Source organism: Ranitomeya variabilis, chromosome 1 (genome assembly GCF_051348905.1).
Source record: "Ranitomeya variabilis isolate aRanVar5 chromosome 1, aRanVar5.hap1, whole genome shotgun sequence".
Lineage (NCBI taxonomy): Eukaryota > Metazoa > Chordata > Amphibia > Anura > Dendrobatidae > Ranitomeya > Ranitomeya variabilis.
This window is the reverse complement of record NC_135232.1, coordinates 561,237,173-561,309,261: the sequence shown is the minus strand read 5'-3', so window position 1 is coordinate 561,309,261 and position 72,089 is coordinate 561,237,173. Positions and strand designations below refer to the sequence as shown.

Below are 72,089 nucleotides of genomic sequence, written 5' to 3'. Positions count from 1 at the left end.
GCGGTGATTATTGATGGCAAACTCAGCCAAAGGAAGGAACGTAGACCACTCCTCCTGGTTATCAGAGACAAAGCAGCGTAAGTACTGTTCCAAATTTTGGTTCATACGCTCAGTCTGACCATTTGACTGAGGATGAAACGCCGAAGAATGAGACAACTTGATCCCCAGCCGTGAGCAAAATGCTTTCCAAAATTTTGCCACAAACTGAGTACCCCTATCAGACACGATGTCAGACGGAACCCCATGAAGTCTGACCACCTCCTGCACAAATACCTGAGCCAGAGTCTTAGCGTTAGTCAACGAAGGCAAAGACACAAAGTGCGACATTTTTGAAAACCGATCAACAATCACCAAGATGACCATGTTACCAGCTGAGGAGGGGAAATCAGTGATGAAATCCATGGATATTTCCGTCCATGGCTTACTAGGTACCTCAAGAGGAAGGAGTGTTCCAACAGGACGGGAGCGGGGCGTCTTAGCCCTAGCGCATGTGGTACAAGCTGACACGTATGAGACCACGTCCTGTCGGATCTTGGGCCACCAAAACCGACGTGACACCAACTCCAAGGTACCTCTAATCCCTGGGTGGCCAGCCAGGACAGCATCATGATGCTCCGCCAAAACCTTTAAGCGGAGATGAAGCGGTACAAAAGATTTGTTGATGGGAAGCTCAGATGGTACCTCCTCCTGAGCCTTGGCAATCTCAGCCTCAACTTCGGTAGTGAGAGCCGAAACCACAGCACCCTTTTGGAGGATGGGTACTGGATCCTCCCGAGGTTCTCCCCCCGGAAAACACCTGGACATAGCATCCGCCTTAGTGTTTTTAGACCCTGGTCTGTAAGTGACAACAAAATTGAACCGCGTGAAAAACAATGCCCAGCGAGCCTGCCTGGGGGACAGACGCTTGGCTGACTCCAAATACAGCAGATTCTTATGATCGGTAATAACAGTAACCTGATGAACCGACCCCTCCAAGAAGTGTCGCCATTCCTCAAAGGCCAACTTGATTGCCAACAACTCCCTGATGCCGATATCGTAGTTACGTTCGGCGGACGACAGTTTCTTGGAAAAATAGGCGCAAGGACGCAAATCACTCAAAGATGAGCCTTGTGATAGTACCGCCCCCACACCAACCTCAGATGCATCGACTTCCACAACAAAAGGTTTTGATACGTCTGGCTGCACAAGAATGGGGGCTGAAACAAAACTGTTCTTAGGAAATTCAAATGCGCGCACAGCAGCCTCAGGCCAAATGGAGAAATTGGTACCCTTTTTAGTCATGTCAGTTAGCGGTTTAGCAATGATGGAAAAATCCTTGATAAATTTCCTATAGTAGTTAGAAAACCCAAGGAACCGCTGAAGTGCTTTCAGGTTATCAGGACGTTCCCAATGCAGCACCGCTTGCACCTTAGTGGCGTCCATTTTAAAACCAGAAGCAGACACAATATAACCCAAGAAAGGCAACTCTTGAACAGAAAATACACATTTCTCAAGTTTAGCATACAGCTTATTCTCTCTGAGAAGCTGTAACACCTGCCTGACATGATCTAAATGAGTATCACGGTCGCAAGAATATATGAGAATGTCATCTAGGTACACGATAACGAATTTCCCCAAAACATGCGAAAACACATAATTAATGAAATGTTGGAATACTGCAGGTGCGTTAGTCAACCCAAATGGCATCACCAAATTTTCAAAATGACCCTCAGGGGTATTAAAAGCCGTCTTCCACTCATCACCTTGACGGACTCTTATGAGGTTGTACGCCCCCCTGAGGTCAAGCTTGGTAAACCAAGAAGAAGAACCCTGCTGCCACAGGCGAGGATGAAGGCCTGATGTGCCCTTTGCTCAAACTTTCAGCAATGTAATCCTTTAACGCTTGTCTCTCCGGACCGGAGATGTTAAACATCCTTGCTTTAGGCAATTTGGCCCCTGGTTTAAACCTGATAGTACAGTCATAGGGCCGATGTGGTGGCAACTCTGAACAACCCTTCTCAGAGAACACATCCACAAAATCCAGAAGTGACTCCGGAACGCTTGAAGTCACAGCAGACACACATGTGGCCAGGCAATTCTCCTGGCAGAACTTGCTCCACTGAATTATGTCCTGAGTTTTCCAGTCAATTACCGGGTTGTGCATAGACAACCATGGAAAACCCCAAACCACCTGAGCAGGAAGATTCCTGAGCACCTTATATGTAACCTGATCGGAATGTAGAACCCCAATGTGGAGTTTTACCTCAGCCACAAACTCAGTAATCTCCCCCTGTGAGAGAGGAGCAGCATTGATGGTGACCACGCGGATAGGACGAGGCAGTTTTTCAATCCTAAAACCTGCTGTGCGCGCAAACTCCTCATCAATGAGATTTGTGGCTGAACCACTATCCACAAAAACAGTAATTGGCAGCTCACTGCCAGCGATAATAACCTTAGCAGGGAGCATGCATTGAGAAACCACCATGGAGGATATACATAAACTCAGATTGGCCTCCTCCACACCCTCTGAGCTTAGAAGTTTTCCGCCGTTGCGTTTTTCTTAGACAGCAGAGGACAGATGTTAATAAAATGACCAGTTTTACCGCAGTAAAAACAGGCTCCCTGCTTCCTGAGCTCAGGGGCTCGACGCTTCACATGTGACACCCCTGCGATTTGCATAGGCTCCGTGGGCTCACCTGCCGCAACCTCACGTGAACCTAAAGCCTCTCCCATAGGCGGTGTTTCATGCTCCCCCTGACGCAAACGGCGATCAATGCGGACAACCAGACTCATAGCGGAATCTAGAGAAGCAGGAGTCTCGTACATCAGAAGGGCTTTTTTAACCCTTCCAGAAACCCCATGAATAAACTGACTCCGCAGCGGTGGATCATTCCAGTGTGTATCGATCGCCCAGCAACAAAATTCAGAACAGTAATCCTCTGCAACTCGCTCCCCCTGGCCAATAGTGCGTAACTTAGATTCTGCTAGAGCCATTCTGTCAGGCTCATCGTAAATCTTTCCAAGAAAGGAAAAAAAACTCTCCACAGAGTCAAATGCAGCAGAATCAGATGGCAAAGAAAACGCCTATGTTTGGGGATCCCCGCTTAACAATGACAACACCAGGCCCACACGCTGAGCCTCATTACCCGAGGAGATCGGGCGCATACGGAAATATAGTTTGCAAGCTTCACGAAAAGAAACAAATTTACTGCGTTCCCCAGCAAATTTTTCAGGCAAAGGAAACTTAGGCTCAGCAACTCTACCTGTCGCTCCAGCTTGCACATTAGATACTGCTAGTCCTTGTTGCTGCACTGCCCCCCTCAACTCAGTGACCTGTAGGGACAGCGCCTCCAACTGGCGGGTTATGGAAGTCATGGGATCCATGACAAAACAAAAAAAAAGGAAACCCACCCTTTTTTTTTTCTTTTGTTGTTTTTAAGGCCGATTATAATGTCACGGGAAGACTAGGTGGGCAAGAGCTAATAACCCGGGCCCCTGCAATTTCCTTCAGACTAGGGAAATCCTGACTGACCCTCTACCTAGAGTTTACACTGATGGTGTGCATGTCTAGGCCTCGACCCTCACCCTGTCTCCTGTTTCAACCATAGGCTGAAACTACCGCCCACCACCCAGTGAGAAGATAATACACCAATACCCACAGTTAGCACAGACAAGGATAACGGAAAATATACACCACACCGCAGTCACTCAGGAATACAGTATAAATGCGCAGGGCAAAATAAATACAGATATAGGAAGGAGTAAATAAGACAAAGGGAAATACACCACCAGATACGATACTCCAACTCCTAGCTCACCACTCCAGACCGAGATAACCAAGCACTAGACAGAAGCTATAATCGGCGACGCCCAATGTTCAGAAGAACTATTTAAAGGCAGTGGGCGTGGCCCATCTTCCAATCCGAGCACCAGCCAAATTAACCCCGGATCAGCTAGACAAAAACTAGCCGACGCCACTGAGCACATAGTGGACAAAAGCAGAATTACCACTGTCTGTCGAACGCCCTGGTATGAACAGCGTCCGACATGACACAGACTGCACCTTCACTACACCTTCATTACCATCCTGCACCTTCACTTACAGCCTGCATCTTCTCTACACCGTCACTACCAGCTTGCACCTTCACTACACCTTCTATACCAGCCTGCACCTTCACTACCAGCCTGCACCTTCTATACCAGCCTGCACCTTCACTACCACCCTTCAAAGTAGTGAATTGTAGTGAAATTGCAGACTGGTGTGGAATGGGGTTAGACTAGCAGTGAGTGGGTTTGTGCTGGCCGTGATTGGGGTTATGCTGGCAGTGAATGGGCTTCGGCTGGGCATGAATAGTGTTAGGCTGGCAGTGAATGGGGTTAGGCTAGCAGTGAACTGGGTGAGGCTGGCCGTGAATGGGGAAGGCATGGTTTCAGAGTCAACAGTTAAAATGAATGCTGAAGACAGAGAAGTATGTGCCATGGGACCTCTTAACACCAGCAGCTCCTGCTAGCATTGTCATAATCACGGTGATTCAGCATTTCCCTAATCCCTCTCTTCATGTTGCGGCATAGATTCTGTGATGTTGGGCCTGGTCAATCCCTACCTGATTCATATAGGATAATTAAGAAGCACTCAGTCAGGCAGCAGGACCATGTGTTATAGAGTAGATGGACAATGATGTCTGGTATCCTGCATGTGGATGATGGGGTCCAGGATACGGCAGGTGGATGATGGGATACACGATACTGCAGGTGGACGATGGGGCCCAGGATACAGTAGGTGGACGATGGGTCCTGGGAATACAGCAGGTGGATGATGGGACTTGGGATACAGCAGGTGGACGATGGGGTCTGAGATACTGCAGGTGGACAATCAGATCCAGGATACGGCAGGTGGACAGTGGGTCCTAGGATACTGCAGATGGATGATGGAGCCCGGGATACAGCAGGTGGATGATGTGGCTCTGGATACAGAAGGGCGGACTATGGGTCCAGGATACAGCAAGTAGATGATGGGATCCGGGATACAGCAAGTGGATGATGGGGCCCAGGATAAAGCAGATGGACGATGAGGCCCGGAATACTGCAGTTAGATGATGGGGCTTGGGATACTGCAGTGGACGATGGCATCAGGGATGTGGCAGGTGGACGGTGGGGCCCAGGATACTGCAGGTGAATTATGGAGCAGGTGGATGATGGGATCCGGGATACAGCAGGTGGACGGTGGGCCGCGGAATACAGCAGGTGGATGGACATTGTGATATGGGAGATTATGTGCTCGGGACTGTTCAGTGGTGACCACTAGAGTTGAGCGACTTTTACTTTTTTCGGATCGAGTCGGTTTTCGCGAAACCCGACTTTGTCAAAAGTCGGGTCGGGTGAAATCGGCCGATTATTGCGAAAAGTCGGGGGCCGACTGAAACACGAAACCCAATGCAAGTCAATGGCGAATCAAAGTCGGCAGTGAGTGGAGGACAGGAAAACACCTACAGTGCCCATTTTAATGCCAAAAACATCAATTCTTATTACTTCAGCTTGTCAATCTTAATTTACTTTATAATAATAGCTAGGCATTGAAACCTGGGGGTCATTTGTCTAAAGTTGTGGGGGGGTAGGGCTGGCTCAAGATTTTCGTGGGCCCAGGAAACGCGGAATACGTCACGGCGGTGGAGCAGGGAGAGGTAAGTATTTCAACTTTGCAAGTGCTGTGATCCTGAGCACGCAGGGGGGCCCACTCGTTGGCACTGGCACAGGGCCCCTCATAGTACGGCGGTGTGTTTGACGGCGGGTGGCGCCTCCCACTGGCAGAGACACTTTTGCGTACTATGAGGGGCCCTGTGCCAGTGACGTCGCCAATGAGTATTATGCCCCCCCACCTGATGAAGGAATCTGCACTTTCATCTGCACCTTCCTCTTTGTCCCGTGTAAGGTGGTATAGTATGCGGGAAGGGGAACCTGACTTTCAGCAGGGTCAGATTCTGGCTGTGTAGAGTGCAAGGGGAATGTAGTGGTCTGGGTCAATGTACCAGCAGACTCATCTAGCAGTGGCTGGGCAATGGGCAGGATGAGGAGGAAACACAGATATAGGCCCAAATAATAAAGTAGGCTAAATGCAGTTCAAATGTGGTAACAGGACTAAACTGGCGGCATTGCTTTGTTCAGTGGAGGAAAACTGTAATGAGTGGCAGACACAGTTAGTAGGCCCAAATAATAAAGTTGCCTAAATGCAGTTCAAATTTGGTAACAGGACTAAACAGGTGGCATTGCTTTGTTCAGTGGAGGAAAACTGTAATGAGTGGCAGACACAGTTAGTAGGCCCAAATAATAAAGTAGACTAAATGCAGTTCAAATGTGGTAACAGGACTAAACAGGCAGCATTGCTTTGTTCAGTGGAGGAAAACTGTAATGAGTGGCAGACACAGTTAGTAGGCCCAAATAATAAAGTGGGCTAAATGTCTGCCAAAAAATTGTTCATAAATAAACAGGTGGCATAGCTAGGTACAGGGGTGGGCTCCTCTGCTGAGTAGCAGACTGTGGTAGTAGGCGCAAAGTATTAACTGGTCTAAATGGAGGCCAGGGCCCCTGTATATTTTAACTATCATCTATCATTTCAACAAATTTGTATTGGCAGTGCCATTGAAGGATTTAACAGCACAGACTACACAGTGGTGGAGCAGGAGAGGTAAGTATTGCAAGTGGTAGAGCACTTTTCGAGCTGGGGGGAACACTTTCTCGTGGGCGGCGGTACTGGCACAGGGCCCCTTATATTACGACGGTGTGTCTGATGTTGGTTGTGCACCACCACCGTCAGAGACACTTCATTGTACTATGAGGGACCCTGGGCCAGTGCCGTCGCTCAAGAGTGGGCCCACCCACCTGTCCAGGCAAACGGCACTCACACGGGTGCTTGCGCCAGGTGGTGACCACGGCCCCGTTGGGGGGGTCAGCCCATTTAGGGAGGTATAAAAATGACCTATGGTGGACATTCAGCAGCTGCAAATGGATGAATTGGAGAAGTCAGTAAGAGGAGGCCAAAAGCAAGACATTTTTCAGGCAAGCTATGTGTCAGCAGGGGAAGGTATGGTATATGGTACTGTAAAACAAGGTAGAAGGTGTATATAAACTTGTGATATGAGAAAATACACCAGCGCTACCTGACTGAAATCACTGCGCTGCAGGAACCAAGACAGAAGGAGCTGGTACTGTCAAAAGGGAAATGCAAACAAATGAAAAGAAATGGATCCGCGCTGCAGTGATATAGAAATAACCAGGGATGTGAATGAGCGTATATAAATGCCTGAGAGATTTTACACTGTATGGATGCACAGTGTGTCAGCAGAAGGTCCCCCACCCTAGCCCATAAACTACTATGGGATAACCTCGATTGATATGAAAAATGGATCTGAAACAGAGTTGTGACTATGTCCAAAGAAATATGATGCGGACTCACCGTGATGTAGTGGGAACTCTGCGTGCAGTAGAGAGTGTGGTCCGGGTTGGGTGGCAGGATTCGTCCGGTGGGTGTGCAGGTAAGCAGGTGGGCGAGCAGGGAAAAGCAAACGCCGGGTGGCGTGTGTTGCGAGGGCTGCGTAGAGCCAGGGACGGCTCCGGCCGGTAGCGTCCCTGGATACGAGCGGGAGAGAACAGGGGGCGGAGCTCGCTGGCACAAGGCTCAGCGTGTGACGTCACTGAGCTAGAGAAAGGTACGGGGAAGCACTGGGACCAAAAAACCGACGCGTTTCGAAGGAGCAGCGTCCTTCTTCATCAGGGTTACCCGTCCCTTGTGATGCCCCGATATTAACACCCCCCAACCTGTCAATCACAATGCGCAACCCGCCCAAGTGGCCTGCTGCTGGAAAAGTGCTGTAGGAGGTGGACCGTCACATCAGCGTTGGGGGATATGGAAAAAAATGATAGATGTGGCCCAAAAGAAGCTATATATAAAAAAGGGGAATATATCTCATGGAGGTGCATGCATATTAGAAACTATATGGCAAGAAGCTGGCTGAGTGTGGTATACTGGTGCGATTACCGCAGAAGATCGGATTGCCATAATGAACTGACTGGGAAATCTAAAAATTAATCTTTAATACATAATTAGTTAAAATAGAAAAAATATGCGTATAACAGGAGGCAAACACCAATAAAAGGCAAACACCAATAAAAATAAACATAGATATTTAAATGGATAAAAGAAGAAGCAGGTTGGTGTTCCTGCCCTCCTGGGTAAAAATTGAATAAAACCAGTTGGAAACCCAAAGGAAAAACGAGGGTATTGTTGAACTATCCCATTGTGCCAAGAGGAATGGCTTAGGGGGGGAAAGGGGAAAGGGAAGGGGGAGATGAACTTGGAAAAAGGAAGATTAAAAGGCAAATATTTCTAGTCCATGATTAAGACCCTTAGGGGCCAGACTGTTCAGGGAGAAAATCCACTGGGATTCAGCTCTTGACATGGCTTTTATAAGGTTGCCCCCTCTTAAATTCGGTTTCACCTTTTGGATACCCCAAAATACAATGCCCTTGGTGGATTTGTCATGTTTTTCACAGAAGTGACGAGAGAGTGGGTGGTCCAGGAACCCCTTCCGAATATTCGTAAAGTGTTCTTTCACCCGGACCATCATAGGCCTCTTTGTGCGGCCAACATAAAGTTTTTTACATGGGCACTCAATGGCATATATGACTCTGGAGGTAGAGCACGTGATGCTATCCCTGATGGGATATTCGTTCTTACCATCCAGATCAAAAAAAGTGGAACGGCGTGTTTTTGAAAAGGATGTGTGCCGGCACCCATAGCAGAATCCGCAGGGAATAAAACCTATCTTACTGTTGGCAGTAGCCTCTGTTCCTGGTTTGTGTTTGAGTGCCGGTTTCATGGTGGGGGCTATCATGCTGCCCAAAGATTTTGCCTTTTTGAAGATGAATCTTGGTGCGGGTGGCAAAAATTCGCCTATGACTTTATCCCCTTGGAGTACAGACCAGTGTTTATGGATAATGGATCTGAATTTAGTATGCCCAGAATGGAATTGGGTGATAAATGGTAGTTGATGGATTTGGTCCTGGATGTTCGTTGGTTGGTTAGTGGCTTTCACTCTGTGTAATAGAGCGTCCCTGGGTGTCTCCCCCAACGCTGATGTGACGGTCCACCTCCTACAGCACTTTTCCAGCAGCAGGCCACTTGGGCGGGTTGCGCATTGTGATTGACAGGTTGGGGGGTGTTAATATCGGGGCATCACAAGGGACGGGTAACCCTGATGAAGAAGGACGCTGCTCCTTCGAAACGCGTCGGTTTTTTGGTCCCAGTGCTTCCCCGTACCTTTCTCTTGCTCAGTGACGTCACACGCTGAGCCTTGTGCCAGCGAGCTCCGCCCCCTGTTCTCTCCCGCTCGTATCCAGGGACGCTACCGGCCGGAGCCGTCCCTGGCTCTACGCAGCCCTCGCAACACACGCCACCCGGCGTTTGCTTTTCCCTGCTCGCCCACCTGCTTACCTGCACACCCACCGGACGAATCCTGCCACCCAACCCGGACCACACTCTCTACTGCACGCAGAGTTCCCACTACATCACGGTGAGTCCGCATCATATTTCTTTGGACATAGTCACAACTCTGTTTCAGATCCATTTTTCATATCAATCGAGGTTATCCCATAGTAGTTTATGGGCTAGGGTGGGGGACCTTCTGCTGACACACTGTGCATCCATACAGTGTAAAATCTCTCAGGCATTTATATACGCTCATTCACATCCCTGGTTATTTCTATATCACTGCAGCGCGGATCCATTTCTTTTCATTTGTTTGTATATAAACTTGTTGAGAATTTAAATCTCCCTTTTTTTTTTGGAGACTGAACCAAAACTCAGGCCCAGTGTATATAACAACGCAATCTAAGTGGCAGAAAGTGGCTGGCTGATATACGACAAACTAAGAGGACTGAGGTATATCCATTTTGTGAGAATTTAAATCTCACTTTTTTGGGGGGGAGACTGAACCAAAACTCAGGCCCAGTGTATAAAACAACACAATGTAAGTGGCTGGAAGATATATGAAAAAATACAAGGACTGTAGTACAATTTCAATCTCCCTACAATGATCTCAGGACAAGTATGGCAGCAATACAAAGGACTGCTGCACACAAAAGTGTGGGCAAATAAACAATAGAACTGTGCAGAAAGGAGCAACAGGATTTTTGCTTTTAAAGAAGCAGTTGGTTTGCACAGCAGCGTGCAAACAGCAATGCAGCTATCAGGGAGCCTTATAAGGCAGCCTAATAACCTACAGAGCTGATGCAAAAAATATAGCCTCCACTGTCCCTGCAAAAAAAGGTGGTGTTGGACAGTGGAAATCGGTACAGCACAAGCAGTTTGGGGGTTAATCTTCCCTCCCTAACAATATCCCTGCTTCTCATTAAGCTGCAGCAACCTCTCCCTATGCTAAGATCGGCAGAAGTAAGATGGCGGTCGGCGTGCATGCCCCTTTATACCCCCTGTGACGCCGCAGAAAGCAAGCCAATCACTGTAATGCCCTTCTCTAAGATGGTGGGGTCCGAGACCTATGTCATCACACTGCCCACACTCTGCGTCCTCCTTCATTGGCTGAGAAATGGCGCTGAAAGCGTCATATGAAACGCGACTTTAGCACGCAGATCGTCGACCTTATGTCCGATCCCACACTAGGATCGGGTCGGGTTTCACGAAACCCAACTTTGCCGAAAGTTGGCGATTTTTGAATTTGTCCGATCCGTTTTGCTCAACCCTAGTGACCACCCCTCCCATTGCTGGAAGGGTTAGGAGGTGGCTGACTGCAGGCTTTTTCTTTATCTTTAGGCTCAGATGGGCCCTCAGGGGAGAGGTGAATTCCCAGATGGGCCCTCCATCATCCTATATAAGCAGCTGCTGACACAATGCACTTGATTGATGTTCAGACACTGTACCTTCACTACCAGATTGAACCTTCATCATCAGCTTGCACCTTCACCATCACCCTGTACCTTCACCCTCAGCCTATAACTTCACTGCCATCCTGTAACTTCACCACCAGCCTGTACCTTCACCACCAGCCTGCACCTTCACTACCAGCTTCCTTCACCACCAGCCTGCACCTTCACTACCAGCTTCCTTCACCACCAGCCTGCACCTTCACTACCAGCTTGTACCTTCAAGGAAGTGATGGTACACACTGGTAGTCATGGTGCAGGCTGGTAGTGAAGGTACACGCCGGTAGTAAAGGTACATGCTGGTAGTGAAGGTACACGCTGGAAGTGATGGTACAGGCTGCTAGTCAAGGTACAGGCTGGTGGTAAAGGTGTCGGCTGGTAGTGAAATTGCAGACTGGTATGGAATGGGGTTATGATGGCAGTGAATGGGGTTAGGTTGGCCGTGAATAAAATTAAGTTGGCAGTGAATGGAGGTTAGGTTGGCAGTGAATGGAGTTAGGCTGGCAGTAAATGGGGTTATGCTGTTAGTGAATGGGGTGAGGCTGGCAGTGAATGGGGTTAGGCTGGCCGTGAATGGGGTTAGGCTAGCCATGAACAGGGTGAGACTGGCAGTGAATGGGGTAAATTTGCAGTGAATGGGGTTAGCCTGAATGGGGAAGTCATGGTTTCAGAGTCAACAGATAAATTGAAAGCTGTTACAGAGAAGAATGTGCTTGGGGACCTCTTAACACAAGCAGCTCCTGCTGAGCGTTGTCACAATCACTGTGATTCAGCATTTCTCTTATCCCTCTGCTCATGTTACGGCACAGATTCTGTGAGGTTGAGGCTGGTCCATCTCTGCCTGATTCATATAGGATAATTATGACGCACTCGGTCACGCAGGACCATGTGGTATAGTGAAGGTGGATGATGGGGTTCGGGATTCTGCAGGTGGATGATGGGGTTCGGGATTCTACATGTGGATGATGGGGTTCGGGATTCTACATGTGGATGATGGGGTCCGGGATTCTACATGTGGGTGATGGGGTCCAGGATACGGCAGATGGACGATGGGATACGGAATACGGCAAATGGAGGATGGGGCCTTGGATACTGCAGGTGGATGATGGGATCCGGGATTCGGCACTTGGACGATGGGGCCCGGGGTACTGCAGGTGGACGATAGGTCCTGGGATTCTGCAGGTGGACAGTGGGGCCCGGGATACAACATGTGGATGATGGGGCCCAGGATACTGCAGATGGACGATGGGGCCCAGGATACTGCAGGTGAACAATGGGGCCAGTGATACTACAGGTGTTCGATGGTGCTCGGGATACTGCAGGTGGACAATGGGACCTTGGATACAGCAAGTGGAAGATGGTATCCGGGAAACGGCAGGTGGATGGTGGGGCCCAGGATACTGTAGGTGGGCGATAGGGCCTGGGATTCTGCAGGTGAATGATGGTATCCGGGATACGGCAGGTGGATGATACGGACAGGGATTCTGCAGGTGGATGATGGGATCCTGGAAACGGCAGGTGGACGATAGGGTTTGGGATACTGCAGATGGACGATGGGATCTGGGATACAGCAGGTGGACTGTGGGGAATGGGATACAGCAGGTGGACAATGAGGCCCGGGATACTGCAGATGGACGATTGGGCCAGGGATACTGCAGGTGGACGATGGGACTCGGGATATTGTAGGTGGATGATGGAGCCAGGGATACTGCAGGTGGACAATGGGGCCCGGACACAGCAGGTGGATGGTGGGGCCAGGGATATTGCAGGTGGACGATGGGGTCCGGATACTACATTGGACAATGGGATCCGGGATACAGCAGGTGAACGATGAGACCGGGATACTGCAGTTAGGCCTCTTTCACACTTCAGTTGTTTGGCGTCAGTCACTTCCAACATAGTGACGGATCGACGGATCCGTCACAATTGTTGAGAAAACGGTTCCAACGGATCCGTTTTTTTGACGGATCCGTTACTTGGGGGTTGTCTGGGAAAAGTATCTACTTTTTGGAGCATGCACAATTGAAAAAACGGATTGGGGTGACGGATCCGCCAAAATGACGGTCGCGATGGATCCGTCGCCCATAGGCGGCCATTCTATGGAATGACGGACGCGGCGGATCCGCCGCGAACCGTCATTTCGGCGTTGACAAAAAACGTTTCAATGTCCGTCTATGTCTAGACAACGTCCGCCAAATTTCGACGGATCCGTCGCATGACGGATGGAACTGACGACCATCCGTCACAATCCGTCGCCAATGCAAGTCTATGGGAAAATAACGGATCCGCCAAAGAAAAATGACGGATCCGTTATTTGAGGAAACTGGCGGTTTTAGACGACGCCAAACAACTGAAGTGTGAAAGAGGCCTTAGATGATGGAATGCATACGACAGGTGGACAGTGGGGCCCGGGATGCAGCAGGTGGACGGTGGGGCCAAGGATACAGCAGGTGGAAGATGGTATCCGGGATACAGCAGGTGGCTGGGCATTGTGTTATGGGGGGAGGTGATGTGCTCGGGATTGTGCAGTGGTGATCACCTCTCCCATTGCGAGAAGGATTAGGAGGGCATTGACTGCAGGCTTCTTTACTTTTAAGCCCCCATCACACTAAGTCTACGTTCACATTTGCGGTCTGCGCCGCAGCGTCGGGTGCCGCAGCGTCGCCGCATGCGTCATGCGCCCCTATATTTAACATGGGGGCGCATGGACATGCGTCGCACTTGCGTTTTGCGCCGCATGCGTCACTGCGGCGCACGCGTCCGGGCGCAGAGGACGCAGCAAGTTGCATTTTTGCTGCGTCCAAAATCAATAAAAAAAAAGGACGCATGCGGCGCAAAACGCAGCGTTGTGCATGCGTTTTTGTTTGCGTTGTGCGTTGCGGCGCCGACGCTGCGGCGCACAACGCAAATGTGAACATAGCCTATGCGAGATCGCTAGCGAGATTGCTGCTGAGTCACAAGTTTTGTGACGCAACAGCGACCTCAGTAGCGATCTCGCTATGTTTGACACATTGCAGCGACCAGGCCCCTGCTGTGAGATCGCTGGTCGTGTCGGAATGGCCTGGACCTTTTTTTGATCGTTGAGGTCCCGCTGGGTGGCACACATCGCTGTGTTTGACACCTTACCAACGACCTCGTCACACAGGACGTCCCTCTGAATCGTCATAATAGCTGCCATGTGACATTGTTGTACAGGTCGCTACAGGCCGCCGCATCGCTGCTGCGTCGTTGGGAAGATCTCACTGTTTGACATCTCACCAGCGACCACATAGCGACACAGCAACGATCCCTGACAGGTCGTATCGTTGTCGGGATCGCTTTAGCGTCGCTAAGTGTGACGGGGCCTTTAGGCTCGGATTGGCCCTCGGGGCAGAGGTGAATCCCCAGATGGGCCCTCCATCCTCCTATATAAGCAGCTGACACAATACACTTGATTCACTATGTGCAGACACTTAGCACATGATCACTCGATTACCAGACTACGCAGTATATTATATATATCGTGGATTTGGGTAATGTAGGATTCGCCTGCAGCTCGAACAGTGGCCCCAGAGCGGATGTTACTGGTGGGAGGTATCACAATGGCAGGAGGGTAGCTGTGACTTCTGGTTACACAGCTAGGTCTTGGAGAGTTTGTGCATGGATTGAATGTGAGCTAGACGACACACCATATCACATGGCTCCTGGGAAGGAGGAGCTGAGATGGGGGCAGTTGTTGTCATAGAGGAAGAAGCCAACTCAGGAACAACGTGTTACTCAGGAACTTTCTACCTCAATTAAGGCTCGTCTCCAGGAACACGGGCAACACAATGAGCACAGGTGAGAGGTCAGGGTACAGCGGTAGGGGGCGGTAGCAGAGCACAACGTGGAGAGACCCCAGGATGACATGTGGGGAAACACCAGGACAGGGTGTCTGCCATCCGTTCTGCAGTACTCGGGGTGTCTGCAGTGGCTGTACCTCCCATGGTGATGTATGGGGAGTGAGTAGGAAGATATAGCTGTATACTACAAATCATCATCTATGGTATATTAGAGGTGGGGGATGGCTGTACCTCCCATGGTGATGTATGGGGAGTGAGTAAGAAGATATAGCTGTATACTGCCAATAGTCATCTATGGTATATTAGGGGTGGGGGATGGCTGTACCTCCCATGGTGATGTATGGGGAGTGAGTAGGAAGATATAGCTGTATACTGCCAATAGTCATCTATGGTATATTAGGGGTGGGGGATGGCTGTACCTCCCATGGTGATGTATGGGGAGTGAGTAGGAAGATATAGCTGTATACTGCCAATAGTCATCTATGGTATATTAGGGGTGGGGGATGGCTGTACCTCCCATGGTGATGTATGGGGAGTGAGTAAGAAGATATAGCTGTATACTACAAATCATCATCTATGGTATATTAGGGGTGGGGGATGGCTGTACCTCTGATGGCGATGTATGGGGAGTGAGTAAGAAGATATAGCTGTATACTGCCAATAGTCATCTATGGTATATTAGGGGTGGGGGATGGCTGTACCTCCCATGGTGATGTATGGGGAGTGAGTAGGAAGATATAGCTGTATACTGCCAATAGTCATCTATGGTATATTAGGGGTGGGGGATGGCTGTACCTCCCATGGTGATGTATGGGGAGTGAGTAAGAAGATATAGCTGTATACTGCCAATAGTCATCTATGGTATATTAGGGGTGGGGGATGGCTGTACCTCCCATGGTGATGTATGGGGAGTGAGTAAGAAGATATAGCTGTATACTGCCAATAGTCATCTATGGTATATTAGGGGTGGGGGATGGCTGTACCTCCCATGGTGATGTATGGGGAGTGAGTAAGAAGATATAGCTGTATACTGCCAATAGTCATCTATGGTATATTAGGGGTGGGGGATGGCTGTACCTCCCATGGTGATGTATGGGGAGTGAGTAAGAAGATATAGCTGTATACTGCCAATAGTCATCTATGGTATATTAGGGGTGGGGGATGGCTGTACCTCCCATGGTGATGTATGGGGAGTGAGTAAGAAGATATAGCTGTATACTGCCAATAGTCATCTATGGTATATTAGGGGTGGGGGATGGCTGTACCTCCCATGGTGATGTATGGGGAGTGAGTAGGAAGATATAGCTGTATACTGCCAATAGTCATCTATGGTATATTAGGGGTGGGAGATGGCTGTACCTCCCATGGTGATGTATGGGGAGTGAGTAGGGAGATATAGCTGTATACTACCAATAGTCATCTATGGTATATTAGGGGTGGGGGATGGCTGTACCTCCCATGGTGATGTATGGGGAGTGAGTAAGAAGATATAGCTGTATACTGCCAATAGTCATCTATGGTATATTAGGGGTGGGGGATGGCTGTACCTCCCATGGTGATGTATGGGGAGTGAGTAAGAAGATATAGCTGTATACTGCCAATAGTCATCTATGGTATATTAGGGGTGGGGGATGGCTGTACCTCCCATGGCGATGTATGGGGAGTGAGTAGGAAGATATAGCTGTATACTGCCAATAGTCATCTATGGTATATTAGGGGTGGGGGATGGCTGTACCTCCCATGGTGATGTATGGGGAGTGAGTAAGAAGATATAGCTGTATACTGCCAATAGTCATCTATGGTATATTAGGGGTGGGGGATGGCTGTACCTCCCATGGTGATGTATGGGGAGTGAGTAAGAAGATATAGCTGTATACTGCCAATAGTCATCTATGGTATATTAGGGGTGGGGGATGGCTGTACCTCCCATGGTGATGTATGGGGAGTGAGTAAGAAGATATAGCTGTATACTGCCAATAGTCATCTATGGTATATTAGGGGTGGGGGATGGCTGTACCTCCCATGGTGATGTATGGGGAGTGAGTAGGAAGATATAGCTGTATACTACAAATCATCATCTATGGTATATTAGGGGTGGGGGATGGCTGTACCTCCCATGGTGATGTATGGGGAGTGAGTAAGAAGATATAGCTGTATACTGCCAATAGTCATCTATGGTATATTAGGGGTGGGGGATGGCTGTACCTCCCATGGTGATGTATGGGGAGTGAGTAAGAAGATATAGCTGTATACTGCCAATAGTCATCTATGGTATATTAGGGGTGGGAGATGGCTGTACCTCCCATGGTGATGTATGGGGAGTGAGTAGGAAGATATAGCTGTATACTACAAATCATCATCTATGGTATATTAGGGGTGGGGGATGGCTGTACCTCTGATGGCGATGTATGGGGAGTGAGTAAGAAGATATAGCTGTATACTGCCAATAGTCATCTATGGTATATTAGGGGTGGGGGATGGCTGTACCTCCCATGGTGATGTATGGGGAGTGAGTAAGAAGATATAGCTGTATACTGCCAATAGTCATCTATGGTATATTAGGGGTGGGGGATGGCTGTACCTCCCATGGTGATGTATGGGGAGTGAGTAAGAAGATATAGCTGTATACTGCCAATAGTCATCTATGGTATATTAGGGGTGGGGGATGGCTGTACCTCCCATGGTGATGTATGGGGAGTGAGTAAGAAGATATAGCTGTATACTGCCAATAGTCATCTATGGTATATTAGGGGTGGGGGATGGCTGTACCTCCCATGGTGATGTATGGGGAGTGAGTAGGAAGATATAGCTGTATACTGCCAATAGTCATCTACGGTATATTAGGGGTGGGAGATGGCTGTACCTCCCATGGTGATGTATGGGGAGTGAGTAGGAAGATATAGCTGTATACTGCCAATAGTCATCTATGGTATATTAGGGGTGGGGGATGGCTGTACCTCCCATGGTGATGTATGGGGAGTGAGTAGGAAGATATAGCTGTATACTGCCAATAGTCATCTATGGTATATTAGGGGTGGGGGATGGCTGTACCTCCCATGGTGATGTATGGGGAGTGAGTAGGAAGATATAGCTGTATACTGCCAATAGTCATCTATGGTATATTAGGGGTGGGGGATGGCTGTACCTCCCATGGTGATGTATGGGGAGTGAGTAGGAAGATATAGCTGTATACTGCCAATAGTCATCTATGGTATATTAGGGGTGGGGGATGGCTGTACCTCCCATGGTGATGTATGGGGAGTGAGTAGGAAGATATAGCTGTATACTGCCAATAGTCATCTATGGTATATTAGGGGTGGGGGATGGCTGTACCTCCCATGGTGATGTATGGGGAGTGAGTAAGAAGATATAGCTGTATACTGCCAATAGTCATCTATGGTATATTAGGGGTGGGAGATGGCTGTACCTCCCATGGTGATGTATGGGGAGTGAGTAGGAAGATATAGCTGTATACTGCCAATAGTCATCTATGGTATATTAGGGGTGGGGGATGGCTGTACCTCCCATGGTGATGTATGGGGAGTGAGTAGGAAGATATAGCTGTATACTGCCAATAGTCATCTATGGTATATTAGGGGTGGGGGATGGCTGTACCTCCCATGGTGATGTATGGGGAGTGAGTAGGAAGATATAGCTGTATACTACAAATCATCATCTATGGTATATTAGAGGTGGGGGATGGCTGTACCTCCCATGGTGATGTATGGGGAGTGAGTAAGAAGATATAGCTGTATACTGCCAATAGTCATCTATGGTATATTAGGGGTGGGGGATGGCTGTACCTCCCATGGTGATGTATGGGGAGTGAGTAGGAAGATATAGCTGTATACTGCCAATAGTCATCTATGGTATATTAGGGGTGGGGGATGGCTGTACCTCCCATGGTGATGTATGGGGAGTGAGTAAGAAGATATAGCTGTATACTGCCAATAGTCATCTATGGTATATTAGGGGTGGGGGATGGCTGTTCCTCCCATGGTGATGTATGGGGAGTGAGTAAGAAGATATAGCTGTATACTGCCAATAGTTATCTATGGTATATTAGGGGTGGGGGATGGCTGTACCTCCCATGGTGATGTATGGGGAGTGAGTAGGAAGATATAGCTGTATACTGCCAATAGTCATCTATGGTATATTAGGGTTGGGAGATGGCTGTACCTCCCATGGTGATGTATGGGGAGTGAGTAGGAAGATATAGCTGTATACTGCCAATAGTCATCTATGGTATATTAGAGGTGGGGGATGGCTGTACCTCCCATGGTGATGTATGGGGAGTGAGTAAGAAGATATAGCTGTATACTGCCAATAGTCATCTATGGTATATTAGGGGTGGGGGATGGCTGTACCTCCCATGGTGATGTATGGGGAGTGAGTAAGAAGATATAGCTGTATACTGCCAATAGTCATCTATGGTATATTAGGGGTGGGGAATGGCTGTACCTCCCATGGTGATGTATGGGGAGTGAGTAAGAAGATATAGATGTATACTGCCAATAGTCATCTATGGTATATTAGGGGTGGGGGATGGCTGTACCTCCCATGGTGATGTATGGGGAGTGAGTAGGAAGATATAGCTGTATACTGCCAATAGTCATCTATGGTATATTAGGGGTGGGGGATGGCTGTACCTCCCATGGTGATGTATGGGGAGTGAGTAGGAAGATATAGCTGTATACTGCCAATAGTCATCTATGATATATTAGGGGTGGGGGATGGCTGTACCTCCCATGGTGATGTATGGGGAGTGAGTAAGAAGATATAGCTGTATACTGCCAATAGTCATCTATGGTATATTAGGGGTGGGGGATGGCTGTACCTCCCATGGTAATGTATGGGGAGTGAGTAAGAAGATATAGCTGTATACTGCCAATAGTCATCTATGGTATATTAGGGGTGGGGGATGGCTGTACCTCCCATGGTGATGTATGGGGAGTGAGTAGGAAGATATAGCTGTATACTGCCAATAGTCATCTATGGTATATTAAGGGTGGGAGATGGCTGTACCTCCCATGGTGATGTATGGGGAGTGAGTAGGAAGATATAGCTGTATACTGCCAATAGTCATCTATGGTATATTAGGGGTGGGGGATGGCTGTACCTCCCATGGTGATGTATGGGGAGTGAGTAAGAAGATATAGCTGTATACTGCCAATAGTCATCTATGGTATATTAGGGGTGGGGGATGGCTGTACCTCCCATGGTGATGTATGGGGAGTGAGTAAGAAGATATAGCTGTATACTGCCAATAGTCATCTATGGTATATTAGGGGTGGGAGATGGCTGTACCTCCCATGGTGATGTATGGGGAGTGAGTAGGAAGATATAGCTGTATACTGCCAATAGTCATCTATGGTATATTAGGGGTGGGGGATGGCTGTACCTCCCATGGTGATGTATGGGGAGTGAGTAGGAAGATATAGCTGTATACTACAAATCATCATCTATGGTATATTAGTGGTGGGGGATGGCTGTACCTCCCATGGTGATGTATGGGGAGTGAGTAAGAAGATATAGCTGTATACTGCCAATAGTCATCTATGGTATATTAGAGGTGGGGGATGGCTGTACCTCCCATGGTGATGTATGGGGAGTGAGTAAGAAGATATAGCTGTATACTGCCAATAGTCATCTATGGTATATTAGGGGTGGGGGATGGCTGTACCTCCCATGGTGATGTATGGGGAGTGAGTAGGAAGATATAGCTGTATACTGCCAATAGTCATCTATGGTATATTAGGGGTGGGAGATGGCTGTACCTCCCATGGTGATGTATGGGGAGTGAGTAAGAAGATATAGCTGTATACTGCCAATAGTCATCTATGGTATATTAGGGGTGGGAGATGGCTGTACCTCCCATGGTGATGTATGGGGAGTGAGTAGGAAGATATAGCTGTATACTGCCAATAGTCATCTATGGTATATTAGGGGTGGGGGATGGCTGTACCTCCCATGGTGATGTATGGGGAGTGAGTAGGAAGATATAGCTGTATACTACAAATCATCATCTATGGTATATTAGGGGTGGGAGATGGCTGTACCTCCCATGGTGATGTATGGGGAGTGAGTAGGAAGATATAGCTGTATACTGCCAATAGTCGTCTATGGTATATTAGGGGTGGGGGATGGCTGTACCTCCCATGGTGATGTATGGGGAGTGAGTAAGAAGATATAGCTGTATACTGCCAATAGTCATCTTTGGTATATTAGGGGTGGGGGATGGCTGTACCTCCCATGGTGATGTATGGGGAGTGAGTAAGAAGATATAGCTGTATACTGCCAATAGTCATCTATGGTATATTAGGGGTGGGGGATGGCTGTACCTCCCATGGTGATGTATGGGGAGTGAGTAAGAAGATATAGCTGTATACTGCCAATAGTCATCTATGGTATATTAGGGGTGGGGGATGGCTGTACCTCCCATGGTGATGTATGGGGAGTGAGTAGGAAGATATAGCTGTATACTGCCAATAGTCATCTATGGTATATTAGGGGTGGGGGATGGCTGTACCTCCCATGGTGATGTATGGGGAGTGAGTAAGAAGATATAGCTGTATACTGCCAATAGTCATCTATGGTATATTAGGGGTGGGGGATGGCTGTACCTCCCATGGTGATGTATGGGGAGTGAGTAGGAAGATATAGCTGTATACTGCCAATAGTCATCTATGGTATATTAGGGGTGGGGGATGGCTGTACCTCCCATGGTGATGTATGGGGAGTGAGTAGGAAGATATAGCTGTATACTGCCAATAGTCATCTATGGTATATTAGGGGTGGGGGATGGCTGTACCTCCCATGGTGATGTATGGGGAGTGAGTAGGAAGATATAGCTGTATACTGCCAATAGTCATCTATGGTATATTAGGGGTGGGGGATGGCTGTACCTCCCATGGTGATGTATGGGGAGTGAGTAAGAAGATATAGCTGTATACTGCCAATAGTCATCTATGGTATATTAGGGGTGGGGGATGGCTGTACCTCCCATGGTGATGTATGGGGAGTGAGTAAGAAGATATAGCTGTATACTGCCAATAGTCATCTATGGTATATTAGGGGTGGGGGATGGCTGTACCTCCCATGGTAATGTATGGGGAGTGAGTAGGAAGATATAGCTGTATACTGCCTATAGTCATCTATGGTATATTAGGGGTGGGGGATGGCTGTACCTCCCATGGTGATGTATGGGGAGTGAGTAAGAAGATATAGCTGTATACTGCCAATAGTCATCTATGGTATATTAGGGGTGGGGGATGGCTGTACCTCCCATGGTGATGTATGGGGAGTGAGTAGGAGGATATAGCTGTATACTGCCAATAGTCATCTATGGTATATTAAGGGTGGGAGATGGCTGTACCTCCCATGGTGATGTATGGGGAGTGAGTAGGAAGATATAGCTGTATACTGCCAATAGTCATCTATGGTATATTAGGGGTGGGGGATGGCTGTACCTCCCATGGTGATGTATGGGGAGTGAGTAGGAAGATATAGCTGTATACTGCCAATAGTCATCTATGGTATATTAGGGGTGGGGGATGGCTGTACCTCCCATGGTGATGTATGGGGAGTGAGTAGGAAGATATAGCTGTATACTACAAATCATCATCTATGGTATATTAGGGGTGGGGGATGGCTGTACCTCCCATGGTGATGTATGGGGAGTGAGTAAGAAGATATAGCTGTATACTGCCAATAGTCATCTATGGTATATTAGGGGTGGGGGATGGCTGTACCTCCCATGGTGATGTATGGGGAGTGAGTAAGAAGATATAGCTGTATACTGCCAATAGTCATCTATGGTATATTAGGGGTGGGGGATGGCTGTACCTCCCATGGTGATGTATGGGGAGTGAGTAGGAAGATATAGCTGTATACTACAAATCATCATCTATGGTATATTAGGGGTGGGGGATGGCTGTACCTCCCATGGTGATGTATGGGGAGTGAGTAAGAAGATATAGCTGTATACTGCCAATAGTCATCTATGGTATATTAGGGGTGGGGGATGGCTGTACCTCTGATGGCGATGTATGGGGAGTGAGTAAGAAGATATAGCTGTATACTGCCAATAGTCATCTATGGTATATTAGGGGTGGGGGATGGCTGTACCTCCCATGGTGATGTATGGGGAGTGAGTAAGAAGATATAGCTGTATACTGCCAATAGTCATCTATGGTATATTAGGGGTGGGAGATGGCTGTACCTCCCATGGTGATGTATGTGGAGTGAGTAGGAAGATATAGCTGTATACTGCCAATAGTCATCTATGGTATATTAGGGGTGGGGGATGGCTGTACCTCCCATGGTGATGTATGGGGAGTGAGTAGGAAGATATAGCTGTATACTACAAATCATCATCTATGGTATATTAGGGGTGGGGGATGGCTGTACCTCCCATGGTGATGTATGGGGAGTGAGTAAGAAGATATAGCTGTATACTGCCAATAGTCATCTATGGTATATTAGAGGTGGGGGATGGCTGTACCTCCCATGGTGATGTATGGGGAGTGAGTAAGAAGATATAGCTGTATACTGCCAATAGTCATCTATGGTATATTAGGGGTGGGGGATGGCTGTACCTCCCATGGTGATGTATGGGGAGTGAGTAGGAAGATATAGCTGTATAGTACAAATCATCATCTATGGTATATTAGGGGTGGGAGATGGCTGTACCTCCCATGGTGATGTATGGGGAGTGAGTAGGAAGATATAGCTGTATACTGCCAATAGTCATCTATGGTATATTAGGGGTGGGGGATGGCTGTACCTCCCATGGTGATGTATGGGGAGTGAGTAGGAAGATATAGCTGTATACTGCCAATAGTCATCTATGGTATATTAGGGGTGGGGGATGGCTGTACCTCCCATGGTGATGTATGGGGAGTGAGTAAGAAGATATAGCTGTATACTGCCAATAGTCATCTATGGTATATTAGGGGTGGGGGATGGCTGTACCTCCCATGGTGATGTATGGGGAGTGAGTAAGAAGATATAGCTGTATACTGCCAATAGTCATCTATGGTATATTAGGGGTGGGGGATGGCTGTACCTCCCATGGTGATGTATGGGGAGTGAGTAGGAAGATATAGCTGTATACTGCCAATAGTCATCTATGGTATATTAGGGGTGGGGGATGGCTGTACCTCCCATGGTGATGTATGGGGAGTGAGTAAGAAGATATAGCTGTATACTGCCAATAGTCATCTATGGTATATTAGGGGTGGGAGATGGCTGTACCTCCCATGGTGATGTATGGGGAGTGAGTAGGAAGATATAGCTGTATACTGCCAATAGTCATCTATGGTATATTAGAGGTGGGGGATGGCTGTACCTCCCATGGTGATGTATGGGGAGTGAGTAAGAAGATATAGCTGTATACTGCCAATAGTCATCTATGGTATATTAGGGGTGGGGGATGGCTGTACCTCCCATGGTGATGTATGGGGAGTGAGTAGGAAGATATAGCTGTATACTACAAATCATCATCTATGGTATATTAGGGGTGGGGGATGGCTGTACCTCCCATGGTGATGTATGGGGAGTGAGTAAGAAGATATAGCTGTATACTGCCAATAGTCATCTATGGTATATTAGGGGTGGGGGATAGCTGTACCTCCCATGGTGATGTATGGGGAGTGAGTAAGAAGATATAGCTGTATACTGCCAATAGTCATCTATGGTATATTAGGGGTGGGGGATGGCTGTACCTCCCATGGTGATGTATGGGGAGTGAGTAAGAAGATATAGCTGTATACTGCCAATAGTCATCTATGGTATATTAGGGGTGGGGGATGGCTGTACCTCCCATGGTGATGTATGGGGAGTGAGTAGGAAGATATAGCTGTATACTGCCAATAGTCATCTATGGTATATTAGGGGTGGGGGATGGCTGTACCTCCCATGGTGATGTATGGGGAGTGAGTAGGAAGATATAGCTGTATACTGCCAATAGTCATCTATGGTATATTAGGGGTGGGGGATGGCTGTACCTCCCATGGTGATGTATGGGGAGTGAGTAGGAAGATATAGCTGTATACTGCCAATAGTCATCTATGGTATATTAGGGGTGGGGGATGGCTGTACCTCCCATGGTGATGTATGGGGAGTGAGTAGGAAGATATAGCTGTATACTGCCAATAGTCATCTATGGTATATTAGGGGTGGGAGATGGCTGTACCTCCCATGGTGATGTATGGGGAGTGAGTAAGAAGATATAGCTGTAGACTGCCAATAGTCATCTATGGTATATTAGGGGTGGGGGATGGCTGTACCTCCCATGGTGATGTATGGGGAGTGAGTAAGAAGATATAGCTGTATACTGCCAATAGTCATCTATGGTATATTAGGGGTGGGGGATGGCTGTACCTCCCATGGTGATGTATGGGGAGTGAGTAGGAAGATATAGCTGTATACTGCCAATAGTCATCTATGGTATATTAGGGGTGGGGGATGGCTGTACCTCCCATGGTGATGTATGGGGAGTGAGTAGGAAGATATAGCTGTATACTGCCAATAGTCATCTATGGTATATTAGGGGTGGGAGATGGCTGTACCTCCCATGGTGATGTATGGGGAGTGAGTAAGAAGATATAGCTGTATACTGCCAATAGTCATCTATGGTATATTGGGTGGGGGATGGCTGTACCTCCCATGGTGATGTATGGGGAGTGAGTAGGAAGATATAGCTGTGTACTGCCAATAGTCATCTATGGTATATTAGGGGTGGGGGATGGCTGTACCTCCCATGGTGATGTATGGGGAGTGAGTAAGAAGATATAGCTGTATACTGCCAATAGTCATCTATGGTATATTAGGGGTGGGGGATGGCTGTACCTCCCATGGTGATGTATGGGGAGTGAGTAAGAAGATATAGCTGTATACTGCCAATAGTCATCTATGGTATATTAGGGGTGGGGGATGGCTGTACCTCCCATGGTGATGTATGGGGAGTGAGTAAGAAGATATAGCTGTATACTGCCAATAGTCATCTATGGTATATTAGGGGTGGGAGATGGCTGTACCTCCCATGGTGATGTATGGGGAGTGAGTAGGAAGATATAGCTGTATACTGCCAATAGTCATCTATGGTATATTAGGGGTGGGGGATGGCTGTACCTCCCATGGTGATGTATGGGGAGTGAGTAAGAAGATATAGCTGTATACTGCCAATAGTCATCTATGGTATATTAGGGGTGGGGGATGGCTGTACCTCCCATGGTGATGTATGGGGAGTGAGTAGGAAGATATAGCTGTATACTGCCAATAGTCATCTATGGTATATTAGGGGTGGGGGATGGCTGTACCTCTGATGGCGATGTATGGGGAGTGAGTAAGAAGATATAGCTGTATACTGCCAATAGTCATCTATGGTATATTAGGGGTGGGGGATGGCTGTACCTCCCATGGTGATGTATGGGGAGTGAGTAGGAAGATATAGCTGTATACTGCCAATAGTCATCTATGGTATATTAGGGGTGGGGGATGGCTGTACCTCCCATGGTGATGTATGGGGAGTGAGTAAGAAGATATAGCTGTATACTGCCAATAGTCATCTATGGTATATTAGGGGTGGGGGATGGCTGTACCTCCCATGGTGATGTATGGGGAGTGAGTAAGAAGATATAGCTGTATACTGCCAATAGTCATTTATGGTATATTAGAGGTGGGGGATGGCTGTACCTCCCATGGTGATGTATGGGGAGTGAGTAGGAAGATATAGCTGTATACTGCCAATAGTCATCTATGGTATATTAGGGGTGGGGGATGGCTGTACCTCCCATGGTGATGTATGGGGAGTGAGTAGGAAGATATAGCTGTATACTGCCAATAGTCATCTATGGTATATTAGGGGTGGGAGATGGCTGTACCTCCCATGGTGATGTATGGGGAGTGAGTAAGAAGATATAGCTGTATACTGCCAATAGTCATCTATGGTATATTAGGGGTGGGGGATGGCTGTACCTCCCATGGTGATGTATGGGGAGTGAGTAGGAAGATATAGCTGTATACTGCCAATAGTCATCTATGGTATATTAGGGGTGGGGGATGGCTGTACCTCCCATGGTGATGTATGGGGAGTGAGTAAGAAGATATAGCTGTATACTGCCAATAGTCATCTATGGTATATTAGAGGTGGGGGATGGCTGTACCTCCCATGGTGATGTATGGGGAGTGAGTAAGAAGATATAGCTGTATACTGCCAATAGTCATCTATGGTATATTAGGGGTGGGGGATGGCTGTACCTCCCATGGTGATGTATGGGGAGTGAGTAAGAAGATATAGCTGTATACTGCCAATAGTCATCTATGGTATATTAGGGGTGGGGGATGGCTGTACGTCCCATGGTGATGTATGGGGAGTGAGTAGGAAGATATAGCTGTATACTACAAATCATCATCTATGGTATATTAGGGGTGGGGGATGGCTGTACCTCCCATGGTGATGTATGGGGAGTGAGTAAGAAGATATAGCTGTATACTTCCAATAGTCATCTATGGTATATTAGGGGTGGGGGATGGCTGTACCTCCCATGGTGATGTATGGGGAGTGAGTAGGAAGATATAGCTGTATACTACAAATCATCATCTATGGTATATTAGAGGTGGGGGATGGCTGTACCTCCCATGGTGATGTATGGGGAGTGAGTAAGAAGATATAGCTGTATACTGCCAATAGTCATCTATGGTATATTAGGGGTGGGGGATGGCTGTACCTCCCATGGTGATGTATGGGGAGTGAGTAGGAAGATATAGCTGTATACTGCCAATAGTCATCTATGGTATATTAGGGGTGGGGGATGGCTGTACCTCCCATGGTGATGTATGGGGAGTGAGTAAGAAGATATAGCTGTATACTGCCAATAGTCATCTTTGGTATATTAGGGGTGGGGGATGGCTGTACCTCCCATGGTGATGTATGGGGAGTGAGTAAGAAGATATAGCTGTATACTGCCAATAGTCATCTATGGTATATTAGGGGTGGGGGATGGCTGTACGTCCCATGGTGATGTATGGGGAGTGAGTAGGAAGATATAGCTGTATACTACAAATCATCATCTATGGTATATTAGGGGTGGGGGATGGCTGTACCTTCCATGGTGATGTATGGGGAGTGAGTAAGAAGATATAGCTGTATACTTCCAATAGTCATCTATGGTATATTAGGGGTGGGGGATGGCTGTACCTCCCATGGTGATGTATGGGGAGTGAGTAGGAAGATATAACTGTATACTACAAATCATCATCTATGGTATATTAGAGGTGGGGGATGGCTGTACCTCCCATGGTGATGTATGGGGAGTGAGTAGGAAGATATAGCTGTATACTGCCAATAGTCATCTATGGTATATTAGGGGTGGGGGATGGCTGTACCTCCCATGGTGATGTATGGGGAGTGAGTAGGAAGATATAGCTGTATACTGCCAATAGTCATCTATGGTATATTAGGGGTGGGGGATGGCTGTACCTCCCATGGTGATGTATGGGGAGTGAGTAGGAAGATATAGCTGTATACTGCCAATAGTCATCTATGGTATATTAGGGGTGGGGGATGGCTGTACCTCCCATGGTGATGTATGGGGAGTGAGTAAGAAGATATAGCTGTATACTGCCAATAGTCATCTATGGTATATTAGGGGTGGGGGATGGCTGTACCTCCCATGGTAATGTATGGGGAGTGAGTAAGAAGATATAGCTGTATACTGCCAATAGTCATCTATGGTATATTAGGGGTGGGGGATGGCTGTACCTCCCATGGTGATGTATGGGGAGTGAGTAGGAAGATATAGCTGTATACTGCCAATAGTCATCTATGGTATATTAAGTGTGGGAGATGGCTGTACCTCCCATGGTGATGTATGGGGAGTGAGTAGGAAGATATAGCTGTATACTGCCAATAGTCATCTATGGTATATTAGGGGTGGGGGATGGCTGTACCTCCCATGGTGATGTATGGGGAGTGAGTAGGAAGATATAGCTGTATACTGCCAATAGTCATCTATGGTATATTAGGGGTGGGGGATGGCTGTACCTCCCATGGTGATGTATGGGGAGTGAGTAAGAAGATATAGCTGTATACTGCCAATAGTCATCTATGGTATATTAGGGGTGGGAGATGGCTCTACCTCCCATGGTGATGTATGGGGAGTGAGTAGGAAGATATAGCTGTATACTGCCAATAGTCATCTATGGTATATTAGAGGTGGGGGATGGCTGTACCTCCCATGGTGATGTATGGGGAGTGAGTAAGAAGATATAGCTGTATACTGCCAATAGTCATCTATGGTATATTAGGGGTGGGGGATGGCTGTACCTCCCATGGTGATGTATGGGGAGTGAGTAAGAAGATATAGCTGTATACTGCCAATAGTCATCTATGGTATATTAGGGGTGGGGGATGGCTGTACCTCCCATGGTGATGTATGGGGAGTGAGTAGGAAGATATAGCTGTATACTGCCAATAGTCATCTATGGTATATTAAGGGTGGGAGATGGCTGTACCTCCCATGGTGATGTATGGGGAGTGAGTAGGAAGATATAGCTGTATACTGCCAATAGTCATCTATGGTATATTAGGGGTGGGGGATGGCTGTACCTCCCATGGTGATGTATGGGGAGTGAGTAGGAAGATATAGCTGTATACTGCCAATAGTCATCTATGGTATATTAGGGGTGGGGGATGGCTGTACCTCCCATGGTGATGTATGGGGAGTGAGTAGGAAGATATAGCTGTATACTACAAATCATCATCTATGGTATATTAGGGGTGGGGGATGGCTGTACCTCCCATGGTGATGTATGGGGAGTGAGTAAGAAGATATAGCTGTATACTGCCAATAGTCATCTATGGTATATTACGGGTGGGGGATGGCTGTACCTCCCATGGTGATGTATGGGGAGTGAGTAAGAAGATATAGCTGTATACTGCCAATAGTCATCTATGGTATATTAGGGGTGGGGGATGGCTGTACCTCCCATGGTGATGTATGGGGAGTGAGTAGGAAGATATAGCTGTATACTACAAATCATCATCTATGGTATATTAGGGGTGGGGGATGGCTGTACCTCCCATGGTGATGTATGGGGAGTGAGTAAGAAGATATAGCTGTATACTGCCAATAGTCATCTATGGTATATTAGGGGTGGGGGATGGCTGTACCTCTGATGGCGATGTATGGGGAGTGAGTAAGAAGATATAGCTGTATACTGCCAATAGTCATCTATGGTATATTAGGGGTGGGGGATGGCTGTACCTCCCATGGTGATGTATGGGGAGTGAGTAAGAAGATATAGCTGTATACTGCCAATAGTCATCTATGGTATATTAGGGGTGGGAGATGGCTGTACCTCCCATGGTGATGTATGGGGAGTGAGTAGGAAGATATAGCTGTATACTGCCAATAGTCATCTATGGTATATTAGGGGTGGGGGATGGCTGTACCTCCCATGGTGATGTATGGGGAGTGAGTAGGAAGATATAGCTGTATACTACAAATCATCATCTATGGTATATTAGGGGTGGGGGATGGCTGTACCTCCCATGGTGATGTATGGGGAGTGAGTAAGAAGATATAGCTGTATACTGCCAATAGTCATCTATGGTATATTAGAGGTGGGGGATGGCTGTACCTCCCATGGTGATGTATGGGGAGTGAGTAAGAAGATATAGCTGTATACTGCCAATAGTCATCTATGGTATATTAGGGGTGGGGGATGGCTGTACCTCCCATGGTGATGTATGGGGAGTGAGTAAGAAGATATAGCTGTATACTGCCAATAGTCATCTATGGTATATTAGGGGTGGGGGATGGCTGTACCTCCCATGGTGATGTATGGGGAGTGAGTAGGAAGATATAGCTGTATACTGCCAATAGTCATCTATGGTATATTGGGGTGGGGGATGGCTGTACCTCCCATGGTGATGTATGGGGAGTGAGTAAGAAGATATAGCTGTATACTGCCAATAGTCATCTATGGTATATTAGGGGTGGGGGATGGCTGTACCTCCCATGGTGATGTATGGGGAGTGAGTAGGAAGATATAGCTGTATACTGCCAATAGTCATCTATGGTATATTAGGGGTGGGAGATGGCTCTACCTCCCATGGTGATGTATGGGGAGTGAGTAGGAAGATATAGCTGTATACTGCCAATAGTCATCTATGGTATATTAGAGGTGGGGGATGGCTGTACCTCCCATGGTGATGTATGGGGAGTGAGTAAGATGATATAGCTGTATACTGCCAATAGTCATCTATGGTATATTAGGGGTGGGGGATGGCTGTACCTCTGATGGCGATGTATGGGGAGTGAGTAAGAAGATATAGCTGTATACTGCCAATAGTCATCTATGGTATATTAGGGGTGGGAGATGGCTGTACCTCCCATGGTGATGTATGGGGAGTGAGTAAGAAGATATAGCTGTATACTGCCAATAGTCATCTATGGTATATTAGGGGTGGGGGATGGCTGTACCTCCCATGGTGATGTATGGGGAGTGAGTAAGAAGATATAGCTGTATACTGCCAATAGTCATCTATGGTATATTAGGGGTGGGGGATGGCTGTACCTCCCATGGTGATGTATGGGGAGTGAGTAGGAAGATATAGCTGTATACTGCCAATAGTCATCTATGGTATATTAGGGGTGGGGGATGGCTGTACCTCCCATGGTGATGTATGGGGAGTGAGTAAGAAGATATAGCTGTATACTGCCAATAGTCATCTATGGTATATTAGGGGTGGGAGATGGCTGTACCTCCCATGGTGATGTATGGGGAGTGAGTAGGAAGATATAGCTGTATACTGCCAATAGTCATCTATGGTATATTAGAGGTGGGGGATGGCTGTACCTCCCATGGTGATGTATGGGGAGTGAGTAAGAAGATATAGCTGTATACTGCCAATAGTCATCTATGGTATATTAGGGGTGGGGGATGGCTGTACCTCCCATGGTGATGTATGGGGAGTGAGTAGGAAGATATAGCTGTATACTACAAATCATCATCTATGGTATATTAGGGGTGGGGGATGGCTGTACCTCCCATGGTGATGTATGGGGAGTGAGTAAGAAGATATAGCTGTATACTGCCAATAGTCATCTATGGTATATTAGGGGTGGGGGATGGCTGTACCTCCCATGGTGATGTATGGGGAGTGAGTAAGAAGATATAGCTGTATACTGCCAATAGTCATCTATGGTATATTAGGGGTGGGGGATGGCTGTACCTCCCATGGTGATGTATGGGGAGTGAGTAGGAAGATATAGCTGTATACTGCCAATAGTCATCTATGGTATATTAGGGGTGGGGGATGGCTGTACCTCCCATGGTGATGTATGGGGAGTGAGTAAGAAGATATAGCTGTATACTGCCAATAGTCATCTTTGGTATATTAAGGGTGGGGGATGGCTGTACCTCCCATGGTGATGTATGGGGAGTGAGTAGGAAGATATAGCTGTATACTGCCAATAGTCATCTATGGTATATTAGGGGTGGGGGATGGCTGTACCTCCCATGGTGATGTATGGGGAGTGAGTAGGAAGATAAAGCTGTATACTGCCAATAGTCATCTATGGTATATTAGGGGTGGGGGATGGCTGTACCTCCCATGGTGATGTATTGGGAGTGAGTAAGAAGATATAGCTGTATTCTGCCAATAGTCATCTATGGTATATTAGGGGTGGGAGATGGCTGTACCTCCCATGGTGATGTATGGGGAGTGAGTAGGAAGATATAGCTGTATACTACAAATCATCATCTATGGTATATTAGGGGTGGGGGATGGCTGTACCTCCCATGGTGATGTATGGGGAGTGAGTAAGAAGATATAGCTGTATACTGCCAATAGTCATCTATGGTATATTAGGGGTGGGGGATGGCTGTACCTCCCATGGTGATGTATGGGGAGTGAGTAAGTAGATATAGCTGTATACTGCCAATAGTCATCTATGGTATATTAGGGGTGGGGGATGGCTGTACCTCCCATGGTGATGTATGGGGAGTGAGTAGGAAGATATAGCTGTATACTGCCAATAGTCATCTATGGTATATTAGGGGTGGGGGATGGCTGTACCTCCCATGGTGATGTATGGGGAGTGAGTAGGAAGATATAGCTGTATACTGCCAATAGTCATCTATGGTATATTAGGGGTGGGGGATGGCTGTACCTCCCATGGTGATGTATGGGGAGTGAGTAGGAAGATATAGCTGTATACTGCCAATAGTCATCTATGGTATATTAGGGGTGGGAGATGGCTGTACCTCCCATGGTGATGTATGGGGAGTGAGTAAGAAGATATAGCTGTAGACTGCCAATAGTCATCTATGGTATATTAGGGGTGGGGGATGGCTGTACCTCCCATGGTGATGTATGGGGAGTGAGTAGGAAGATATAGCTGTATACTGCCAATAGTCATCTATGGTATATTAGGGGTGGGAGATGGCTGTACCTCCCATGGTGATGTATGGGGAGTGAGTAAGAAGATATAGCTGTATACTGCCAATAGTCATCTATGGTATATTAGGGGTGGGGGATGGCTGTACCTCCCATGGTGATGTATGGGGAGTGAGTAAGAAGATATAGCTGTATACTGCCAATAGTCATCTATGGTATATTAGGGGTGGGGGATGGCTGTACCTCCCATGGTGATGTATGGGGAGTGAGTAAGAAGATATAGCTGTATACTGCCAATAGTCATCTATGGTATATTAGGGGTGGGGGATGGCTGTACCTCCCATGGTGATGTATGGGGAGTGAGTAAGAAGATATAGCTGTGTACTGCCAATAGTCATCTATGGTATATTAGGGGTGGGGGATGGCTGTACCTCCCATGGTGATGTATGGGGAGTGAGTAAGAAGATATAGCTGTATACTGCCAATAGTCATCTATGGTATATTAGGGGTGGGGGATGGCTGTACCTCCCATGGTGATGTATGGGGAGTGAGTAAGAAGATATAGCTGTATACTGCCAATAGTCATCTATGGTATATTAGGGGTGGGGGATGGCTGTACCTCCCATGGTGATGTATGGGGAGTGAGTAGGAAGATATAGCTGTATACTGCCAATAGTCATCTATGGTATATTAGGGGTGGGGGATGGCTGTACCTCCCATGGTGATGTATGGGGAGTGAGTAAGAAGATATAGCTGTATACTGCCAATAGTCATCTATGGTATATTAGAGGTGGGGGATGGCTGTACCTCCCATGGTGATGTATGGGGAGTGAGTAGGAAGATATAGCTGTATACTGCCAATAGTCATCTATGGTATATTAGGGGTGGGAGATGGCTGTACCTCCCATGGTGATGTATGGGGAGTGAGTAGGAAGATATAGCTGTATACTGCCAATAGTCATCTATGGTATATTAGGGGTGGGGGATGGCTGTACCTCCCATGGTGATGTATGGGGAGTGAGTAGGAAGATATAGCTGTATACTGCCAATAGTCATCTATGGTATATTAGGGGTGGGGGATGGCTGTACCTCCCATGGTGATGTATGGGGAGTGAGTAAGAAGATATAGCTGTATACTGCCAATAGTCATCTATGGTATATTAGGGGTGGGGGATGGCTGTACCTCCCATGGTGATGTATGGGGAGTAAGTAGGAAGATATAGCTGTATACTGCCAATAGTCATCTATGGTATATTAGGGGTGGGGGATGGCTGTACCTCCCATGGTGATGTATGGGGAGTGAGTAGGAAGATATAGCTGTATACTGCCAATAGTCATCTATGGTATATTAGGGGTGGGGGATGGCTGTACCTCCCATGGTGATGTATGGGGAGTGAGTAGGAAGATATAGCTGTATACTACAAATCATCATCTATGGTATATTAGAGGTGGGGGATGGCTGTACCTCCCATGGTGATGTATGGGGAGTGAGTAGGAAGATATAGCTGTATACTGCCAGTAGTCATCTATGGTATATTAGGGGTGGGGGATGGCTGTACCTCCCATGGTGATGTATGGGGAGTGAGTAGGAAGATATAGCTGTATACTGCCAATAGTCATCTATGGTATATTAGGGGTGGGGGATGGCTGTACCTCCCATGGTGATGTATGGGGAGTGAGTAAGAAGATATAGCTGTATACTTCCAATAGTCATCTATGGTATATTAGGGGTGGGGGATGGCTGTACCTCCCATGGTGATGTATGGGGAGTGAGTAAGAAGATATAGCTGTATACTGCCTATAGTCATCTATGGTATATTAGGGGTGGGGGATGGCTGTACCTCCCATGGTGATGTATGGGGAGTGAGTAAGAAGATATAGCTGTATTCTGCCAATAGTCATCTATGGTATATTAGGGGTGGGGGATGGCTGTACCTCCCATGGTGATGTATGGGGAGTGAGTAAGAAGATATAGCTGTATACTGCCAATAGTCATCTATGGTATATTAGGGGTGGGGGATGGCTGTACCTCCCATGGTGATGTATGGGGAGTGAGTAAGAAGATATAGCTGTATACTGCCAATAGTCATCTATGGTATATTAGGGGTGGGGGATGGCTGTACCTCCCATGGTGATGTATGGGGAGTGAGTAAGAAGATATAGCTGTATACTGCCAATAGTCATCTATGGTATATTAGGGGTGGGGGATGGCTGTACCTCTGATGGCGATGTATGGGGAGTGAGTAAGAAGATATAGCTGTATACTGCCAATAGTCATCTATGGTATATTAGGGGTGGGGGATGGCTGTACCTCCCATGGTGATGTATGGGGAGTGAGTAGGAAGATATAGCTGTATACTGCCAATAGTCATCTATGGTATATTAGGGGTGGGGGATGGCTGTACCTCCCATGGTGATGTATGGGGAGTGAGTAGGGAGATATAGCTGTATACTGCCAATAGTCATCTATGGTATATTAGGGGTGGGGGATGGCTGTACCTCCCATGGTGATGTATGGGGAGTGAGTAAGAAGATATAGCTGTATACTGCCAATAGTCATCTATGGTATATTAGGGGTGGGGGATGGCTGTACCTCCCATGGTGATGTATGGGGAGTGAGTAGGAAGATATAGCTGTATACTGCCAATAGTCATCTATGGTATATTAGGGGTGGGGGATGGCTGTACCTCCCATGGTGATGTATGGGGAGTGAGTAGGAAGATATAGCTGTATACTGCCAATAGTCATCTATGGTATATTAGGGGTGGGGGATGGCTGTACCTCCCATGGTGATGTATGGGGAGTGAGTAAGAAGATATAGCTGTATACTGCCAATAGTCATCTATGGTATATTAGGGGTGGGGGATGGCTGTACCTCCCATGGTGATGTATGGGGAGTGAGTAGGAAGATATAGCTGTATACTGCCAATAGTCATCTATGGTATATTAGGGGTGGGGGATGGCTGTACCTCCCATGGTGATGTATGGGGAGTGAGTAAGAAGATATAGCTGTATACTGCCAATAGTCATCTATGGTATATTAGGGGTGGGGGATGGCTGTACCTCCCATGGTGATGTATGGGGAGTGAGTAAGAAGATATAGCTGTATACTGCCAATAGTCATCTATGGTATATTAGGGGTGGGGGATGGCTGTACCTCCCATGGTGATGTATGGGGAGTGAGTAAGAAGATATAGCTGTATACTTCCAATAGTCATCTATGGTATATTAGGGGTGGGGGATGGCTGTACCTCCCATGGTGATGTATGGGGAGTGAGTAGGAAGATATAGCTGTATACTGCCAATAGTCATCTATGGTATATTAGGGGTGGGGGATGGCTGTACCTCCCATGGTGATGTATGGGGAGTGAGTAGGAAGATATAGCTGTATACTACAAATCATCATCTATGGTATATTAGGGGTGGGGGATGGCTGTACCTCCCATGGTGATGTATGGGGAGTGAGTAGGAAGATATAGCTGTATACTGCCTATAGTCATCTATGGTATATTAGGGGTGGGAGATGGCTGTACCTCCCATGGTGATGTATGGGGAGTGAGTAGGAAGATATAGCTGTATACTACAAATCATCATCTATGGTATATTAGGGGTGGGGGATGGCTGTACCTCCCATGGTGATGTATGGGGAGTGAGTAAGAAGATATAGCTGTATACTTCCAATAGTCATCTATGGTATATTAGGGGTGGGGGATGGCTGTACCTCCCATGGTGATGTATGGGGAGTGAGTAGGAAGATATAGCTGTATACTGCCAATAGTCATCTATGGTATATTAGGGGTGGGGGATGGCTGTACCTCCCATGGTGATGTATGGGGAGTGAGTAGGAAGATATAGCTGTATACTACAAATCATCATCTATGGTATATTAGGGGTGGGGGATGGCTGTACCTCCCATGGTGATGTATGGGGAGTGAGTAGGAAGATATAGCTGTATACTGCCTATAGTCATCTATGGTATATTAGGGGTGGGAGATGGCTGTACCTCCCATGGTGATGTATGGGGAGTGAGTAAGAAGATATAGCTGTATACTGCCAATAGTCATCTATGGTATATTAGGGGTGGGGGATGGCTGTACCTCCCATGGTGATGTATGGGGAGTGAGTAAGAAGATATAGCTGTATACTGCCAATAGTCATCTATGGTATATTAGGGGTGGGGGATGGCTGTACCTCCCATGGTGATGTATGGGGAGTGAGTAAGAAGATATAGCTGTATACTGCCAATAGTCATCTATGGTATATTAGGGGTGGGGGATGGCTGTACCTCCCATGGTGATGTATGGGGAGTGAGTAGGAAGATATAGCTGTATACTGCCAATAGTCATCTATGGTATATTAGGGGTGGGGGATGGCTGTACCTCCCATGGTGATGTATGGGGAGTGAGTAAGAAGATATAGCTGTATACTGCCAATAGTCATCTATGGTATATTAGGGGTGGGGGATGGCTGTACCTCCCATGGTGATGTATGGGGAGTGAGTAAGAAGATATAGCTGTATACTGCCAATAGTCATCTATGGTATATTAGGGGTGGGGGATGGCTGTACCTCCCATGGTAATGTATGGGGAGTGAGTAAGAAGATATAGCTGTATACTGCCAATAGTCATCTATGGTATATTAGGGGTGGGGGATGGCTGTACCTCCCATGGTGATGTATGGGGAGTGAGTAAGAAGATATAGCTGTATACTGCCAATAGTCATCTATGGTATATTAGGGGTGGGGGATGGCTGTACCTCCCATGGTGATGTATGAGGAGTGAGTAGGAAGATATAGCTGTATACTGCCAATAGTCATCTATGGTATATTAGGGGTGGGGGATGGCTGTACCTCCCATGGTGATGTATGGGGAGTGAGTAAGAAGATATAGCTGTATACTGCCAATAGTCATCTATGGTATATTAGGGGTGGGGGATGGCTGTATCTCCCATGGTGATGTATGAGGAGTGAGTAGGAAGATATAGCTGTATACTGCCAATAGTCATCTATGGTATATTAGGGGTGGGGGATGGCTGTACCTCCCATGGTGATGTATGGGGAGTGAGTAGGAAGATATAGCTGTATACTGCCAGTAGTCATCTATGGTATATTAGGGGTGGGGGATGGCTGTACCTCCCATGGTGATGTATGGGGAGTGAGTAGGAAGATATAGCTGTATACTGCCAATAGTCATCTATGGTATATTAGGGGTGGGGGATGGCTGTACCTCCCATGGTGATGTATGGGGAGTGAGTAGGAAGATATAGCTGTATACTGCCAATAGTCATCTATGGTATATTAGGGGTGGGGGATGGCTGTACCTCCCATGGTGATGTATGGGGAGTGAGTAAGAAGATATAGCTGTATTCTGCCAATTGTCATCTATGGTATATTAGGGGTGGGAGATGGCTGTACCTCCCATGGTGATGTATGGGGAGTGAGTAGGAAGATATAGCTGTATACTGCCAATAGTCATCTATGGTATATTAGGGGTGGGGGATGGCTGTACCTCCCATGGTGATGTATGGGGAGTGAGTAAGAAGATATACCATAGATGACTATTGGCAGTACACAGCTATATCTTCTTACTCACTCCCCATACATCACCATGGGAGGTACAGCCATCCCCCACCCCTAATATACCATAGATGACTATTGGCAGTATACAGCTATATCTTCCTACTCACTCCCCATACATCACCATGGGAGGTACAGCCATCCCCCACCCCTAATATAGCTGTGTACTGCCAATAGTCATCTATGGTATATTAGGGGTGGGGGATGGCTGTACCTCCCATGGTGATGTATGGGGAGTGAGTAAGAAGATATAGCTGTATACTGCCAATAGTCATCTATGGTATATTAGGGGTGGGGGATGGCTGTACCACTGATGATGATATATACACTATTATTTTTGTATATCTCATTAAATCTTTTGAGAGACAAAAATTAATTGAAGTGACAAGAAAAATGTTAAAATACTGAAATTTATTAATTCATCCGAAACACTTTAAAAATACAGGAACAAAATGGTACTGGAAAACGGGGCAGTTTATACAGTCCATATAATTGCCTTGCTATGCAATAAAAGAATAAAGCTACTATCACAATTTGATGGTACTTATTTTTGTAAGAAATTAGCTAGATCTCAATCTGAAGTGTATATGCTAAAAATGTGCTTAAAATATAGAAATTATTACCATAATCTAATTTTTAAAGTGCTTGGTGCAAAGAAGGTGCTACAATAACATCCAAAATTGTGGATATAATATAGTAAATGTATAGTAGTTGCTATTTTCAAATTGACCACCAGATGGTGCTATTGCCATATAATAGAAAGATCACATGCAAATCAAGCTTTTATCTTTACAACAATTCATCACAAAATAGTGTCTTACTATATTGCCAAGAGCAAACACTAAAAAAGCCAGCACAGTTGCTGTCACACTATATAGTCATTTTAGTCTCATCAAACTGCTATTCAATTTGTCATTCTCTTTTGAGGGAGGGCCAGGGCCGTAGTCATGACCGAGAAAACCAGGGCATCTGTGCCCTGGCCTCCCATCACATGAAAACAATGTCCAATACTTTGCACACCTGTGGCTCCACTTTCTGCGCCATCAGGGTCCCCTCTGTTCTGTTGTAGGTTCCCTTTAGACGGTGTTGCATAGATTGAGACACAGTCCTTTTCAACTTTCAAATAAACAACTTTACAATTTTCTTTACGCAGCACATCCAGATTCTTCACAGCATTTACAACAGGATTCACATTACACATTTCTTCTTCTTTCCCTGCACTTAACTTCCGGTCACACAGCACATACTCGGGTCGGACCGTACTGCACGGTTCCTCAGCGTCCTCCCAATTCCGCTCTGCTACGGTTAGACGGTCCTTAGTCTGTTTCGCCCCAGACAAGAGAATATCTGCCTCCGAATTCAGTTGCCACTTGGCGGGCGAGCGACCTGCCCATCTGTACTGTACTTTGCGGTGACCCAGCGTACTCCTGGTCCAAGCTCATTGCTTCGAAAGATCCCTCAGCCGTTTTGCACCGGTACTGAGGGCGTCTGCTCAAGCTACAAGCTGCCATATCATGGAGCTACTTGTGTCCCCATCCTGTCACTGTTTCTGTCTTGATTCTACTTTCCTACTTTTCCTGGCCTACTGCTGTTCAGGCCTTGTGCTGTGGATAGCTGGACTTCTCCCTTGGTGAACTTTGCGAGGCCCCTGCTATCATCCTGGGCATCTAAACCCGTGCAGGCGGTTTGGGCACCCTGGTCCGGCTGACTCAAATCAGGAAGTATTCCCTATCTTAAAGGGAGTCTGTCACCCCAAAAATCGTATATGAGCTGCGGCCACCGGCATCAGGGCTTATCTACAGCATTCTGTAATGCTGTAGATAAGCCCCCAATGTAACCTGAAAGACAAGAAATAAAGGTTATATTATACTCACCCAGGGGCAGTCCCGATCCGGTCCGAAGGGCGTCGCGGTGCGGGTCCAGCGCCTCCCATCTTCATACGATGACGTCCTCTTCTTGTCTTCTTGCCGTGGCTCCGGCAGTCCGCAGGCGCCGGGCCTCTCTGACCTTTCGCACTGCAGTACTTTGCCTTGCCCTCAACAGGGCAGACAAAATACTCCTGCGCCGGAGCCGCGGCAAGAAGAGGACGTCATCTGATGAAGATAGGAGGCGCTGGAGCGGACCGCGACACCCATCGGACCAGATCGCAGCGGGACCGCCCCTGGGTGAGTATAATATAACCTTTATTTCTCATCTTTCAGGTTACATCGGGGGCTTATCTACAGCATTACAGAATGCTGTAGATAAGCCCCTGATGCCGGTGGCCGCAGCTCATATACGATTTTGGGGGTGACAGGTTCCCTTTAACTTTCAGCTGGCCACTCCTACAATTAACTATATACACTAACATACACCATCTAGTGTCAAAACTAGAGTACTGCACTTTCCCTATAATAAAGCATACATTGTAAACATACAAACAGGACATAGCGGCATAACAGGACATCACAGCAATTAACCTACAAGATGAGTCAATACCTCAGACAACAGTTTATGATACAGGGCCTACTGAATTTACATCTGGCATAATTAATAAAAAATGTTGTATCGTCACATTGCTTTCCAATCTTAATTAGACAGATGTTAATCTTCCAATCATCCTTCTCCACTTATCAGAGACAGTCCATCAGCATGGACACAAATGTAAGAGGTCTCTCCTTCATGAGAACAAAAGTTTGTATCACCCGGTTTCCTCAGAGCATGATTCATGTCTTCCTTGTGAATAAACTCTACACATAATTTACGAGAAAAGATCCGTATCTATGGTGTCCACATTTGGCGTCCTGTTGACCAATAGGAAATAAACACCTACAGCAGGCATGGCAAGTATTCATACTCCTTTAAATTTTTCACTCTTTGCTTCATTGCAGCCATTTGGTAAATTAAAAAAAAAATCATTTTTTTTCTCATTAATGTACACTCTGCACCCCATCTTGACTTAAAAAAAACAAACAAACAAATGTAGTAATTTTTGCAAATGTATTAAAGAAAGAAAAACTGGAATATCACATGGTCATAAGTATTCAGACCCTTTGCTCAGTATTGAGTAGAAGCACCTTTTGAGCTAGTGCAGCCATGAGGCTTCTTGGGAATGACACCTTTTACACCTGGATTTGGGGATTCTCTGCCATTCTTCCTTGCAGATCCTCTCCAGTTCCATCAGGTTGGATGGTGAACATTGGTGGACAGCCATTTTCAGGTCTCTCCAGAGATGCTCAATTGGGTTTAGGTCAGGGCTCTGGCTGGGCCAGTCAAGAATGGTCACAGAGTTGTTCTGAAGCCACTCCTATGTTATTTTAGCTGTGTGCTTAGGGTCATTGTCTTGTTGGAAGGTGAATCATCGGCCAAGTCTGAGGTCCATAGCACTCTGGAAGAGGTTTTCATCCAGGATATCTCTGTACTTGGCCACATTCATATTTCCTTCAATGACAACTTGTCATCCTGCAGCTGAAAATCACCCCCATAGCATGATGCTGCCACCACCATGTTTCACTGTTGGGATTGTATTGAGCAGGTGATGAGCAGTGCCTGGTTTTCTCCACACATACAGCCTAGAATTATCACCAAAAAGGTCTATCTTCGTCTCATCAGTCCAGAGAATCTTATTTCTCATAGTCTGGGAGTCCTTCATGTGTGTTGTGTTTTTTTTTTTTTTTTTTTTTTTTTTTTAGCTAACTCTATGCGGGCTTTCATATGTCTTGCACTGAGGAGAGGCTTCCATCGGGCCAGTCTGCCATAAAGGCCCGACTGGTGGAGGGCTGCAGTGATAGTTGACTTTGTGGAACTTTCTCCCATCTCCCTACTGCATCTCTGGAGCTCAGCCACAGTGATCTTGGGGTTCTTCTTTACCTCTCTCACCAAGGCTCTTCTCCCATGATTGCTCAGTTTGGCTGGACGGCCAGGTCTAGGAAAACTTCTGGTTGTCCGGAATTCTTCCATTTAAGGATTATGGAGGCCACTGTGCTCTTAGGAACCTTGAGTACTTCAGGAATTCTTTTGTAACTTTGGCCAGATCTGTGCCTTGCCACAATTCTGTCTCTGAGCTTCTTGGTCAGTTCCTTTGACCTCATGATTCTCATTTGGTCTGACATGAACTGTGAACTGTGAGGTCTTATACAGACATGTGTGTGCCTTTCCAAATCAAGTCCTATCAGTTTAATTAAACACAGCTGGCCTCCAATGAAGGAGTAGAATCATCTCAAGGAGGATCACATGGAAATGACAGCATGTGACGTAAATATGAGTGTCTGAGCAAAGGGTCTGAATACTTATGACCATGTGATATTTCAGTTTTTCTTTTTTATCACATTTGCAAAAATTTCTGCATTTCTTTCTTTTTTTTTTTTAATTTACCAAATGGCTACAATGAAACAAAGAGTGAAAAATTTAAAGGGGGGTCTGAATACTTTTCGAACCCACTGTAAATTCAAAAGTCAACACATAGGTAAGTCTATTCTTCCTGGCTTACTTAAAATTGATGTCTGGTTAATTAAGATTAAATACTGTCCTTACAGTCATCTAAAGTGTATTAGGGGTGGGTGGGATGGCTGTACCTCTGATGGTGATGGAAGGGGGTATTCAGAAGATAAGACTGTGTACTGCCAATAGTTAAATATGGTGTATTAGGGGTGGGAGATGGCTGTAGTGCTGATGGTACTATATTGGGGAGTCAGAAGATATGGCTGTGTACTGCCAATACTCATCTATGGTGCATTGGGGGGGGGGGGATGGATGTACCTGTGATGTATGAGATGTGAGTCAGAAGATATGGCTCTATACTGCCAATATCACCTATGGTGTATTAGGGGTGGGGAGATGGCTGTCCCGCTGATGGTGATGTATGTGCATCCTTAGGGTTGCACATTGACAGTTCAGTTCAATATGCACTGTGGAGACATGGGGGGATAGCGCATGCCCTGGTCCATCAGCCGAAACCGCATGGACCAGGGATCATCCCACCTTACGCCTATTCTCGTTTTCCCATGGGCGTAACACTACTTAGACAACACGGGGTCAGGGTAAAACTGCTTAGCAATACTTTATTGAACCAGAAACCAGGCAAATAACAAATGGAACAGTCCCAGCAAAATACCCAAGATGGTGCAAAATTAGAGAGTCTCACCCTTCTGCTGACTCGCCAGGATAATAACAGCACAGCTGCGACTTCAGAGCGCACAGAGCAAGTAATGACAAGCTTAGGAAGATGACAGTCCATTGAGGTACAAGGCCAATTGACCGGAGAGTCACAGCATGGCTTCTCTGAACATCTTCATGGCACCAGGTGACCGGTGGGTCCCAATCCTGACTACCCCAAACATATCCATGGTTCAGCGATGGTCAATGCAGCAGATCTGTATTCTTTTAGCAGGGGCAGTGGTCCCCTTAGAATGACAAATCTGTGTCCCCTCGTGATGAAGCCATGATGTCTTGGTTGCTGTCCTATAGAGAGTCTCTGCTTTTTTGAATTTCTGAATCTCTTCGCTGTATGGATGTCTCTCTCTGTATATTTGGATGTATCTCTCCTTTATATAGTTAACACATGTCCTTCAAGTCATCATTATCCGGTAAAGGGGAAGAATTGTGAGGCGACCAACTCACATTTTTTGTTCATGTAATCTATTTGCATAGTTTTTCCTCCTCTGTTTTGCAAGTCAACAAACTAGCTGACCTAGAAAATGTGTAATCAACATATCAGCAAACATCATTGTTCAATGACCCTGCATAAAAAAAAGTCAACATTTCAGACTCTTGACCAACCGAAGACAAAACGCATAAATTCAGAAGTCAAAATATAGATATAAGTCTATTCTTCCTGGCTTGCTGAAAATAGACATCAGGTTAATTAAGAAAAAATGCTGTGTCGTCACATGCACCATTGACCAATTTGTGATAAACTCGGCAAGGCCTCCAACCAGGTCAAAAGTTAATACCGAAAATCGGGAAATCCAAGGCATCAAACAGTAGGTTCTTGATACAAAAGCACTAGTTCTTTATTCCATGCCAATTAAAAAAATCACAGGAAGACACAATCTGCTGTTTGATGCTTCGGCTTTTTTGAATTTCTATATTGCCAAGTGACAATTATCATCATGGTGATTTAGCATTTTTGCTCATCCCTGAGGAAGATGCTGCACATTGTAGAAGAGACAGGACAACTCCACCCCAGCTTTAACGATATCCCTGCTCCTCTTCACAACATGCTCTCCTTTCTGTTTCCCTCTTATCAGATACTGTCATCTCGTACGATGAGGTGAAGAAACTGATCTGTTCTGAGCAGGGCAGGATCATTGACGTGAGGACGCCAGAGGAAGTTGGCAATGGGAAGATCCCTGGCACTGTGAATATTCCAGGTATGAAGCACATTAGTGATCCATATTGGTCTTGGAGGTTACCTCTTGCCACTGGTATGGCAGTGACAAAAATAAAACAAAATACAGTTTGTGATGCTAAGGTGCACTTAATTAACCTCTGCTTCCTGGTAGTGTAATGTAATATGGTGCACTCCAAAGAGTCCAGAAAACAGGGAGGCTAATGATAAACTTTCCTTGTTGCATGAATACACAGGTACATCCAGAGAAACGATTGAACACCTTTCATTCCAATGCAGCAATGGTGCAGAGACTTCTGAGCTTCACCTTCTGCTTATATGCTCAGTCCTGATCAGTTATATGAAGTGGAGGCTGTGATTTCTTACATACACTAGCTATGGCTGCTCCTCAGCTTCTCCTTATACGCACAGTCCTGATCAGTTATCTGAAGCGGAGGCTGCGATTGCTTATATACAGGAGTTATGGCTGCTAGAAAAAATTTGAGTCCAGCTCAACAGGACTGGATTTTCCTTTTCTTTTTCTTTTTCAAAAGAAAATATGGTGCATACAAAAGAGAAATTTACATGGTCGACATGACCCAGTCTACGCGTTTCGACTGCACTAGGCATTCTTACTCATGACTCAAAGTGCCCTGAGCACTGAGATTTTAGATTAGAGAGACACATCGTACATTAGCACGGCTATAGAGTCAATATCAAAGAGCTTGTGAGCGCTGCACTCCAAGCATAAGATACTAGTCACCAATTGTAATGAAGGTCTGTTCTTGAGAATAGAAGATATTTAATCAAAAGTAAAATTGCAAAGTTGTTTGTTTTTACGACCTTTTTGCAATTTTAACCCTTTATCATGATGAGAACAAACCCTTTAAGGCAGGGATATCAAAAATACTCACGGCCAAAGTTAAAAACTTGCAGAAATTTGCAGGCTAACCTTGATATTTGTCACAAAAATGTCTAAAATTGAGGAGGTTTTTCCTTATCAAATAAACGGATTAACTATTGGAATAATATATGGCTTAATTTAAATATATAATAACAAAGGATAAAAAAAACTTGAATATAACAGATAATAAAGTATGATAGCAGCAACAGAAGAAAAGTGAATGGCACTGCCCAACATTTGTTAGTTGAAAAATCATCTTAATCCAAGACGGCCACACTGAACGATTCCGGGTGCAAGTCCATAGAAAAACAGGTACGTTCCATGAGATAAATAGAAGAAAAAGCGGAATGCACTCACCAATCTTCAAAGAATCAGCTTTATTAAATCTTCATAGATAAAACTTCATGGCCGGGAGGGGAGGAGTGGGAGCTCAGGCGAGCAGGAGGAGACGACGGCCGTTTCGCGCAGTACAGACCCGTTGAAGCGCCAGTACTGCGCGAAACGGCCGTCGTCTCCTCCTGCTCGCCTGAGCTCCACTCCTCCCCTCCCGGCCATGAAGTTTTATCTATGAAGATTTAATAAAGCTGATTCTTTGAAGATTGGTGAGTGCATTCCGCTTTTTCTTCTATTTATCTCAGATAATAAAGTATGATGCAAACAAAAGTGCTCCGAAACCCAGTATGATACCCCCACAGTGAACTCCTCCACATAGACAGTATGATGACCCTGCTGTACCCCCCTCAGTTCCCCCAACAAAGAATGGTGACCCCATCACTGTATGATTCTCCAACTGTAATCCCCACACCGCACTCCATACAGTATAATGGGCACATAAAGTCCTCCATAAAGTACAAATGCTCCACATAGGTGTCCATAAAGTATAATGGCTCCACATAGTCCTCCATACAGTGTAATGGCCCCATGTAGTGCTCAAAAAAGTATAATGGCACCACACATTACTCCATACTGTATTATGACCCCACACAATGCTCCATACAGTATAATAGCCTCACATAATGCTCCATTCTGTATAATGGCCTCTCACAATACTCCTTACTGTATAATGTGCCCACATAGTGCTCCATGCAGTATAATTGCCTCACATTAAAAAAAAAATGCTGTATATATTCATGTATAAACCGACTTGAGTATAAGCCGAGGCACCTAATTTTGCCACGAAAAACTGGGAAAACGTATTTACTCGAGTGTAAGCTGGGTATGCATTGTCCCCTAATCCCTATTCTGGTATGCATGGTTCCTCATCCCCATCCTTGTCTGCATGGCTCCTGATCCCCATCCTTGTCTGCATGGCTCCTCTTCTCCATCCTTATCTGCATGGCTCCTCTTCTCCATCCTTGTCTGCATGGCTCCTCTTCTCCATCCTTGTCTGCATGGCTCCTCTTCTCCATCCTTGTCTGCATGGCTCCTCTTCTCCATCCTTGTCTGCATGGCTCCTCTTCTCCATCCTTGTCTGCATGGCTCCTCTTCTCCATCCTTGTCTGCATGGCTCCTCTTCTCCATCCTTGTCTGCATGGCTCCTCTTCTCCATCCTTGTCTGCATGGCTCCTCATTCCCATCCTTGTCTGCATGGCTCCTCATTCCCATCTTTGTCTACATGGCTCCTTATCCCCATCCTTGTATGCATAGCTTTTTGTCCCATATCCTTGTATGCATAGCTCCTTATCCCCATCCTTGTATGCGTGGCTCCTTATCCCCATCTTTGTATGCATTGTTTCTCATTCCTGTCCTTGTATGTATGGCCCCCATGAGAAAAGCATAAAAAAATCCTACTTAACTTCCCTGCGCGCCCTTGCAGCATCTTGTTCCTGTGCCAGCAGCTCCTGATGGCGAGAGATCATGTGTCCCCGCTCATTAAGGCAATGAATATTCACCTCTCTCCACGCCTGTGAGAGTAGAGAGAGGTGAATATGCATTACCTTAATGAGCTGGCACCCGTGATTGCCCGGCAGCGGCTGTAGTCCGGCGAATGCTGCTGATACTGTGCACGCTATAAGAGAAATGAATATTCACTGTCAAGGCAGTTAATATTCATTTCTCTTTAGCAGCTGGCACAGGCTTTACTAGCAGCCGCCGGCTCCTGCCTCCTGTGATCCGCTGTTCCACCGCTCCCCCTCCCCTGCTGTCTTCTGGGACAATGATTCATGCTTAAGCTGAGGTGGGCATTTTCAGGGCAAAAAAAGTGCCGAAAAACTTGGCTTATACACGGGTATATACAGTAATTACTCACTTCTGCTTGTTCCAATGCTGATCTGGTGTCTTCATATATCACAGTACTACCTGTGGGCACTAGTGCGGCCATTCTCCTCAGCCTGCACGCAGACTGATGGGAGGGGGCGTGACTTGATGTGATGGCACGCATGCAGCGGAAAGTGTCCACAGTGCTAGTGATGAGGGAGATGACGAGAGGGCTGAGAATAGTGATGGCGGCACTAGTCTTGAGGAGATGGCGCGCGTGCCCACCAGGAGGGCTCTGCATGCCCCCTCTGGCACGCGTGCCATAGGTTCGCCACCACTGCCTTATATGCTCAGTCCTGGTCAGTTATATTTGCTCAGTCCTGGTCAGTTATATGAAGTGGAGGCTGTGATTTCTTATATACAGAAGCTATAGCTGCTCCATCAGCTTTGTTAAAGAAATGGTTAATTTTCATTTATATCAGAAAAATAGCAAAAAACAAAGTATTGCACAAGATTATCATCTGAGTCTCATTTCCCGGATATCTTAAATAACAGTGGTCAAGAATTCCCGGAAAATGTCAAGGACATCTGGTTGTTAGGTTGTTATTGCCCAGATTATGTTTTTCTGTCCGAAAAACATCTAGAAATGTCAATGTCCAGCCAACATCTCAAAACCACAGGCATGTGCAACTTCTCCCTACATTCTTTTCACCTAATCTATCTTGTGTCCCAGGATGTATATGACAACCCATTGTGTAAACCATGCATATGTGCCAATTTATTATGTAACTCTACATTTCCTTTTGATCTTGGGCCTTTAAAAGCCCAGCCCTAAAAATATAGAGCATGAGACTATTTGGACAGACAACGAGCGTGTGACTCTGATTATTGCTTCATTGCGTAGGTATCTAAAAGACAGAATACCTGAGTAGGTTGAAAATCCCTTCTCTGACAACTTGGAGGCCCCAGCGAGATAATATAATTTCTCCTTCGACATTCATCTTAGACTGAACAATTGACTGCCTCCCTCGAACAGAAAACCAGATCCCGGGTAAGTGAGTAGATTTATTACTCACACAGTTTTCTCTCCGGGAAAGGAGGTTTTCTAGAGTCAGTCTTTGGGGATTTCTAACGGGAAAGCCCTCAGGTAAAAGCAAGTATCTGTTATTTGTTTTGTTGTCTCTTGCTTGTCTTTGTTTTGGACTGTTGTTTGTTTAAATGCTGTTAACAATTGTTTTTGTTTCATTATGAAGTACGATGATTTTCCATCATTTGTTTTGTCTGTACCTATAATAAGGGTTCCTGTCTGTCTGTTTGTAACTATGTCAATGTTTGTTGATACTGTAAATATTGTAATAGAAGTGTCTTGATCCTGCTCTGCTTTGCTCTGCTATACTTGTACTATGTATGTTTTATTACTCTTATTCTGCTTTTGGTTAGTTAATTATATTAGTTGAGTTAATTGGTGCCTTGTCAGTTGTTAATTGATAAGTAGTACTGATAGCGCTGTGCTGAACTGTTCTGATTATACTGCGTTCCTGATATATTGCTGAATCTGTGTTGTGGGGTACGGAGCAGCGCTCATGATGTATGGAGACTAAATGATGTGTGCTCCGTATATAAATGGCCTTCTCATTAAAATCAGTGAGTAGATAAAACTCTCCGTTTAGTTGCTACTTGAAAAAACTTACAGGAAGGTCCCGGGTGGGAGTTTGTAGTGAAGTGGGAAAGAGCACGTGAAGACAATCTATGTGAACATAAATGCTCATTTTTGTATACAATCCCGTACTCAGATAGGAAATGAATTAGAGGATACAGTGAACCAAGTAAGAGATTCCACAGATAGATGTGATTTATGTTTTTGTCCATTGGCACTAGAGCATTTTGATAAAATGTGAGGAGCGAGAAAGTACAGAAATACTGTGTGTATGGATGTGATTGATGAAAAATCAGACAAATGCTTCCCATGTGTGTACCACATGCTGTGTGAGAAGTGTCTATGTTCAGTTCACCAGTTTAGGCGCAGAGAGTAGTCTTGTCATATAGTAACTCATCCTCATGGATTGATCTGAAGCTGGGTAGATATATTAGACTCTAGATGGTATATGCCAAGGTGGAAAAATAATAACACACGAATATTATCTTATTGAACCCGGAGTGGATTCAGGAATAGACCTTGCATATTCTGAGTCTAGTGAGGATTCAGATCCAGATGTATGAGGTGTATATAGCGCTTGTGGTTGGAACTGCGTTGTTCATAGTGATCTTCTTTTCCAGGACTGTGCATCAGCATCAGGACAGAACAGAGATTTGCAGTTCAGCTTATTGCTTTGGAAGCAGGATTGCTGGCTATCATAGTAGACCAGTGGGATCCAGCTTATACATAACAGGGCTGAAGATAGGGGTCGCTACCTTTGACAGCTGTTATGGGTGATAGATTAACCAGGTCAGGATAGATTACGGATCCGAGATATAAGATAAAGGACCTGGTGGGAAATAAAGCAGATAAGGATACCGCTAATAATTCTAGAAAAGGCAGGAATGCCAAGGAATCGATGTTTGGATGCTGAGAGATAGAAGCATTTAAGTAAGAAGCATGCCACATGGATTGATAAAAATGACTATGGGATGCAAGTTGCACTGTGTATCAGAACCTCTGAACGACATAGTCCATTTTAAATACTGAGAATGAGGAACGTGATTGAAGTTACAATGTGAGAATGTATGTAATGCGATTTGCAGCATTCCCCCGCAGGCACAAGCAGCCCCCTTACTGAGTCAGACTGTGTCTTCTCAGCACCCTCTGCCCCTGTAACAGGGGGATGAGATCAGCCCCCCTTCCAGCAGCAGCCCAGTAAAGAGTGAGTCTATGTGTGAAAAAGGAATGTTCTCTAGCTTCTCTGAGTCCCCAGCAGCAGGTGGTCCTCACGGAACAGAGTTTAGACAGGTTTAACATACAGACTACCCCTACACCTCCTCCGGGTGATAATAAAGCAGAGTAGACAGTGAATGGAGGTGTATAGGAGATGACCAGTCCAGTGAAGGGTTGGTGGGGGCTACAGAAAGTAGTCCCACACACCCACAACCCCCAGTGCACGCAGGCAATCAACAGGATAGGGAGAGGGATAAAAGAGCCATGGGATCCACTACCTGGACCAGTAATAAATATAACAAGCCACAAGATAAAGGAAAAACCCAATATGACTTCTGTGCTATGACTGAGAGGGGTGACACTGCAATAGCCCTCCCTGTAATACCACAGACCACAAGCAAACCACAGGAGATACCAGCAGACAAGAAAACTAGGGAGTCGGGACAGCAATTTCTAGCCAGGTTACTTGTGGTTGCCAGAAAGCAGACAGAGGACTTAGCTTCAGGATTACCAGAAGTATTTTAATAATAATATTTATTTTTATATAGCGGTAACCTATTCCGCAGCGCTTTACAGTTTGTACACATTATCATCACTGTCCCCGATGGGGCTAACAATCTAAATTCCCTATCAGTATGTCTTTGGAATGTGGGAGGAAACCGGAGTACCCGGAGGAAACCCACGCAAACACGGAGAGAACATACAAACTCTTTGCAGATGTTGTCCAAGGTGGGATTACAACCCAGGACTCCAGCGCTGCAAGGCTGCTGTGCTAACCACTGCGCCACCGTGCTGCCCCAAGTATTTCAGGGTTCAGAGGAGCCTATTGACAGATTTTATGCTAAATGTACAGCAGTGTTCACAGATCATGATTATGACCTGAAAAATCCTAGGGAAGCTAGGTTTCTTAAAATTATGTTGCTGACAGGATAAGAGTGAGGCCAGAATGTATCTATGCTACACTCGATCAGTCCCGTCCCATGGTTAGGAGGATAGAGGACCAGAATAATAGTAGGAAAGCAAAAGAAGCAGCAAAAGCCACCCCCTGTTATGGTGAATATACCTCCGGATGTATTTAATAATGCTGTGAAAACTGCGTTGCAGGTATATATCAGGGGAACAGGGGGAGAGAAGAAAAGGAAAGATGGGATTGTTCACCCAGAGAAGTGTAAACAAAAATAGTGGTCCCCCAGGATGGCTATCACTTTCACACAATTAAAACGCCTGATTGATACCGGGGCGAGTCGTACTGATATAAGAAAATGGATATGCCACAACGATCCATGACAGGGAAAACAGTCCAGGGTGTAGGTGATGCGGCAGTCCATCCCAAGAATGTGTGAATAGCACGTACCACAGACTTGTGTGCCCAATTGCTAGTCTCAGATCAATGTCCTAAGCTTGATAGGTGCTGATATCCTGAGTGCAATGAATGCAGTTATTAATTGTTTGGAAGAAAAGTATTACTGTTACAGGCCCATTGTCTGGAGCAACCCTCTCCACTATGATGTTGCTAATTTAGCTAGATGACGAAAAACTGCAAATTGACAAAGATGAGGACATTCAGCAAATGATCGAGCAAATATCAGCTGCAGTATGGGTTAAGGATAAGAGAGATGTTGGTTTGTTAAGGATAACACAAGTATCCATCAAATTGAAGCCAGGTACTGTACCGGTGTGTATTAGACAATATCCCCTGAGCAGAGAGCAAACAGGTATGTCTAATCGAAACAGATTCTTTGCTAATCTTTTTGTACCGCGAAGGATGTAAGGTTTCAAGAGATAAACAACGAAGGAAAAAAAAAGAGTAAAAAGTTGTTTTCTTAGGTCGCTGCATTTCACATCAGCTGAAACACATAACACCAGAAAGGGTAAAAGGCCGTAAGCTAAGCAATTGTGCCCGCTTCCATAAGTACACTGAGAACATCCCTAGGGCTGATCGACTACTGTAGAGAATGGATTCCCTCTGCATCACAAATCATGCACCCTCTATTTGATGTGTTGTCAATGTGAAACAAGGGTCAGCCATACCAACTGACCACAGAAGCAAAAGAGGGGTTTAAGGACCGGAAGGAAGCCATTCCCTCAGCCTCAGCACTAGGAATCCCAAGTTATGACCTCCCTTTCCGTTTGTACTGTCATAAATCTGGGGGGACATGTTATGGGTGTACTGTTTTAACACAAATACTTGCCAATATGCAAGAGACACCAATCTCTAATGTAAATCTAGAGCTTTATGTAAATGGTTCACAGGTTTTTTTTCAAAGGTATAGCACCTCATAGATGTTGTGCAATAGTTGATCAACATGAGGTGGTAAAAAGTGAAGCTATACCTTCTAGGATGTCTGCTCGGGAAGCTGAACTGAAAGCACTCGCTGAGGCATGTATAATGGCAGAGCATTTACTGATAGTGCCACGCATTCGGCATTTTCCATGATTGCGGTACCATATGGAAGGGCAGAAAGTTTATTGGTTCTTCTGGTAAACCCGTTAAAAATGCAGACTTAGTTTCTCAGCTCCTTTGGGCACTAGAACTGCCATAGAAAGATGCAATAGTCAAGGTGCAGGTTCATACTAGAGAGCGCACTAGGAAAGCTGAAGGCAACAGCAGAGCTGAGATTGTAGCAAAAGGTGCTGCGCTGCTACCTCTCCCCGCAGAAATATACACTGTACAGGTGTCCGGGGGGATGGACTTACAACTACCCCAGAGCCTGCAAGATCAGGCCTCTGCACCGGAAAAAGATTGGCAAAGGCACTCCTGTGTGAAGGAAGAAGATGGACTGAGGAGAGCGGACAGTAAGTACTGCCTTCCTAGGGCTCTGTTCCCCATGATGTGCGCTCTTTCTCATGGACTAACCCATCAGTCCAAAGATGCAATGGGAAGTCAGGTAAAAGCGAATTGGGTGACCCCAGAATTCCATAGTGCTGCTGCTAGATTCGTATAGGGATGCGTAATCTGTGTATGCCTAAATGTGGGAAAAGTGCACCGCCTGACCATTGTACCTGCTCCAGCTACCTCAAATTAATTTCATACAGCTTCTAGAGGTAGGCATCTATGAATATGTGTTGGTATATATCGATTAAGTGACATTTTTGATAGTATAACTGATTATTTATTTGATGCTCTAAATGTTGAATTAGCCTACATGAAACCTCTTATAGCTATTATTAATCATCATTCTATACTACATACCGTATTTTCCGGCGTATAAGACGACTGGGCGTATAAGACGACCCCCCAACTTTACCAGTTAAAAAATAAAATCTTCTTAAAAGTCGGGGGTCTTCTTATACACCCTATGTCGTCTTATAGGGCCGGTGAATATGTGCCTTTTGGGGGGGGGGGAGTGATCCTGATGAGGACGAGGGGGCGTCTCACAGGAAAGTGAGTATCCCCCATTACCTTATCATAGCGCTGCAGCGTGGGGTCTCTGTGCTGGGAGCGGCGGCTGCTGTGCTGTGCTGTGGCGGCTCCTCTTCTGCAGTGTGGGGCCTCTGGTGCTGTGGGGCGGTGGCGGCGGCGGCGTATCTTCATACAGTCGGGGCTCCTCCGGCATCTCAAAGACTGGAAGCCCCGCCGGCAACTCCATGGGTACAATGCGGTCAGGTGGCCTCCGGGAAAATGGCCGCTGCTCAGATTCAGATCTCGTCCCGAGATCTCGGGAGACGAGATCTGAATCTGAGCAGTGGCCATTTTCCCGGAGGCAGCTCAATAGGTGCGATGCGGTGGCCCGGCCGCTGGGGGCTGCGCATGCTCAGATTCAGATCTCAACGAGATCTGAATCTAAGCAGCGGCCATTTTCCCGGAGGCCAGCGCATTGTACCGATGGAGTTGCCGGCGGGGCTTCCAGGCTGAGATGCCGGAGGAGCCCCGACTGCATGAAGATACGCCGCCGTCGCCACCGCCCCACAGCACCAGAGGCTCCACACTGCAGAAGAGGAGCAGCCACAGCACAGCAGCCGCCGCCGCTCCCAGCACAGAGACCCCACGCTGCAGCGCTATGATAAGGTAATGGGGGATACTCACTTTTCTGTGAGACGCCCCCTCGTCGTCATCAGGATCACTCCCCCCCCCCCCCCACCCACCATATACACCCGGCGTACAAGGCGATTCCCGGCGTACAAGACGACCCCCGACTTTTAAGAAGATTTTCAGGGGTTAAAAAGTCGTCTTGTACGCCGGAAAATACGGTAATTATCTCACAGCTTCTCAAGGAGGATTCTGTCAGGTGGTAGGACCTGCCTGTTGTCGCTATATGGATCCTTCCGGACTAATGAGAGTTGCTCCTGATATAGAATAACTTGAAATGATAAAGGGAAGGGGTGCGAAAAGCTAATTCACTGGATGATTTACCCCTCCCTGAATGGCTCTTATGGTTAAACCCCGTGAACCTGTTCAAAGGAATAGGTGGATGGATATCGGGTGTAATTAATTTCATAATTCAAGCAGCTTTAGTGATACTAATCATTGCAGTGATGATAAAGTTATTTGTTATGCAATAAAGAAAATTCTCAGTTCTAATTGTAAATGTTTTCCAGGTAAACGTAAAGCTAAAATCGATACTGACTCTGAGATAAGGCAAACTCAAGTGATCACTACCTTGATAATAAAGCAAACCCAAGTGATGACTACCTCAATAACTGCACTCCAACCTGAATGCATATTCTGCAACAAGCAAACTTCAGTAGACTTGGCGGATTGTATTTCAGAAGACCAAAGGTCTGATAAGACAAAGAGCCCGCAGAGAACTTACAAAGACTTATTGACAATATGAACTCTATGAATTATACTAACAAACAAAAACTATATTCTATTTCCTAACATATATTTTAATATATTAATATAAATGTCTGTACTTCTATGTCATAAAAATGTATCTATATCATCCTCTTATAATAATCCCTCGCTAGAAATAGGGTTAGAAGGAACAGAAGGTCTGACCCACAAGTATAATTTGAATGGATACACAGCATGTCAGTATCCCATGATATACACCGGATAAGCCATGTATTTCGTGAAGTAGGGTTATCTTGCAGACCTGAGTAACAGGAAGGGATCAGTTAGAGCAAGGTAGATCAGATGATAAAAAGAGGGGAATTGTTAAAGAAATGGTTAATTTTCATTTATATTAGCAAAAAACAAAGTATTGCACAAGATTATCATCTGAGTCTCATTTCCCGGATATCTTAAATAAAAGTGGTCAATTATTCCCGGAAAATGTCAAGGACATCTGGTTGTTAGGTTGTTATTGCCTAGATTATGTTTTTCTGTCCGAAAAACATCTAGAAATGTCAATGTCCAGCCAACATCTCAAAACCACAGGCATGTGCAACTTCTCCCTACATTCTTTTCACCTAATCTATCTTGTGTCCCAGGATGTATATGACAACCCATTGTGTAAACCATGCATATGTGCCAATTTATTATGTAACTCTACATTTCCTTGAGATCTTGGGCCATTAAAAGCCCAGCCCTAAAAATAAAGAGCATGAGACTATTTGGACAGACAACGAGCGTGTGTCTCTCTGATTATTGCTTCATTGCGTAGGTACCTAAAAGACAGAATACCTGAGTAGGTTGGAAATCCCTTCTCTGACAGCTTCTCCTTATATGCTCAGTCCTGATCAGTTATATGAAGTGGAGGCTGTGATTTCTTATATACAGGAGCTATAGCTGCTCCCTTACCTGCTCCTTCAGCTTCTCCTTATATGCTCAGTCCTGATCAGTTATATGAAGTGGAGGCTGTGATTTCTTATATACAGGAACTATAGCTGCTCCCTTACCTGCTCCTTCAGCTTCTCCTTATACGCTCAGTCCTGATCAGTTATATGAAGTGGAGGCTGTGATTTCTTATATACAGGAGCTATAGCTGCTCCCTTACCTGCTCCATACTGCAAAGTGCACATAGGTGAAAATCGTAAAACTTAGGATAAAGCAAAGAGTGACAAGCAATGATGTCACATGAAAAAGTGCCTAGTTCCTGTTTGATACCTGGATATAAAGTGATTATATTATTTGTGTTATTACCAAGACACTCAGGGTAGTTTCTGGAAACTAAGTGGACTGGATGTAACAGAGAAAGAGTAAGAAAACAAATAACAATATTATGATTAATATTAAAATACATGTTGCTATATAAACAATTTAATTATGATAATTAAATATACTACGTGAAAACTGATGAGCATAACAGCCAATCCAGTGTTAGCTGTTGATAATAGGTTGGTGTGATCATTGACTGTAGAAGATATAGATAGAGTACAAATAACAAAAAATTCTAAAAAATATCAAAATAATCCCGAAAGGTATCCGCCATCAAAATAAAGTCCAGAAGGTGAGGTTAATTTGGTCCCCATGATAGCCCAAAAAAATGGGAATGACCAAGTCTTATATTTGGTGGTAGCTGGATAGATGTCCCCTTAAGTCTACGTTCACATTAGCGTTCGGCGCCGCAGCGTCGCCGCATGCGTCATGCGCCCCTATATTTAACATGGGGGCGCATGGACATGCGTTGTGCTGCGTTTTGCGACCCATGGCCGCAAGCGTTGGGCGCAGAGAACGCAACAAGTTGCATTTTTTTTGCGTCCAACTTTCGGCCAAAAAGGACGCATGCGTCGCAAAACACAGCGTTTTAGCGTGCGTTTTGCTGCGTTTTTTTGTGCGTCGCCGACGCTGCGGCGCACAACGCAAGTGTGAACGTAGCCTTAGGCTACGTTCACATTTGCGGCCAGCGCCGCAGCGTCGGGCGCCGCAGCGGCGCCGCATGCGTCATGCGCCCCTATATTTAACATGGGGGCGCATGGACATGCGGCGCACTTGCGTTTTGCGCCGCATGCGTCGCTGCGGCGCCCGCGTCGGGGCGCAGAGGATGCAGCAAGTTGCATTTTTGCTGCGTCCAAATTCAATGAAAAAAACGACGCATGCGGCGCAAAACGCAGCGTTGTGCATGCGTTTTGCTGCGTTTTTGTTTGCGTTGTGCACTGCGGCGCCGACGCTGCGGCGCACAACGCAAATGTGAACGTAGCCTAAGATATTCATAAATCTTTATTATGTCTGACTTGTCCGTGAGACCCAAGAAAGTATGGATAAAACACAGATGTATCCATAAAGGTGAGAATGCTGATAGGATTACAAGCGCAAGCTGAAAAGAAGAAAATAAAATCAAGAATTAAAATCAAACAACCTAATACGGAGTATGATATGCAAAAGCCCACCCACCCCTAAAATATACTTGACAACTAAAGAAACAAATTAAATTAAATCAAAGGAATGCTGCAAAACCCTCATATTTTCCTTTAGCCCCTGTGGTTTGCGAGTACCCAAAGCGGTAAATCCTGCTGATGACTCTGACTCTCCCAGTCTCTCTTTCTATGCTGTAGCCTGCTGATGACTCTGTGACTCTCCCAGTCTCTGCTGCAGCATGCTGATGACTCTGTGACTCTCCCAGTCTCTGCTGCAGCATGCTGATGACTCTGTGACTCTTCCAGTCTCTGCTGCAGCATGCTGGTGACTCTTCCAGTCTCTCTGTCTCTGCTTCAGCCTGCTGATGACTCTGTCACACTCTAACCTCAGTGGCCACTTCTGGCTGAGAGCATCCTGCTTGAACCCTCCCAATGGCACGGTGCTGCTGATCAGTGGTCAGGTATCGTCTTGGTCTCATGGTGTCACAATGTGAACAGCATGCTGTGGAGGACTGTTTAATACCAATTCTAATTGAACCCTGAAAATTATTGGGCTATTCATGGTTCAACACCTGTTGCAACACTGAACAGTTCGACTTGTGTAATCAGAAGTTTAGAGACGGTCACATTATGTTAAGTTTAAAGGGCATTTTAGGTTCATCCTGAAATTTCACCCGAAAGCCGAATATCCCTGAGTTTTTGTGAGTAGGGTATTATACCTGGCAGAGGGGTTGGTCCAACCCAGAATCACATTGATTTATAGTGAAATAATGATTTCTCACTATTTCTTGGTCCTGGGACTCTTCCAAGCCAGCACCTCAGCCATGACGCCCAGCACTACTGGAAATTCAAAATTTTGACTCGTGGTCCTCTGACTGAATCAAGTTGACACCAGAGCTGAGGCAGTCTCATACACACTGAATGCTAGAAGCTGCTACGGTGGAGTCTTGTCCTCTGACTGGATCATCCACACTGAGCACATGAAGGTTATACATTAATGTCTCTAGTCACCTTCCGGGTGGTCTCATGGTCCTTTCATTGGATGCAGTAGACATCGGAGCTGAGGGGGTCTTATGTACTCTGAACGCTCGAAGTTACACATTGAAGTCTCCTGGTCTTCTCATTGGATTCAGTAGATATCAGATCTATAAGGGTGTAATCCACACTGAGTGCTCAAGCCTCCTACAGTAGTGTTTCTAGCTACCTTCTGGTTGGTCACATGGTCCTCTCACTGCATTCAGTATACAGTGGACCAGAGAGGGTCATCCACACTCAGCAGTCTTAGTCCATAAAGTTGGCACTTCCTTGTGGGCTGTACATAAGAGATTAGCCTTCAATCTTCCTCTGAAGAATTCAGCTAGAGAACAGAGCTGAGAGGGTGTTATAAACTACAAAGGCCCTTGGGCCTCTAAAAGTGATCCTCTGGGCAGTTTCCTTGTAGTCGGACTGGAATGCCTGTATTAAGCCAGCTTTCTCAGCAATAAAGACCAAGCATGAGACGAATTTTGTAGCTCAGTGGTGTCTAATATATTGAACCCTCATATATAACCCAATATTGTCATATCAGGAGGGTTACAGTCCCAGAAAAAGGTCTCTCCATATACTTCTATTTATGCGCTATCTGAGGATCATATACCGTATACATCACCAGCAGCAGAGCTCTCCATACACCTGATCTATGTGATATCTGGGAATACAGTGCCAGCAGAGAGGTCTCATGGTTGTGGTCCACCAGTAAGGGAGGTCTATTCATGTGTTAGAATACTTATGAGACGGCAATCTTACCAAACAGAAAGACATCGCAATCAATTTTTGGTCTCAATGATATCCAACTTTGGTCTCAATGATATCCCCCCCTTCCCGCTGTAGTTGACATTCCTCGACCAGTATGTTTATGACTCCCAGCTTGCTGCTGGGAGTTGCGGTGATATTTCCAGTGATAGGTGCGGAGCCTATATAGGGACAGGGGTGACATTAGATCTGCTTAGGGGTCTCCACTTCCCTAGTATTGGGCTCCCTTCCCCTTATTCCTTTGTGTTGCACTTAGTCTTTCCTACAGTGTGCATGACACATACCCAGGTTACATCATGCCTCCTTGAGGTATTTTGGGCTGCATTATGATGAAAATAATAATTTGTTAAACAATCACCCAGTTGTAGTGTGACCAGTGACCATGAAGAGGCAGAAGGAGTTACAGTCCCTGTATTGGAAACGATCAGCTGATAACAGAGTAAACAGGTCACTACAGATTCAGAAACAAAGGGAGCACCCCTATAATAAGCCCGCCGTATGTATGAAGAGGTCCTCTGCGTATGGGGATCATATTGCAAACAAGTCAGAGCCAGAGTCTCTATCTGCAACCACAGACACAAGAAGGATGGGGCAGACATTTCTTATATATGATCTAGAATAAGAGACAAAATAGGATCTGAGGCAAGAAGAACATTACTGGAGGTGTTCACTGCTCCTCTGGGGTCCTTCCCTCCTTCAGGACAACGTCAGCCATTGTGTGTTATGGTTAGTTTCTCTTGTCGGGCACCTAGTGAGGCTGGCCCTTGTTAGTTAGACACTGCTCTGTGTCCGTTCTGTGATTCTGGATGTACTGTGAAGTACTAACATTTGGATCAGTCCTGGAGGGCCTTCACCAGGGTGTTTTTTATGGAGCAGCAGAGACCTCTCACCCGTGGTTTCTGCTTCTCGCTCTGGTGAGGCTTGCCGATGTCAGTTAAGACATTGCTGTGTCCGTTCTGTGGTTGTGGATGTACTGTGAAGACATTACGTTGGGATCAGTCCTGGAAGTCTTTAAGCAGGGGGTAATGTATGGAGCAGCGGAGACCTCTCACCCGTGGTTTCAGCTGCTCGCTTTGGTGGGGTGACTTTTCCTCATTAGGAGTGTTTTGTCGAAATCTCCAATCCTGTGAATATTTCTCCTTCCTACAGTCACAGATCTGGAAGATGCACTGAAGATGGATCCGGAAACCTTCCAACAGAAATATCATGTGGAGAAGCCGCAGCTGAATGATCACAACTTGGTTTTCCACTGCCAGCTGGGGAGAAGAGGCCAGCGGGCCACTGAGGTTGCCCAGAGTCTGGGCTACAAGTAGTAAGTGACTGATAGGGAAGATATGGCATCTCTGCAAGCTTATTTAATAGTATACAGTGGGTACTGAAAGTATTTCAGACCCATTTAAATTTTTCACTCTTTGTTTCATTGCAGCCATTTGGTAAATTCAAAAAAGTTCATTTTTTTCCTCATTAACCCCTTACTGACCTCGGACGGAATAGTACGTCCGAGGTCAGCTCCCCTGCTTTGATGCAGGGCTCCGCGGTGAGCCCGCATCAAAGCCGGGACATGTCAGCTGTTTTGAACAGCTGACATGTGCCCGCAATAGGCGCGGGCAGAATCGCGATCTATTAACTAGTTAAATGCCGCTGTCAATCGCAGACAGCGGCATTTAACTACTGCATCCGGCCGGGCGGCCGGATATGAGCGCATTGCCGACCCCCGTCACATGATCGGGGGTCAGCGATGCTTCAGAATAGTACCCATAGAGGTCCTTGAGACCTCTATGGTTACTGATCCTCGGCAGCTGTGAGCGCCACCCTGTGGTCGGCGCTCACTGCACACCTGATTTTCTGCTACATAGCAGCGAACAGCAGATCGCTGCTATGTAGCAGAGCCGATCGTGCTGTGCCTGCTTCTAGCCTCCCATGGAGGCTATTGAAGCATGGCAAAAGTAAAAAAAAAAAAAAAGTTAAAAAAAAGTGAAAAAAATAAAAAAAACATAAAAGTTTAAATCACCCCCCTTTCGCCCCAATCAAAATAAATCAATTAAAAAAAAAATCAAACCTACACATATTTGGTATCGCCGCGTTCAGAATCGCCCGATCTATCAATAAAAAAAAAAAAGCATTAACCTGATCGCTAAACGGCGTAACGAGAAAAAAATTCGAAACGCCAGAATTAAGTTTTTTGGTCGCCGCGACATTGCATTAAAATGCAATAACGGGCGATCAAAAGAACGTATCTGCACCGAATTGAAATCATTAAAAACGCCAGCTCGGCACGCAAAAAATAAGCCCTCAACCGACCCCAGGTCATGAAAAATGGAGACGCTACGAGTATCGGAAAATGGCGCAATTTTTTTTTTTTTTCCTAGCAAAGTTTGGAATTTTTTTTCACCACTTAGATAAAAAATAACCTAGTCATGTTAGGTGTCTATGAACTCATACTGACCTGGAGAATCATAATGGCAGGTCAGTTTTAGCATTTAGTGAACCTAGCAAAAAAGCCAAACAAAAAACAAGTGTGGGACTGCACTTTTTTTGCAATTTCACTGCACTTGGAATTTTTTTCCCATTTTCTAGCACACGACATGGTAAAACCAATGATGTCTTTCAAAAGTACAACTCGTCCCGCAAAAAATAAGCCCTCACATGGCCAAATTGACAGAAAAATAAAAAAGTTATGCCTCTGGGAAGGAGGGGAGCGAAAAACGAACACGGAAAAACGGAAAATCCCAAGGTCATGAAGGGGTTAATGTACACTCTGCACCCCATCTTGACTGAAAAAAACCCAGAAATGTAGAAGTTTTTGCTAATTTAATAAACAAAATGATATATGATATATCACTCTTTACACTCCATCCATTTCATCCCCTCTCTTCTTTCCTATGTATAGCACGCATGCCCTTTTCACAATCCTAAACTGCATAGATCCATTCACTCCCACCATACAACACAAGAGACGCTCTCACAAATCACTTCACTCTCTCCTCACTCTCTCCATTTCCAATCTCCTAGTCGAAGGAGATATCTCTCCCAACCCCAGCCCTTCTTGTAATAGTAAGTCGAACTGTTCCCCTACTATACTCAGAAATCCTGCAAATCTCATTAATATTCCCTGCATGCCTTCTGTTTCTTTTAACTGTGCCCTCTGGAATTCACGCTCAGCCTGTAACAAACTCTATTACATCCATGACTTCTTACTTTCTGATTCTCTTATCCTTCTGGCTTCAACAGTCAAACACCACCGCCACTGCTGCTTTCTCATATGGTGGTCTACATTTCTCTCATACCCTGAGATCCGACAACATACCTGCAGGAGGAGCTGGTCCGCTCCTATGAACCAAATTGGATCCAGTTGGATGAACACGTAAGTAGGCTGGTCAGCTGAAGTGGATCAATTCTGCAGAAATGATAAGGAAAAGTCATTTTATTCACTTCATTTCTGAAGAATTGATTCACTCCAGCAGCGCAGCCCACCTACGTGTTTATCCAACTGGATCCAATATCTCCAGGATGATTTATCCACCTGCCACAGGCAGCAGTAGCTATTTTTCTTCATTACTACATAGCAGTTGTGCCTGTCACAACTCCATCAGGTTAGCATAACCAGCACTCTGCTACTCTCCCTCCATAGGGTATCACCCTATTGTGTGTTCTGTTTCCCACTTCTAGATTTACCTATCAACCAAATGTACTTTTCAGGTTATCCCCCAAGTTATTTTCTCTTCATTTGAGGTCCACACTGTCAAACTCTACAGCTCCTTCTCCCTGAGAGTGGTGGATGTGTATCATCCTCCAAGTCCTTCCCGTCAGTTTCTTGATCACTTTGTCACCTGACTTCCATATATTCTGTCCTTTGACATCCCCACCCCCATCATGGGAGACTTTCGCCATTGGTGATCCTCTCTCCCCATCTGCCACTCACCTTTTATCTTTAACCTCCTCTTTCCACCTTTCACAGCTTACTGACTCTCCTATGCATGTAGACAGACATACACTGGACCTGGTCTTCTCTCGGCTTTGCTCTGCATGATTTACTAACTCCCCTCTCCTGTTCTCTGATCACAACCTTCTTTCATTCTCTGCTGAGAACTCTCACCCCGCTCAGGACATCCCCACTTTCCAACCTTATAGAAATAAACATGCCATTAACACACAGAAACCTCTGAAGAATTTGCAGTCCTCATTGTTTTCAATCTCCTCCCTCTCATGTCCTGCCTCTGCACTGAACTGTTATAATGAAACACTGCAAAGTGCCCTGAATGAAGCGGCACCTTCTATATATAGAACAACTCGGCACAGACGGCGACAACCCTGGCACAAGTTGCAAACACATTTCCTACAGTGGTGCTCCAGGTGCGCTGAACGTCTGTGGAGAAAATCCAATCTGGCTAAAGACTTCTTCCATTATAAGTTTATGCTTAAAACATACAAGTCTGCCCTTCACCTCTCCAAAGAAACATACTTCACCGCCCTCATCACCTCACTATCCAACAATGCAATACTTTGACACTTTTCATTCTTTCTTCAGTCCAAGAGTGCAGGCCCCAACCACGGATCTCGGCACTGACGATCTGCCTTATTATTTCAAAGAAAAAATTGATAATATCAAACAGGAAATTGTCTCCCAATCCCTTCATACCTTGCAGGGTCCTCCCCCACTGCATCTTGCTTACTCTGTATCTTTGAGCCAGTCATGGAAGACTTACTGGCGGCCGTAAAGTAAGAGCAGAGCACAGCGGTGACGTCACCGCTGTGCTGTGCTTTCACTTTACGGCGGCACTCAGTCAGAGCGGGAAGCAGACTGCGAGGGACCTGACGGACACCGGAATGTGAGTATGTACTGTTTGTTTGTTTTTTACTTTTATGATGGTAACCAGGGTAAACATCGGGTTACTAAGCGCGGCCCTGCGCTTAGTAACCCGATGTTTACCCGGGGCCTTCGGCATCGTTGGTGGCTGGAGAGCTGTCTGTGTGACAGCTCCCCAGCGACCACACAACGACTTTCCAACGATCACGGCCAGGTCGTATCACTGGTCGTGATCGTTGGAAAGTTGCAGAGTGTGACAGTACCCTTACTGTTGGGGTTCCTCAAGGATCAGTCCTGGGCCCCTTTCTCTTCACTTTGTATACTGCCCCTATTGGACAAACAATCAGTAGCTTTGGTTTCCAGTACCGTCTCTATGCTCATGAGACCCAATTATACACCTCTACTCCTGACATCACGCCTGCATTATTACAAAACATCAGTGTCTGTCTAAAGGTACCTTCACATTGAACAACTTAACAACGATAACGACAGCGATCCGTGACGTTGCAGCATCCTGGATAGTGATATCGTTGTGTTTGACAACCAGCAGCGATCAGGATCCTGCTGTGACATCGTTGGTCTGAGCTAGAAGGCCAGCACCTTATTTCGTCGCTGGATCACCCGCTGACATCGCTGGATCGGTGTGTGTGACGCGGATTCAGCGATGTCTTCACTGGTAACGCAGGGCCGCGCTTAGTAGCCCGATATTTACCCTGGTTACCATTGTAAAAGTAAAAAAAAAAAAAAAAAACTACATGCTCACCTTCTGATGTCTGTCACGTCCCCCGGCGTCCGCTTCCCTGCACTGTGTCAGCGCTGGCTGGCCGGCCGTAAAGCAGAGCACAGCGGTGACGTCACCGCTCTGCTTTAGGGCCGGCGCTTACACAGTGCAGGGAAGCGGATGCCGGGGGACGCGACAGACACCGGAATGTAAGTATGTAGTGTTTGTTTTTTTTACATTTACACTGGTAACCAGGGTAAACATCGGGTTACTAAGCGCGGCCCTGCGTTTAGTAACCCGATGTTTACCCTGGTTACCTGGGGACTTCGGCATAGTTGGTCGCTGGAGAGCTGTCTGTGTGACAGCTCTCTAGCGACCACACGACGAAACTGCAACGCTGCAGCGATCGGCATCGTTGTCTATATCGCTGCAGCGTCGCTTAATGTGACGGTACCTTTACTGCTGTCTCCAATATCATGTCCTCCCTCAATCTGAAACTGAACCTTTCAAAACCTGAACTCCTTGTGTTTCCTCCCTCCAGTAACCTACCTATGCCAACATTGCCATTTCTGTGTGTGGTTATACCATTACTCCCCAACAGCATGCCTGCTGTCTTGGGGTCATACTTGATTCAGATCTTTTATTCACCCCCACATCTGATCAATTGCTCGCTCCTGTCATCTACACCTCAAAAACATTTCTAGAATTCGACCTTAACTTACTTTCGACTCTGCAAAAACTCATACAATAGCTCTTATTTACTCTCATTAGGACCATTGTACCTCTCTACTAATCAGGCTCCCTCTTACTAAACTCTCCCCTCTTCAATCCATCCTGAATGCTGCAGCCAGGATCATATTCCTCACCAACCATTACATTGATGCCTCCACGCTGTGCCAGTCATTGCACTGGTTACCCATCCACTCCAGAGTTCAACATAAACTCATCATTCTCAATCACAAAGCGCTCCACGATTCAGCACCTCCCTACATCTCCTACCTTGTCTCAGTCAACCACCCTACCCATCCTCTCCACTGTTCAGCACCACCCTACATCTAGCCCCTTGCCTCAGTCTACTACTCTACTCGTCCTCTCCACGGTTAAGCACCACTCAATATCTCTTCCCTTGTCTCAGTCTACCACCCTTCTTGTGCCCTCTATTCTGCTAATGGTTTGGGATTAACATCTTCAATAATTCACACCTCCCTCACCCATCTCCAAGACTTCTTGCGTGCTGCACCAATTCTTTGGAATGCATTACCCAGGGCAATTTGATTAATCCCCGATACCTACAGTTTTAATTGTGACCTAAAAACGCATTTCTTCTACCGCCTCAACATATGTATCTAACTGTCCCTGTTTCCCGTATAACAGTTTCTTAATAATCTGGACCCCCGTATTGTCTGTCCTCACACCCTCCATGCATTTAAGAGCCCTCTGTGTCTGTACTTTTACACATACAGATTGGTTACCGGTTCATGTAGCATTACATGAACACCTGATTTCTTACATAATGGCTGGTCAGAACAATGAAAGCAATTGTTACCATCCACCTTTCGTGTCTCTCCTATTTCCTTAGATTATAGCTGCCGGACCCTCACTGCTCCTGTATCTGAGTTACTTGTTATTCTGCAATGTCTTTATTGTCCTTCCTAATGTATAGTTCAGTGAAATATGTCGGCACTATAGAAATAACATTATTATTATGGGAGAGTGAGGGGGCTGAGGGCAAACGTGCACCAAAATGGGGAAAGTAGATATTAGAGAAGACAGCCCTAGCCATAAAGTACTCTGATGTACCAGACGGAAGGAGGCAGATTGCTGGGGTCCGTCAGAGAGCGGGGGCCAGTACCATATGTGGGCCGTCAGGATTACTTTTCTGGCGGTGATGCTGAAGATTGTAGTCCCTCCATTCTTACATCTTTGTTTTTATGTTTCAGTGCCCGGAACTATGCTGGAGCTTACAAAGAATGGTCAGAAAAAGAGGGGAAATGATCAGTTCCCAAACACCAACCAAGGACCCCAATAATTACTGTACAATAAAGAATAAATTATTATAAGTTGAGTGAATTTACCGAGTCATAATGAATACTGTCACATGACCACCGTATACAACACCATCTTACATGACCGCTGCATACAACCCCATCGTACATAACCGCCGTATACAACACTGTCACGTGTCACATACATTACTACACACAGTATATACCATATTTTACATTACTATATCACATCTGTATATAGTATATAATGTACATAATACATCGCTACACACAGTATACACTATTATATCTTATACTAGATGGAGGCCCGATGCTATCGCATCGGGAGGGCGGTAATGTCATGATGGTGGCAGGCTTTGCAGTGTTGAGAATCTCTCCCCCATGCGCTCACTCACCTATCCACTCTCTCTTTCCCCATGTGCTGACTTCTCCCATTTGTGCTCTTTTCTTTGACCTGTCTACTAGTGTTGAGCATTCCGATACTGCAAATATCGGGTATCGGACGATATTCGCGGTATCGGAATTCCGATACGGAGTTCCGATACTTTTGCAATATCGAATACCAGAATCGGAAGTTCCCATAGTGCAATGAGCCAGTTTGATTTAATTCAGCCAATGAGGAATCCTAAGAAGTGTGGGCACATCCTGTTATGCATGTAAGTAAGGGCATGGCTGTGATTGGCTGCTGAAATGATGTAATGATGCACTATAAAAGCCGCCGCCACCATTTTGGGTTCACTCTGCTGTGAATTCAGTTAGGGACAGGATGCTGCTGTTCTGACTGAGGGATAGTTTGAGATAGCGATTTGCTTCATTGTGCTTTACCCAGGCTAATTTAGCAACTGCTGTGTGAGAAGCTTGTTTTTGCCTTTTAGCGCTGTTCACGGCTGTCTGCAAGGTCTCTGTGTGTGAGTACAGCTCACGCTGTAGCCTGCTCTGCAGCCACAGCTGGTTGTAGTCAGCTCAGCGTGCGTCATTGCCTCATACTGTTCCATTGTCCTTTTTTCAATTAGTGCTCCTGCTGCACATTTTTTCTGATTTATCCTATTAGTGGGTTTCCATCCGTATCCTGCTAGATTGTGGAAAAACACTATATAGGATTACATAGAGGAGCTTTTTTTGGCCTTGCAGCGCTGTTCACAGCTGTCTGCAAGGTCTCTGTGTGAGTGCAGCTCACGCTGTAGTCTGTTCTGCAGCCACAGCTGGTTGTAGTCAGCTCAGCGTGTGTCATTGCCTCATACTGTTCCATTGTCCTTTTTTCAATTAGTGCTCCTGCTGCACATTTTTTCTGATTTATCCTATTAGTGGGTTTCCATCCGTATCCTGCTAGATTGTGGAAAAACACTATATAGGAGTGCATAGAGGAGCTTTTTTTGGCCTTGCAGCGCTGTTCACAGCTGTCTGCAAGGTCTCTGTGTGAGTGCAGCTCACGCTGTAGTCTGTTCTGCAGCCACAGTTGGTTGTAGTCAGCTCAGCGTGCGTCACTGCCTCATACTGTTCCATTGTCCTTTTTTCAATTAATGCTGCCTGATGCACATTTTTTCCCTTCACCATGACAGCACCGTATGTGAGAGATGGCATCCGCCCCCAGGAACAGGAAACCTGCAGCAGAGATAAAAGAATGGGGCAGCCCCTCTCTCCTCAGTTTGGTTTCCTGTTCCTACAGGTGGATGCCTGTGGCAGAGCTCCTACCTCCGGAGGGATCTCCCTCTGATGATGCCGGTCCGGAGGCCGAGGTCTGCGGTGGGGCCAGCCGTACTCGGCGGCATCGCGTGCGGTGCTGCCGGGGGGAGGGGCTGTTGTATCCGCGCCTTTTCCCCCTCGCTGGGCTCCCTGGCGTCCGCCCTGTGCAGGAGGCTGGTCCGGGGATAAGGGGCGTGTCCCTCACTGACGCTGGCACCGAAATGAAGGATGACGACTTCCGGTCGCACAGGAGTGGGTGGAAGTTTGTTCCAAAGGCGCGCACACCGCTCCTGATATATGAGTAAAAGGAAAACGCTGGTCCTACAGCAAGCAATCTGCCTGCTAAGATGACCGAACCAGCGATGGATCCGGACACACCGATGATGCCTGCGCCCAAAATGTCTGAAGAGGCACAAGCTACTGGGGTATCCGGGGTCCTGGAGGGGTGAGTGCCTTTGTAAGGCGAACCACACATACTGATACCCTGTACACTATGTTGTTTTTTTTAGGGGAAGAAAACCACCTCCAAACAGAAAAATAGGGCCTGTGCACTATGCAAAGACACACTCCCTAGACTATATAGCAAGAAAATCTGCCAGCCTTGTATTGACAAAACGGTTGCAGAAGAATCTTCTTCCTTATTACAAAATATTAAAACGATTATACGGGAGGAAGTCAAATCAACGGTTAAGGAGCAGCTAGCTGAAACATCATACAGCAAAGGGAACCCCACCTCCCCCTCCCCCAACAAGTGAACAAGGGTCGGGCGTAGATTCAGGGGATGAACCGGGAGTATTAACCCCTCTGATGCCTCAGACCTAGACTGGAGCCGCGGTCAATTCAGGACACCATGTTCAGTAACTTGGAGGGAAAAAAGCGTAAATTTTTTCCCTTCCATGATAATATAGTCAATTTAATTAAAAGGGAGTGGAAAAAGCCCAATAAAAAGATATCCATCCCTCAGGCCTTGAAGCGCAAGTACCCCTTTGATGAAGAGATCTGTGAAAAGTGGGAAAAGGCTCCTAAGTTAGATGCTGCCATTTCCAGCACCTCTAAGGGGGTAGCATTGCCATTTGAGGACATGGAAGCCCTAAAAGACCCCCTCGACAAGAAAGCAGATGCCTTTCTAAAATCAGCTTGGGAGGCAGCGACATGGTCGTTTAAACCCGGGGTTGCTGCCACTTGTACAATACGTGCTATGGTCAAGTGGTTAGAGGAGCTAAGTGACCAGATCAAAAACAAATGCCCGAGAGAGAGACTACTTGAAGCATTACCCTCTCTAAAGGGCGCCGCAAGATTCATGGCAGATGCTTCAATTGATTCTGTCAGAAGTGCCACACGTGCGTGTGCTTTATCCAACTCGGGTCGTAGGGCATTGTGGCTGAAGAATTGGACGGCTGACTTCCAATCGAAGGTCAAACTCTGTGGGTTACCCTGTGAAGGGCAATATCTTTTTGGTAAGGCTCTAGACGAGATCCTTGAGAAAGCATCGGACGAGAAAAAGCGTTTTCCACCTCCTTCCTTTCCTAGGCGCCGATGGGAGACCTCTCGTTCGTCCTTTCGTCGATCTGGATATAGAGGGGGCTGCGGCCGGTCAGATGACCGGTCTGGTTGGGGCAGACCCTGGAAAGATAGGAAAGAAAGGGGATTCCTTTTTTCAATAAACCTCCCCCCAAATCTGATCCCAAACATCAATGACGCCAAAATCCCAGTGGGGGGAAGACTCCGATGGTTTGTCCACCACTGGGCAGCGCTGCCGGCTTCTCAATGGGTAACCAGCTTATTGTCAGAAGGTCTAAGACTCAAGTTCTCCAGCCTCCCGCCAAATCGTGTAATAATGACCCAAGTGGCCAAAAAAAATCAGGCCACATTAGAAAGAGAGGTTCATCTCCTCATACAAAAGGAAGTGCTAATAAGAGTACCTCATCAGGAGATAGGGAAAGGGTTCTACAGCACCTTGTTTCTAATGCCAAAACCAGACGGCTCGCTGAGAGCGATATTCAACCTGAAGGCTCTAAACCATTATATTCAAGTGGAGAGATTCAAAATAGAGACCCTAAGAACGGCAATAAAAGTACTCGACCCAAACTGTTACATGGCAGTAATCGATCTTACAGATGCTTACTACCATATGCCAATTGCTGTCCAACACCAACAATACCTGATATTAGTGGTAAACCTTGCAAAGACCCCCACCCATCTACAATATCAATGTCTTCCCTTCGGGGTAGCTATAGCGCCCGCCTGTTTACAAAAATCATTTCCGAAGTGGCGTCCTTCATCAGGAAAGAAGACATAATGCTGGTACCTTATTTGGACGATTTTCTGGTAATAGCAAACAACAAAGAAAATTGCGAAAAAACAGTCGCAAGAGTACTGGAGGTGCTGACCAAATTAGGATGGATTATAAACCTAAGAAAATCAAGACGATGATACACTAGGAGAGGGCAGAGCTGGTTGTGCGGCAGTTCAGTAGGTTCAGGATCACTGCAGGCTGTAGGCTTGTCGGAAGAGGTGAGTCTTCAGGTTCTTTTTGAAAGTTTCTATGGTAGGCGAGAGTCTGATGTGCTGGGGTAGAGAGTTCCAGAGTATGGGGGCAGCACGGGAGAAGTCTTGGATGCGGTTGTGGGAAGAAGAGATGAGAGGGGAGTAGAGAAGGAGGTCTTGAGAGGATCGGAGGTTGCGTGTTGGTAGGTACCGGGAGATCATGTCACAGATGCATGGAGAGGTTGTGGATGGCTTTGTAGGTCATTGTGAGGGTTTTGAACTGGAGTCTCTGGGCGATAGGAAGCCAGTGAAGGGCTTGGCATAGGGGAGAGGCTGGGGAATAGCGGGGAGACAGGTAGATTAGTTGAGCAGCAGAGTGTAGGATGGATTGGAGTGGTGCCAGAGTGCTAGAGGGGA

General features: G+C 46.2%; 1 protein-coding gene across 2 annotated transcripts; it reads left to right on the top strand.

Moving 5' to 3' along the window:
• Window positions 1-14,346: 14,346 nt before the first annotated feature.
• Window positions 14,347-67,566, top strand: TSTD1 (thiosulfate sulfurtransferase like domain containing 1). Of its 2 annotated transcripts, XM_077256804.1 has the most exons (4): window positions 14,538-14,730; window positions 44,944-45,066; window positions 61,118-61,280; window positions 67,437-67,566. In XM_077256804.1, exons 1-4 carry the CDS (start codon window positions 14,721-14,723, stop codon window positions 67,489-67,491), a joined length of 351 nt encoding a protein of 116 aa, XP_077112919.1. In that variant the 5' UTR covers window positions 14,538-14,720; the 3' UTR covers window positions 67,492-67,566. The 2 variants fall into 2 exon arrangements, with proteins under 2 accessions (XP_077112913.1, XP_077112919.1); XM_077256798.1 differs by lacking the exons at window positions 61,118-61,280; window positions 67,437-67,566 and adding an exon at window positions 55,535-56,508 and having other exon boundaries at window positions 14,347-14,730.
• Window positions 67,567-72,089: the final 4,523 nt, after the last annotated feature.

What these genes read in the sequence shown, in the direction of transcription:
- TSTD1 (XM_077256798.1), top strand. An exon ending in TGGCACTGTGAATATTCCAG is followed by an intron (nt 45,067 to 55,534) that starts GTATGAAGCACA and finishes AATGTTTTCCAG; the next exon opens with GTAAACGTAAAGCTAAAATC.